The sequence below is a fragment of the Cygnus olor genome, chromosome 9 (genome assembly GCF_009769625.2).
Source record: "Cygnus olor isolate bCygOlo1 chromosome 9, bCygOlo1.pri.v2, whole genome shotgun sequence".
NCBI classification, from domain to species: Eukaryota; Metazoa; Chordata; class Aves; order Anseriformes; family Anatidae; genus Cygnus; species Cygnus olor.
Genome location: NC_049177.1, coordinates 11,265,759 through 11,318,325, shown reverse-complemented (window position 1 = coordinate 11,318,325; position 52,567 = coordinate 11,265,759). Strand labels below are relative to the sequence as shown.

At 52.1% G+C, this 52,567-nt stretch overlaps 1 protein-coding gene and 1 long non-coding RNA gene across 3 annotated transcripts; both read right to left on the bottom strand.

Annotated features, from left to right (window-relative positions):
• Nucleotides 1–7,495: 7,495 nt before the first annotated feature.
• Nucleotides 7,496–37,040, bottom strand: SLCO2A1 (solute carrier organic anion transporter family member 2A1). Its single transcript, XM_040567245.1, has 14 exons — nucleotides 36,703–37,040; nucleotides 25,964–26,101; nucleotides 23,502–23,664; nucleotides 19,021–19,236; nucleotides 16,459–16,557; nucleotides 14,711–14,844; nucleotides 13,869–13,950; nucleotides 13,001–13,165; nucleotides 12,462–12,651; nucleotides 10,120–10,279; nucleotides 9,273–9,442; nucleotides 8,640–8,704; nucleotides 8,363–8,483; nucleotides 7,496–8,240 (listed from the first exon to the last, which is right to left on the bottom strand). Exons 1-14 carry the CDS (start codon nucleotides 36,790–36,792, stop codon nucleotides 8,120–8,122), a joined length of 1,914 nt encoding a protein of 637 aa, XP_040423179.1. The 5' UTR covers nucleotides 36,793–37,040; the 3' UTR covers nucleotides 7,496–8,119.
• A 1,105-nt stretch (nucleotides 37,041–38,145) lies between these two features.
• LOC121074989 lies at nucleotides 38,146–48,249 on the bottom strand. Of its 2 annotated transcripts, XR_005822669.1 has the most exons (4): nucleotides 48,022–48,249; nucleotides 43,764–43,875; nucleotides 40,517–40,640; nucleotides 38,146–39,398 (listed from the first exon to the last, which is right to left on the bottom strand). It is a non-coding gene; the product is annotated as an uncharacterized LOC121074989 (long non-coding RNA). The 2 variants fall into 2 exon arrangements; XR_005822670.1 differs by lacking the exon at nucleotides 48,022–48,249 and having other exon boundaries at nucleotides 43,764–43,958.
• Between the last annotated feature and the right edge of the window lie 4,318 nt (nucleotides 48,250–52,567).

Sequence of the window (52,567 nt, the reverse complement as noted above, 5' to 3'; positions counted from 1 at the left end):
TCCTGGCTCCATCAGTCTTCTTCTTCAGCAAGTCCCAGCTCCTTCGCCCTGTCTCAGCTCCATCCCCTCATCTTGGCAGGAGCTGAGTGCCATCCCTCGCCTGCCCTTGGGGATGGCCTTGGGCAGGGTGGGGGCTACGAACAGACCACAGCAGTTGGAAATAAGACCTTTATTAATATAAAAACATGATTCACCAGCCCGATGGCCTTCTGTGCTGAGGGGACTGCGTGCTCTCGGCCAACGGGCAGGTGCTGTGGGGCTGGGAGGTGCGGCTGAGCCCCAAGCAAGTCCTGCTCAGCACCCTCTGAGCCCTCGGTGTGTTGCCAACGCTGTTTTGCCCCGAAACACATGACGGTGTAGCCGGTCTTCGCTACCCGCCTGATATCTGCGGGGAGGAATCTGCAGAGTCCCGCCCTGTCAGCGCCTCGCTGGGACAGCCCCTGGGCTGGATACTGGAAGACAGAAAAGCCTCGGTGCTGCTCAGGATAGGGACCAAGGTGGGGAGGCTGTGCTGGGAGTGCAGCAGGAGGAGGTGGCAGCCAGCGAGCACTGCGGTGGGGATAACACAGTCCTGTGGGCTCCAGGTGCCAGTCAAGGGGTCAGGGAAAGGCGCTGGCAGCTGTGGGGAGCTCACCAGGCAGAACACGTGGGTGCAGACCCCATCCACCTGCTCCATCGGCCCGCAGCCATCCATGTGGGAGTCCGAGCGGCAGCACAGCACGCACTCTGGGGGAGGCAGGGTGGCAGCCATGGGTGCGAGTGTCCCCCCACTGAGCACCTCCTGAGGACCTGGCAGGTCTCCCTGAGGGATGACCGCAAGGGCCTGGTCGGGGGCTCCTGGCAGGGCATCCCTGGGTGTCCCCAGCCATAGCGGCTCTGTACAGCCCCAGGGGGTCCTCAGGGCCCTCCACCTCCAGGGAGCTGCTGGGGCATCTGCTCTCACCGTCCTCCTGTGGCTCGGGGGCCTTCTCCTCCTCTATGGCAGCCATGCTGCGCAGCAGCACCTTCTTGCCTTGCTGAGCTGCCAGGAACTGCTGCCTCCATGCCTGGCACTCACTAGAGACCCAAAGTCCTTCACAGACTCGCCTCTGTCACCGGTGTCATTGTGTCCCCTCAGTGACTTGTTGCTATGATGCCATCAAATGGTGGATGTGGCAGTGCCCAGGAGCTCCCCCAGCCTCACAGACACGCCCTGGGCTTCCAAGCCCATGGTGCAGCCTCTTCATCCCTGTGAATGGCCGTGGCGGGTTGGCGTAGGCTGGCTGCCAGGTGCCCACCCAGCTGCTCTCTCGTTCCCTCCTCAGCGTGACGGGGAGAAAAAATATGAGGGAGAAACCCTCGTGGGTTGTGATGAGGGCACAGGGAGATAGCTTACGGGCTGCTGTCAAAGACAAAACCATCTTGGTTTGGGGAAGACTTGTTTGATGGACTTCCAATTGATCAGAGTGTAAAGCAGTGTGAATTAAAAGCAACCTAAAAACACCTTTTCCCCACCTCTATTCTTTGGCCTCCTCCCCTGAATTGGGGAATGGGAGTTGTTTCTCTCCCATGATCTCAGCCCTCTCTCTCAGCTCTGTCACCCAGCACTTTCTCAGCCTTTCTTAAACTTGCTCTCCTAGAAGCGCAGCCACTGTCACTTGGTGGCTCGGCTCTGGCCAGCAGTGAGTCCCTTTGGAGCTGGCAAGGACTGGCTCATCTTTCGCATGGGGCAGCTGCTGGACTGTTCTCACAGAGGCCACCCCTGAAGCCTCACCCCATCTACCAAAGCATTGGTAACCACATAAAGTCAGTAAAGCTGCTGGGATGTGCCGCTGGAACATGAGGCTGGGAGGTGAGGCTGAGCTGTGAGAATGAGATGTGGTGGTGGTTTTACTCGGGTGGGCAGCCGAGTTCCCCCTCAGCTGCTGTCTCACTCCCCCTCCTCAAAGGGAAAGGGGGAGAAAACACAATGCAAAGGGCTCAAGGGTTGAGATAAGGATGGGGAGATCGCTCAACAATTATTGTGGTGGGCAAAACAGACTCAGAATAGGGAGACAGTAAGATTTATTGCCTATATTACTAACAAGCTAGAGAAGTGAGAAGCAAAGGAAAGAAACAAAATAAAAAAACCAACTTCCCCCCACCCATCCTCTTCCACATCCTCCTCCCGAGCGGCACAGGGGAATGGGGGAATGGTGGCTGCGGTCAGTCTATAGCACTTCGTCTCCACCGCTCCTTCTCGGTCACTCTTTTTCCCTGCTCCAGTGGGGTCCCTCTCACGGGATGCCATCCTTCCCAAACTGATCCGGCGTGGGCTTTCCATAGGCAGCAGCTCTTCAAGAACTGCTCCAGTATGGGTCCATACCATGGGGTCCATCCCTCAGGAGCACACTGTTCCAGCCTGGGTCCCCCACAGGCAGCAGCTCCTGCCAGACCCCCTGCTCTTGCATGGGCTTCTCTCCACGGGCTGCAGCTCTGGCACGGAATCTGCTCCGGCAGGGGTCCTCCACAGCCTGCAGCCTCTGTCAGTGCAGGTCCACCTACTCCACCACGGGCTGCAGTGTGGAACCCTGCTCTACCGTGGTACTCCATGGGCTGCAGGGGGACAGCCTGCTTCACCAAGGTCCTCACCACATGCTGCAGAGGACTTCTGCTGTGTGCCTGGAGCACCTCTCCCCCTCCTTCTTCATCTGATCTTGGTGCCTGCAAGGCTGTTTCCCACTTGTTTCACTCTCCCAGCTGCTGTGTGGCCACTATTTTGTTTTATTTATTTTATTATTTTATTTTATTTTATTTTATTTTATTTTATTTTATTTTATTTTATTTTATTTTATTTTGTTTTATTTTGTTTTATTTTGTTTCATTTCATTTTGTTTCATTTCATTTTGTTTTGTTTTATTTTATTTTATTTTGTTTTGTTTTGTTTTGTTTTATTTTGTTTTATTTTATTTTGCTTTGTTTTGTTTTATATTTTTCCCTTTCTTAAATGTGCTCTCACAGAAGCCACCCCTATGGCCCCCTGCTACCAAAACCTTGCCATGTAAACCCACTACAGATGTGAGGCTGCGACATGAACTAGCAACAATGTCAAGTCCGGGTCCAGTCCTGCCCAGCCTCTTCATGAATGATCTGCATGACAGAGCAGAGCGTGCCCTCAGCAAGTCTGCTGCTGATCCCAAGCTGGGAGGAGATATGGATGCACCAGAGGGTGGTGCTGCCCTCCAGAGCGCCCTGGGCAGGCCGGAGAAATGGCCTGACAGGAACCTCCCGGAGTTCAAGACAGGGAAGCTTGAAGCTGAGGCCCTGGGGAGGAAACCTGGAGACCCCAAGGCTTGCTGGAGTTCCCACAGCTGGAGAACTGGGTCCAGTTCTGGGCTCCCCAGTACAAGAGAGCCATGGGACTATTGGAGGGAGCGCAGTGAATGGCAGCCAAGCTGGTGGAAGGACTGGAGCGTCTGTCCTCTGGGGAGTGCTAGAGAGAGCCATGACTGCTCATTGTGGAAAAGGCCTGTGGGGATCTCGTTGAAGTATGTAAATATGTGAAGAGAGGGTGCAAAGGAGATGGAGCCAGGCTCTTCTCAGTGGTGCCCAGTGTCCACCTGGCTGCAGGTGGCCCTGCTTGAGCGGGGGGGTGGTTGGAGCAGGTGACCTGCAGAGGTCCCTTCCAACCCCAAGCCCACTGTGTGTCTGGTGGTTTTGCAGGGACCTGAACCAAAGCGTGGCCATTCAGCCAGGCCCGAGCACCGGGGCAGCTGTGAAGGAGGCTGCCAGATGGGCTTGGCCAGCCTGTGGTCTGTGTCTGAGGCTGGACGCTGTCTGAGGCTGCTGTCGCCATGCCACCGGCAGATGGCAGGGTCCCCAGGTGTACAGACCACGTGCACTGCCGTGCCAGGCCCCGCTGCTGGGCAGCACGGCCGGGCCTCTCCTGGGGACGGACTGGTGGCGGCAGCCACAATTATTACGTGATTAACTGTTTGGCGTTCCCATTACAAGGCAACTGCCTGCAGTCATTCGTGCAGCAAATGGGGGGTTTAACACAGCCTGCTCTCAATTCATGTGCCCACCCCACAAATTGTTTGGGAATGCCCATCATGGAAGGGAGAGGACGGATGGACGGGAACGGCTGCAGGTGGCAGGTGCCCACAGGAGATGCGGGGAGCGGTGGCAGGAGCTGTTCCCATGGCACAGGGAAGCAGTGGCGGCCAGAGCTGCTTTGCAGTCAGACAGGCACATACAGATCCATTGCACAAAATCTCTCTTCTGACGCCATGCTTTTCTGGTGCAGGCTGTTTTGTCTCTAGACAGGGACTCAGCCAAGCCTGTAGGTACAGGGCAGGATGTTGCAGTGGGCTGGTCCCAGTACCAGTCCCCAGCCCCAGTCCCCAGGGAGCTGGTGGGGAGCAGCACCCTGTGGCCACCCATGTGCTCTAGAAAATGCTGCAAGCGTCTCCAGCTTGGAGAAAAGTCTCTTGTCTGTAGGGGGAAACCACACTCTGCTGCAGATGGGCATCAGTGGTGGGAGGACAGAGGTGACAAGGGAGGGCTGGCACAAATCATCCCGGGGCGAGTGGTGGGATGAACTCCTCCTGAATTAAGCTGTCTGAGGAAGGCAGAAGAGCAGTGACGACATTCAGGGCAGGGGAGCCATCACTCTGGTGTGGTCTGTCCCCTCCAGAGAAAGGAGATCGTCTGAAATGGCTGTGGTCACTAGGGGGAGTGGCAAGGATATGGTCCTGTGACCTGGGAATAATCAGGGCTCTTTGGGAGCTGGGGAGGAGAGGGTGATAGGGCTGGGTGAACTGGGAGCACAGGGAGGGAGGGATAAGGCAGGGGGAGATGGAGCGATGTGGCTGTTGGATCTCCGGGATATGAGAGCTGCATATGTTCTGCAGCAGTTGGAGGAGACACAGTGCAAACTTGCCAGTCACAGTAGGCCCCCCTCTAACCCTGAGAGAGTAGCAGTATTAAACGCCAGCCAGCCAGCCAGGCTGGCAGCAAAGTCCTGTGTTTTTTTTGTTTGTTTGTTTGTTTGTTTTTTGTATGTTAGTTAGTTAGGTTTTTTGTTTGTTTTTAAGTTGGTTGGAAACAGAAGTGCTGAGGTACTGACAGGCCAACTCTTGGTCTTTCTCCTGCCATCAGAGTGGTTCCCAAGAGTGTTTATCACTATTGTGATAGGCACTGGGTATATAAATATAAATAAATATATATGTATATAATATGGCCTGGGAGCTGTGAGAGTGGGAGTGAAGCGGCTGTGGGAACTCTGGCACACGAAGAGATACGGCTGTGAGATGTCACAGCGTGGGACTTGAGGTTGTAACACGAGGCTGGGACACAGGCCTGGGATGTGAGGCAGTGAGGTGAGGCTGGGACTTGAGTCTGCGATGTTATGCCTTGAAGTGAGGCCACGATTCGAAGCTGCAATGTTATACTTTGACATGATGCTGTTACGCGAGGCTGGAATTTGAGGCTGTGAGGTGAGGTTGGAACTTGATGTTGTGGCATGGGAATGGGACACGAGCTTGTGATGTAAAGCAGGGAGATGAGGCTGAGACATGAGGCTGGGACACAAGGGCTCTTCCTCTTGCCAAGAGGACCAACTGGCCTGAAGGGAGGCGGAGGGTGAAGCTGGAAGACTTGCCTACCAGCTGTCACTGGGCCTGGCTGCCCAACGTGCCCTGGCAGTGGTGGCCTCTGTTTAGGACCTTGCCTTTCCTTCCGTCATGCAGCAAGGGGAGTGTTACCATCAACAGCTTGAGAGGCCCTCTCTCTGTGCCCATGCTAACAAACAGGCAATTTCTCTGCGGGAGGTGCTCAAAACCTTTGTCCTGTTATTGCGAACCCATGTTTTCTGCTTGTCTCTCAATGGTGGAAGTGTTTAAGTGGATCAGCAGTCATTTAAGATGTCTGATTACCAGAGCCCTGGTTGTAAGCCTGAGTATGAATGATGCCATGTCCTGTCTACCAGGCTGCAGGAGGAATTACATAGTTTCTAGCCTGGGAATGTGAATTACCATGCTAGGACCAAGAGATACCTGCTGGAAACAATGGATTATTATCTCCATAGTTCACTGAAATCTGGCAAGTCTGCCAGTGGACCTACCCCACTCACTCCTGGTATTGTACATGGCCATGGTGGAGTCGCAGATGCAGCTGGAGATGATTCTGCAGAAGCCCTCCTGCCCTGCTGTGTCCTGAATCTGCAGGAAGAACCACAGAAATGCCGAGCAGGAACCATGATGTCCTCCCCCAACAACCCCCAGCAGGCCTCCAGCGGTGACCCAGCCCCAGCAACGTCCCCATTGCTGCAAGCGCCTGCGGCTCCGTGACTCAAAAGGGGTCCCACAGCTCTACATTGAGCATCCTGCTGGGTCTTTGCTCCTGTGGGTATGGAGGAAACAGGGGGTGCGAGGGATCCGGGGCAGGGATGCAGGAGATTTTACATTGACCCATCTGAATGGGCAAGTGTGGCTCCAAACCACCCGGCATCTCTGTGAGTTGGAGGTGACCTCCCTGAAAGCAGTGTGCACTGTGTGCTCTACCAGCAGGGTGGTACACAAAGCACTGCCCTCTGACCTGCCAAGATCTTTCTTCTTCAAGCTTTATGGAACATACCACCTTCCCCCTGGCTTAACTAAAGGCTAGAAAGCCTATCTCCAATCAGGGTACTGAAACGCCCTGTTCAGAAAATGGAGGCAAGAACTACTATTGTTTTTCCCGCCCTAGTGATAGCGGGGTGGGAGCCTCCAGAAATAAGGAGCAATTCTTCTCCCAGCGGTGCTAACAAAGTGACCCGCAGCAGCAGAACGAGCGCTCAGCCCTATACGTTGGATCAAGCAACAGCTTTGCTGGCTCACAGGATCCAGAGACATCCAGCAAGTTTGGGGGCATCTTCCCCAGCTGCAGCTGTCCCCAAGGCAGGAGAGTTCCAAAGTCAAAGCCGTCCCTCATGCCTCCATCACGTTGGGAGCAGCAGGAACCACCCTGTCATGCCTGGAGAGCAGTTTGGGAAGCTTTCCTTCCCAACCCGTGTCTTCCCTTCATCTCAAACCAGTAGATCTTTATGCATGGGAAAAACAAACAAACAAACAGGATTCTGTTTTGCACATGTGACAAGTTCATGTGGTTTGGCGGCAGTAAAGCTCAGGAGTGCCCTGCCTTGATCTCACGCAGCAGGGAGTGAGCATCCCCCAAGGCTCCCTACTGTGCTGAAGCCCCCAGCATGGCTCCATCTCTCCTCGTCCCTGCCCTTTGGCAGCCTCATGACCAAAGGCAGCTTCCCCGCTTCCAGCCCAGCTCCATCCCCCATGGTGGCTCCATCTCCCATGCCCAGCTCCGTTCCCCCATCCCAGCTCCATTTCCTGTCCCAGCTCCATCCCCTGTCCTGGCTCCACTGCAGTTGCCCTTCACCAAGTCCCAGCTCCATCCCATCATCTTGGCAGGAGCTGAGTGCCATCCCTTGCCTGCCCCTGGGGATGGCTCTGGGCAGGGTGGGGGCGATCAACAAACCACTGCAGTTGGAAAAGTGACCTTTATTAAAAAACAAAATAAAACAAAACAAAACACAACACAATAACCAAACCCACCCCAAAATGTTCTGTAGTAGACCGCAAGTGACATCTTTTCACAATGCATGTGCGCGTCCACGCTGACCTGTGCAAGAGGGGTGGGCAGGGGCAGACAGGGAAGCCCCCAGGACTTGGCAACCATTCACCCTGCTCCTGTCCTTGCCAGGGGGAATCACCTGGCTGGAAAAGTCACAGTGGAGCAGGGCCAGGACCACTGCTGGCATCTCTGGGTATACAGGATAGGGCTGCGCTCCAGTCCCATCTACCTCCTGCTCCCTGGGGAGCCTGAAGCGATGGGTGAGACTTGGATCAAGAGCCTGGGAGGAGCTGTTTCACGATGTGTCCCAGGTCAGCAGCCAAAATGGGACTGGCGAGGACCAGCCCTTGCCGGGAGCACAGAGATGCCATTGCCACGGGCTGGTCACCGGCTGCCGTGTGTGTCGTGAGAGGAGTTCAGAGCTGCTATCGTGAAGTTGTTCCCTTACAAAACAACAAAAAACCCCACCAAAACTCCCCAAAAGACAAGGTAGTAGTGGTGAGGACGGGAGGTGCAGAGTCAGTCCTTGGGTGGGCTACACCAGTCCCGCTGCCTTCTCCTGTACATTGTACTCCTTGCTTCTCTTCACTTTCCAGCCGATGAGGGCGAGGAGCACGGTGCCCACCACTTTGTACCCCACCTGCAGCCCCAGGTATCTGTTAAGAGAAGAAGATGGAGATGTCCTATCCAGAGGTGGCCCCCCAGCTGTGCGTGGAGCAGTGCCAGCTTGAGGGACTGTTCTGTGGCGACCCCAGGTACCGGGGTTGGGGACAGGTACCTGTTGCGTAGGAAGTCATTGTTGTAGTAGGTGCAGAAGCGGCGCTGAGAGCATTGTTTCTGCCAGTAGATGCAGGAGGAGTCGATGAGGGCACCAAACATGGCCGGAGCCGGCAGCCAGGCTTTGGAGAGGAGGGAACCAAGTTAGGCTGCCTGCGCTGCCTTGCTCGTGTGCTTTACTCTCTGTCCCCGAGGAGATTCAATACCTCCTGGGGCTCCAGCAAGCCTCTGAGCACCTTGCTGCCCTCCCTCAGCCTCATTAGGAGATGGACACTCACCTAGCAGCCTCATTAGCAAGAACTGAACTCCGATGGCAAATGACTTCTCCTCCTGGTTCACCACCCTGCAGGGGAGAAGCCACAGGAGGTCAGAGCTGGTGGCAGTAGTGGCTCAGCTCTCCTGGTTTCGCTGCCAGGTTTAGCCATGAAGCCAGTTCCTCCTCAGTTCCTCCATCTGGGGAGGGGGAGCGGAGGCACCCTGGGGTGGTGGGATGAGCTCAGGTTTGCACCAGGGAGGTCTGCTGGGAAAGTGGGGGAGGGGGGGGGTTGGGTTGAAAATTCAAGAAGATGATGAAGCATAGTGTTTTGTTTTTAAGGAATGCTCTGCTTGGTTCTCCCAGTACATCAAACTCAAGGAACAGCCTTGCTGAAGTAGGAAACACTCTGATTTTTAGGAAATTGCCCTGATTTCCGGGGTGGTGGAGGAGAGTGGGGGGGGGGGTCTCTCTGCAGGAGCACTCAAAGCATTAAAACAAGCGGGTTCCCGCTTCCTGAAGACCCTCATGGGCAAGTTTCTGATGAGCAGAGAAACCTGCAAAACTTGGTCAGTTGGTGAAAAAGCACCCTTCTCCTTCTCAGACATTTACGCAGCTCAAACGTATTACTCTGCAGGCCCCCCTGTCCATTGCTCACCGTAAAACCATCATGTAGAGGGGGTTGTGGGACAGGCAGGCTACCAGGGCGGCGAAGGAGATGAGGAAGATGGCAGGAAGGAGCATGTGGGAGCAACTGAGGGGACAGGAGCCGGTCTTGGCGGAGGACAGCCCATTCCCAGCAGAGATCTGGGAACAGTTCCTGTAGGTCTGTTGGAAACATTTTAAGAAAAACAACAAAAACACATAAAACTCCCAAAGTCAAGCAATGCACCAGACCGCATCACTTTGCATAAGAGCGATGAGAGCATCAGCTTTGATTTTAAGGCATGGCCACAGCATCCTGTTGAGCGTCCCGGCCTCCTGCAAGGGGACGTGCCGCTGTTTCCCATTTGTCCCGGCAGACGGCCAGGGCTTTCCAGCCATTCCCTGAGCAGGGCCGCCCTGCTCAATGGGAAGGTTGGCACAACTGCTGCTCTGAGCACCGAGGAATGCTCAGTGTGAACATCAGATGCCTGCAGGCACTGGACTTTTTGCTCTACTTGGAGGTGTTTTATGGGCAACTTGTTCAGAATGTTAAATTGTTGGGAAAATAGCATGCTAGCAGTGCTCGTGCTCTCCAGCCAGCCCTTTAACAGCCAAAGGGAAGTTGGCCTCCTCCATCACAACTTTTCAGGAGTCCAGCCCTCCAGGTAGACACAGACCTCCCTCCAAACAGCTCTACCACATTACTACATCCAAGTTCCTACAGCATTGCAGTAGCCTCTGCTGTGACCAGCAAGCAAAGTGCCCTCCACCTTGCCAAAACTGAAACCTGGAAGCGCTCTGGATTTTGGCATGGACACAATGGCTTGGCTTGGTGGCCACGCTCCCGTCCCACTACTCACCACCTGTTTAGGAGCAGAGGAATTAGTGCTGCTGTTGGTGCAGCCAGCAAAGCAGGGTGAGATGTACTCCACGTTGTTTTCTCCGCACACTGGGTGAAAGATGTGCTCGGAGCAGTGGCACCCACTCGGCGCCTTAACCTGCGGCTGGGAACTCGATGTTCTGCCAAAGAGGAGAAAATAAATAAAAATAAATAAAATGAAGAAATAGGACAGGAGGAAAAACAAAACAAAACAAAACAAAAAAACATCTCCTCAGACCTCTTACTAGCTAACCAGTTTCCCTGTTCCTATGTGCGCTGGGATGCTGCCAGCAGCAGGCTGGCCTTGTGCCAGATCCTGATCCCCTGCAGGTACCTCTGCAGTGTACAGTGAACTTAGCAGTCCATAATTGTGTTATGTCTGCAAACAAGTGCTCACACTTTTTTTAAATTTATTTTATTTTTTTTCCCTCAGCTGAAAACTAATCAGCAAATGCCTGGAGAAATGCTTTCTGGGCTTCATCCAAAACCACGCAAACAGATGTGCAAGGAGCCTCAGCTGGAAACGCCATCCAGACAGCAACTGGAAGCGGGCTCACTTCCAAACAAACCTGATGACAGTGTGAAAGGCAAGAGGACAAACTAAATGACCTGTTCTGTCTTGCCTCCCTGCCCCAGGGGTTTCACCTGCTGGAGCAGCACGGTCTGCCTGACCCTTCCTTGGGGATGGTGGGCATAGTCGCCTAACTCCCAGCAAGCTGGAGCTCAAGGGGAGAGGGGATTTCATGCTTAAGTATTGCTGCTGTTGCAAGGGGGGGGAGGTTTCTGCCATGATACGAGGCCACAGCTACAAGTGGTCAGAGCAGCCTGCATGCTGAACTGGACTCTTGCAGGTGTTGCAGAAGGAGAGGTGGGGGGGGGGGGGGGGGGGGGGGGATGGCGGAGATGTCAAAGCTGGGACTATGAGAAGCGGAGAACCCAGCTGTTGTCGGTAAGTGAGCCTCTAGCAAAGTTCCTGATGAGAAGGAAGGGTCTGCCTGGATGCGACGCCCAAGGAGACAACCCGTCGGGTGTGTTAGGCAACAGTTTTGTGTTCCTAGCTCCTTTCCAGCCAGCACAAGGCAGCTGCTGCAAGCGGGAGCACGGACAACTCCAACACAGGCTTTCCCAAGCAGCTCCGTGCCACTCGTGGACTGACTCTCCCTGTGTAGACACCAGCATCTCTGCAATCTCAGGAGCTGCTAGAGGTTGAAGGATCCACCTCAAGCTCCCCAAACCCTACAGCCTCATCTCTCCCATCCCATGTGCTACACAGGACTGCAGAAAAAGCAAGGGCTGAGCTAGGTCTGTGAGCTAAGGACACTGGCTGTAAATGTGAGACAAATCCCTGCCTTCCTCCAGCCTCCTTTTTTTCATGCAAGCCCCTCCACCGGCTCCCCATTCCACCTGCAAACCCCATAAGCACTGGTGTGTCCCAGGGGGGCTGACGCTGGCAGCAAGAGGTGAGTGCTGTGAGGCCAAGGTGCCTTCCAAAATTTAGCACATGTAACACCTGATCCTGAGCTGAGGGTTCAAAGCCTTGCTCTCTCACAAAAAGCTGGGATGCCAGTGCCTCGGTGGATTTTCGTATGCTCCTGAATTAACAGTATATGCCGGTGTACTGTTAATTAGCAGTATACACACTGTTACATTAACAGCACACACCTCAGCACAAAATAGAAACTTGCAGTTCATGTGTGAGTTTGTTTGCAGAGCACTGCTTTTTTTTGCTTCACTGTTGTTATTTGAGTGTTTTTTAAGTGCGCAAGGGGAGAAGTGCGGGAACTGCCCTGTCTCTCACCTCTCCACCATACCGTGAGACAGGAGGCTTATCGCTGGCAAAGGGAAACATGTCCGAAAGCCCCTTGCTGATATGCTGGCAGTGCATTGAGAAATGGCCTGTGTACAATGCACTTGACAGCAAGCCTGGGCTGGAGTCTAAATGTTGTTTCAGTAAGTAAAAAGATGTGGTGAGAGCCAGAAGTTTTCACCCAGGCAAGCAGAAAGGTGATGATGTCTAGCTGGAACGGAGTGTGCTCCTTGTGGACATGGTCACTAACACTAACACTTCTAATTTCCCCCTAGAAATACAGGGTTAGAATGAAAAAATATACCCTGTTTGTTTGGTACAGAACAATCAGGAATAAATGCCCTCCCAAACTTTCTGTGCTGTATAGTGCTTGGATCTCCTCCAGGCAGCAGGATCCAGGAGGAGGTGATCTCTACCACCTTTTGGCCTCCATCTACATGTACCCCACCCCACAGATAATCAGGTCAAGAGCTGGAGAAGGGAGGAATACAGAGCTGGAAACAACCCTGCGATACCTGGAGGGGTAGATGCCATCGATGTGCACCGTGGAGCAGCCCATGAAGAAAATGGGCAGGCAGATGAGGATGGAGAAAACGAGCACCACCACAGAGAACCGGGGGATGGCTCGGAGGGAGAAGGCAAAGCGTTTCATGACGATTCCTCCTAAGAGCATCCCGAGTGCTGCTGCTGGCAGGTTCACAGCTCCTACAGAGGAACAAAGGCATCAGCCAGGGGTCCTGCCTGCCAAGCTCCTCTCTGCTGGCAAGGGGTGGAAGTGGTGGCTTTGAGGCGCTCATGGTGATTGGGAGAATCCACAGACTCCACTGTTATCCAGGACAGACCCAAACCCAAGGCAGTTGGCACCTATGAGACACTGCATCCTCAGGAGTCTGAAGATGCAACTTTGGTGTGAAATCGCTTGCTTTTTGCCAGCTTCTTTCACCATCAGAGTGATCCAGACCTGCTTCAACTGTGTAGCAGGGCTGCACATTTGCAACAAGAGCTGTTCTGACCCTCAGGAGCAAGTGAACGAACATAGCCAGACCCTGCTCACCTATGAGAAAGTTGGCATACGAGGAGGTGGCACCATACTGCTTCTCGAGGAACTTGTTGAGGAAGGTGGCGAGACCTGCGATGACCGAGGAGAAGCTGCACTGAGCAAGCACTAGGAGGATGAAGAGGGGGTTGAGGAGCAGCTTGAGGAAGACCTTTGGGAATCCTGCAGGGAAACAGCAGGAGAAATGTATTTTAACAATGCGGTCCAGATATCAGCAATTCATACTGCCAAATATCCCACCTTCAGACTATTCCCAGTGGGCTAAACAGGGGATGTGTAAGAAGATGAGAAAATTGAAGGGGAGACACTCTGATTTGGCCGGGCAGCTGGCAAGACCATGGCCAAACTGCCCTGAGATGGGAGGATGAGGGCCAGCTCTGCCCACCGCCCTTCCTGCTATGCTTTCCAAACCCACAAGCCCCTGAGCACTTAGCAGCCCCATTTATTTTTCTGAAGCAGGTGCTGTATCCCTGGGTGGTGCAAGCAGACGAAAGAGCAGGGATTGTGTCCCCCTGCCCAGCCAGGACAGCCCTGGCTGCCATCCATCAAAGCCCAGGGAAACAGAGAAGAGGGAGCTGACAGTCGCAGGACGTGACTGCAGTGGCTAGGGAGGGAGGGAAGGGGTGAATTCAGCTGTAAAGAAGGCATTATGGGGCTAAGAAAAGTCATTAAATGGTCCCTCAGCGCTGGTGACTTTTAGCAAGAGGGAGGCAGCGTCCAACCCCCAGTAGTCCTTAGGGAAGGACTCTGCAACCCTGGAGGTGCCTGAGCTGGCATCTCCACCCACAGCAGTGGAGATAAGCATGAAAATGCGATGTGGTGGACCCTGCCCATTCGCCCTCGCCTCTAAGTGCCAACACTTTACTCTTTATAAATTCCAGCAGGGAGGTTTCTTCGAGCCCCCTCTTCTCCATCTTCCTCAGCATGCCAGCCTCCGAGTTGGGGTCCTGGGAGGGGAGAGAAGAGCATCCTGCCTTGAGAGAGGAGTACAGGTGCCTGGTGAGCACTGTCCTGGTGCACAGCGAGGCTAGGGAGCAGCAGAGTCCATCACAGACGCCTTTGACCCACTGCTAAGACCAATAGTTTTCCTGCCCATTGCAGCAAAGGAGTGAGTTACCTCCAAAAATCACTGCAGCCCTTGAGTAGAGCTGCAAGACAAATGCTTGGGGACTTTTTAAGAGCGTGAAAAACTTTGAAGCCTGATGAAAGGGAAGATACCACTTCTTAAATTCTGCAAAAAGTCTGGAAATGGAAGTTGGAGACAGGCCAGTTCTAGTCTGATGGGTCCTCAGACTGTAATCCTGAAATATTTGGGGTTTCATTTTGACCTTTAAAGAACTGATGATTACACAAGTTCAAAAAAAAAACAAAAAAAACTTTTTTGAGGCTTAACTTGTGGGGCTTGGCTTTGAAAACACTGAAGTGGAATGTTTCAATAGCTTTCTGCCTCTTTTATTTGTTTTAATGGGAAACTTTTCTCTGCCACATTTTTTTTTCCAAAGAAAAAGCCCGTGTTTCAAACAGTGAGAGTGACCTTGCAGAAGGTGTTGCAGTGCGGTGTTGAGATATGGCCATTGGCAGCAGACAGGGGGAGAAGCAGGTCAGACAACCCAGGAGGGTGAAGTCACCGAGAACAGATCCCTTCCAAGGTGGACTGCATGCAGGAACCCTGAGAAGACATCACCCTGCCCCAGGGTGGGGTCTTACCTCTCCTTTCAGCATGTACCGAGGGAAAAAGAAGTAGGGAATGGACGTAAGCACCAAGCAGCCGGAGGAGATCAGCAGCCCCAGCCACCAGGCCCCGATCCACCGCTGGTCCTTTGGTGTCAAGGCCACTGTTGCTGCAAGACACAAAGACTCATCATCAGGGCTTTGCCTCTGCGTGTCTAATGGTGAAAGGGGCAAATACGCATGCCCATGGAAATATGGACCGGTAGAGCACAAAGACATGTGGGTGCACCCCAAGGGTCTCCTCGCTGGTGTGGCAAATGGAGGGACATGAGAGCTTGCACCAGCTCTCGTATCAAGATAAGCCCTGGGTGCGGGTCCCTCCACTCCATGGTCGACTGTGGTCGACTTCCTTCTCTTCCCGCAGCCAGAAGCCAACCCCACCGGCCCCCACCTAAACAATGTGGAGCCTCCCCAGTGCCCACAGGATGCACGTAGTCAGCATTGAAGCACACTGATGGCACAGGTTCAGGCATTCCAGCCAGCTGGTGATTATGGGGCCCTGGCTCCATCCTCCTCTGCCCGGGTGCACAGTTGGGATTGGACCACATTATCTGCTGGGGCTGCCCAGGCGAGATGGGGACCGGGAAAGGGCATAGCTGCTTTCCTGGAATCATCTCTCCCATTGTTCCAGGCTTGGTAACTCTCTACAAGCAGAGCCCTGCGCTGGCAGAAGAGCATTTTTAATGATCGTGGTTTCCGAGTGGACAAAACTCCGGGTGCTCACACCCTTTGTCCGGAAAAAGGAGGAGACAAACACCGTTCCATCCCCAATGTGGACATCATCCGGCTGGGCCAGCACCGCTGGTGGGAGGTCGAAGGATTGCTTGGCTTGGCATGGCGAGCACATCTCCCCATCGTCGGCACATCGCGGGTGGGAGAGGAACAACTGTCAGGAATAGTGCTGGGTGTGGCACGAGGGGTCCCACGCCCCACTGAAACAATCACCCCACTTCCCCAAACGGCACCGATCTGCTCCGGGCCTGGACGTCATCATGGAGCGACTGGGCACGGGATGCTAAATCCGTCTGCCGCCGCAGGGAGCGAGCCAAGGCTTTTTGCCGTTTCCTGCCTTGGGTTCATTTATTATTCTTATCAGGCACCAGACAAAAATGTCAGGCGGGCTCTGATCTCTCAGAGGAACACAGGAAAAGCCACATTAATGGTGGAGCTGGGGAGAATTCTTTAGTGATTAAGTTACCAGGAATAACAAGCATACGTCGCAGATAAAGAAAATAAGCCCTCCGGTGGCGCTGACCTGGTTCCATCTCTGTGGATGCTGGTGACAGGTGGTGGGGAGGAGGCTGAGCAGATTCGAGCCTCCCCATGCACACACAGGGCAATGGCTGCCCCATGGTTGTCTTCTCCCTCCCTGGATGCCTCAGATGTTCCTGCTCCTCTCCAGCACTGTGCCAGGGCAGTGCGGCACTTCCTCAGCATGGAAGCGGTGGGCAGCAATGACCACCGCGGTGAGCTGGACATTGAGATGTCCACACTGCAGGACACTGCTCCTGTGGTGACCTCAGGTCCAGCTGTAGCCTTTCTCACGGGGAGATGGAGCAGAGAAGTGCACTTGGGGGGTATATTCAAGGTCAGGGCTTTCCAGGAAAGCAGGTTTTGTGGGTCACCAGTGCAAGGCATGCGCTCCTGCCACCGGTTCTCTCACAGCAGACTTCTGATTCACAGAGGGCTTTTAGGAAAACCATCCCTACTTGGTAAATACTCACCAATGTCAACTCTTCCAATATCCACAAAGAGCCGCAGCACCACAGACCCCAACAGGTATCCAAAAGCAGGGCCGAACACCGCAATGGCAAAGAGGATGGCTGAAAAAAGGAGCAGAAAGTGAGGAGGTAACAGTAGCTGCACTGCAAATAAGGCTCTGTCCTCCTGTGAAATATCCATAAAAAGTTCATAAAATGTCCACTGAGCTCCACAGGTGATGGAGACCTTCATCTTCCACAGAAGGCCCAGGAAGCAAAGCCATCATTTCAGTCTTTTAGAAATGAGCAAAAATGTTTGGTCAAAACATCCGGGGAGGTGCAATATGTTGATTCAGGGAGAGCAGAAAGAGCAGAAAATAACCCTTGGTTCTGCTGAACTATTCCTGTTCAAAAACCAGATAAGTTAGACCCATCCCATGAGATCAAAATGTTTCCTTTTAAAGTCTTCAGAATGAAAATATTCAGGTTTTCTTCCTGGAAGAAATTCCTTGATTCAAAAGGAAACAATTTGCCTGAGACTCAATGACCATTTCTGTGCATTTTGCTGGTCTGGGGCTTATGAGCATGTTGGGTATGAAAGCACCTAGTCTCATTGCTGTGCCTCAGGCTGTGCTCCTAATTTTAACTTTTTTTTTTTTTTTTTTTTCCCAAATAGGCAAGGCAGCTCATTTATTTCTATGGCATAAACCTAGTTGTTTAAGGGTAGGGTCTTTAGAGAAGAATTTAACCTCATACATAATTAGCGTTCCCCCCCTTTCATGGGAAGACACTGAGACCTAAAACATAACAAAACAAGCAATGGTATTTATATTGTTTTGAGGCAACCTAGATGCACAGTAGCCATACGCCCCATCATGGACATTCCCATGGCCCTAAAATGACCACCTATGCAGTCAAGACCAAACCAGCCCAGTTCTCCAAGACAGGGATGCATTGTGCTGCAGTACGCTAGGAACCAAGTCTCTCGTCTTCATCCACAGGAAGGGATGGCAGCCAGGACTTCAGAAGAGTCCCAGCTTTGTGTGACTGCTAACCTGAGCCCCGTGAGAGCTCAGTGTACCAGATCCTTTGTGGAAATGTCACCTAGCAGGTGCTGAGCAGAAAAAATGGGGTCTTGTGGTCCTCAGCAGGGACACACCGCCTACAAATGGGAACTCTGACTGTCCTTTCTTACTACCAAGGCTTTTTCTGAACCACTTATTGAGAAAAGGGGACAAAGAAAGAAAAAACTCTTTTTGCCAGTAGACATTTCTATATCTGAGCTGCAAGAAGCAACTAATACCCACGTGGGAAACTTGCTCCAGAGCTTGTACATGGTGCAGCAGCCCTTTCCAGCAGGAGCCTGGAGCAAAGCATGCCTGGGTGGGTCTGGAGACCCTGCCAAGCCCTTCAGCACTTGTCCAAAGCCAGTCCTTGAGAATCCAATCCCAAGGGCTTTCCCTTCTCCTGAAGTGCTTACCTTATTTTGGAACATCCGCTTTTGATTCCTAAATCACTCTGACACCTTTGGCTGCTTTAACGACATTGTTCATCACCGGGAGGAATCAGGTTTTTAAATAAACTTGTGAACCAAGCTCAAAGCTCACGTAGGCACACCAGCCCCAGCTGGGCTCAGCATTCACAGAGGAAAAAATGCAGTTTAACATGGAAGCCAGCACCTATCTCTTTGTGATCAGAAGTCCTCCTGAGCTGGGGAGCCTGCACTGGACAGGGACTCGTGGCCAATTCCATAGCAAAAATGTCAACATTGCTGCAAAACCTGTGTTAATTTGCCCCTGCAGGCTGTCATACCTCTAGTTAAAGCATGATCTTCTCCTTGCCCTGATTCTTTGGCTTCCTCACACTCACACCATAAATACAACCATAAAGGGAGCAACTGACTAACAAGGGGAGAGGCAGCCCAGCACCTTCACGGAGGCTGAGCTCATCCGAGTCCCACTGGGTACTCAGCCTCTGCCCTGGAGGCCACGGTTGCTCCAGATGAGCACCTCTCCAGCTCAGCTCTAGGGCCTTAAGGAAACCTGAAGGACTGTGTCCCGTTCTGGGCTCCCCAGTACAAGAGGGACATGGAACTACCGGAGCGAGTTCAGAGGAGGGCTACAAAGATGATTAGAGGACTGGAGCTCCTGTTGTGCGAGGACAGGCTGGGAGAAATGGGCCTGTTTAGCCTGGAAAAGAGAAGACTGAGGGGAGGCCTCCCCAATGTATATAAATATCCGAGGGAAGGTGTAGAGAGGATGGAACCATTCTCTTTTCAGTTGTGCCCAGTGACAGGGCAAGAGGCAACAGGCACAAACTGAAGCACGGGAGGTTCTAGCTCAATATAAGGGGGCACTTCTTTACTGTGAGGTAACAGATCCTGGAACAGGTTGCACAGAGAGGATGTGGTCTCCTTCCCTGGAGACATTCAAAAACCTCCTGGATGCCATCCCGTGCAAGGTGCTCTAGGTGATCCTGCTCTGTGGGGTGGTTGGACTAGGTGATCTTCAGAGATCTCTTCCAACCCTACCGATTCTGTGATTCTGTGAAACAAAGTGATATAAGAGCAATGGTCCTTCCACTTACCAACGTACAGCGGGGAATTGTTTGCTTCTGCAAAATCATCTACGTAGGATATCCCAAAGGGCTGGATGGGAACCGTCCCAATTCCAGCCAACAGCTGGGCAACGACCATCATTGCCCACACACTGCTGGCCTCCTTCTGGGGATCCTGGGTGGCATTTGGGCACACAAACTTGTTCTCTGCATAGCAGAGCTCAGCCTGGACCTTGGTCTTGTTACCTGGAATGGAAAAGGATGAGCATTACAAAGCTGGGCATGCTCCCTGCCTTCTCCAGCCCCTGCACTGCCACAGCTGCAGGGGCACAGGGTGAAGGAACCCGCTCAGGCTGACCCTAAATCCCTAATTCTTCTTCTGCATGGTTGGTTTTGCCTTGCTCGGGTACCGTGTGGCCTGACGGGAGGAGTGCCAACATTGCTGCCGTGGTGTGGAAGCACACCTCCTCCTCTGCCCATCATCCCTGGCCAGGACCCTCCAGACACTGCACTACATTTGTAGGTACCAGGAATCTCTCAAACCTGCCAACTAGGAGTATGTTGTTGTCTGTTGGGGTTTGGATGGATCACCCCTTTTAGTTAGCACTTATCACTCCCTTTCACATCCTTTGGGGCACTCAGCTCAGGGAAGCAAAGAGACCAGCTGTGATTTTTATCAGACTTGAGGGCAGGCTGATAAGAAAAGAAGGAAGCAAAGTCATTTCTCTTGTCTGCTGCAACTGCAGAGGAGAAAGGTCAGCCCTGTAGCCCAGCTCCAGTGAGTCACATTCAAGCTGTCAGCGGAGGATAAAAAGCTCTTCATCAAAGCCACAGCAATGCTGGGCTCAGCCAAGTAACAAAAGCCCTTGGACTGACAGTGTCAGAGTCGGTGGGAAAGTATAAATATTCGCCGATGGAAAAACCTGCTTTGCATGCAAACTGATGGTGTTGCAGAGCAAACAGAGTAATCCCTGCTCTTCTCATGTTAGCTCTTCCTATTCGGGCTTTATTACTATTATTATTTGTAATTGTTTCAACATTTCTATCACATCTTTCTTGTTAATATAATAAGTGTGGATTTTCTATGCTTCTGAGCAAGCAGAAACAAAAGAGAAACAAATATTTGCCAGGTGATTAGGGGTTTTCACTGGCATAGTGCGGCGGCACATTCCTAATAGTAGGTCACCACAAAAATCCTGGTGTGTGTTCATCCGAAGCCGCGCTGTCGGAAGGGTCTGTGCTGCCAGACAGAAGGAGCCTCTTCAGCTAATAAAGATTTTACTGCAGCAGCAGCGAGAGCTGCAGAAGTTTAATGAGGACAAACCTAACCCGGGACTGGTTTTTCAGTGTCGATGGTCTTTGCTCCCCCATGGGACCAGGAGCAATGTGCCGTGTGGTGGCCAGGCTGTCCCAAGCAGGACACCTTGCCCACCCAACCTTCGTTGTTCACAGTGCTCAGGAGCAGCCTATGTCCGTTCAAAGCCAGACCCTGACATCTTCATGGGGTCTTCACCCTCCTCAAGGCTGCAGTGCAAACTGCAGCCAGCACTGGAACATCTTCATGGGCTGCAAGACTGGGATGGGGAAGGTTGGATCTGCCCACCAGCAAGACCAGGGTGTCTGAGGGCACTGACAGACTGGCCATGGACGGCATCGTGGCAGGACAAAAGTGTTGCTTCAACTTGCTTGGATAACAATAAAGAGCAGCCCCTGCCCTGATTTCCGATGGGTTCGTAGCCTGACTCATGAACTTACAGCCCCCTTTGTTAGGCTGCCAGAGACCTTGGTATGTGGCTCCTGATCCGTTCTCCAAACTGACCGATGCTAGGTGACTTCCGAGCCCGAGTCGCAAGGGGCCAGCTGTGAGCCAGCAGGGGGCTGGTTTGCACATTCCCACGGCGCTCCGTCAGCCCTGTGCTGGGCCATCAGCTTTAATCACGCTTCGTGGTGTCTTGGTGCACAGACCAGCTCTGCTGGCACCAGCTTTCCCAGTCTGGGAGAGCAGAGCATGAGGGCCCCCATCGCTCCCAGAGGAGCAGGGATGGCTGGGCACCTGCGGGCAGGTTCCCTGTGCTTTGAATCCCATTGTGCTGAGCAGACAGACCATGAATGCCTCCTGCTGTGGCATATTTGTGGCCAAAGCCAAGGGAGCAACTCGCCTGCGGCCACAAAGCAGCTCCCTGGCAGAGCCAAGGCTCCCTGGGTGCTGGGCCTACACGCAGCGCGGGGCTCCAAGCCCTTCCAGGGGAAGGCATCTGGTAGGTGAGCTCTGCCGTCCCCTCAGCGGCACAGGCATGGGGCAGCTTGGCACACAGCTGAGGTGACATCGGGTTTTCAGAAGAAGCAGTGCCCTAAGGCTTGGTGGCATCCTGGGGATCTAGGGGCTGAAGTCACTTTGGGAAGACCGGGGAGAGCCTGGCACTCCTCTGAAACAGGAGCTGTCATCATGCATACCAGCTTTTTCCCCAAGCCTGCCCAGTTAAACCAGTAGCCCTCCTTAGGCTCACAAAGCTTACTGGTGGGAGCAGGGACAGGAGATGCTGTCAACCACATGCTGCTTAGCAGCAGGACAACAACCTCTCTTCTGCTTCCATACCTCTGTGACTCAAAGACCAAGATGCCTTCCTTTCCAAAATGATCCTACAGATGAGCCATCAGCCACATCTGCCCTCGGCCTGGGCTCTCCGCAAGGCTGCAGCAGGGGCTTTCTCTTCTCCCTGGCCCTGCCACCCTCAGCGGCCTGACCCGCAGCCACCGGGAGCAGCCTCCCTGATCGCAGGCGAGAACCGGGCCGCACACACATCAGCATTGTTCTTTCAAGCCTTCATGTCAGCCAGATAAATTCCTCTGCCCTCAAAGCGTGTGAAGACTGACCACATGCCGTAGCTATTATCTCGAGTAGATAAGACCGATGTGACTGAGACTTCTGGTACGAACCCAGCTCAGCTTTCAGGAAACCTCAAGGCACTGCAGAGCCTCTGGGCACCCCCAGGAAATGCACCATTGCCCCCAGAAAGCAGAAGGGAAGCAATTTGTCTGCAGTCGCAGGGGACATAAGCAGCAGACCCAGCATCGCCTGCATCCCAGGGCTCCTGCCCCTGTCTGCTGCCCCACCAGCAGCTAGCTCCCTCTGCTCATCACCACTTTCACTCTCTCCCTGGCTCTTTGGGCAGTCATTAGTGATGATGCCATCACCACCAGCAAGCAATGCAGCTTCAGAGCTGTGGCTGAGCCTCTTCTGATGCCACAGAGAGCAAACCTGTTTCCAGCACGCTCAGGAGCAGGCTGGGAGGACATCAGCACCCATGCAAAAAACAGGGATGTGACACACTTAGAGATCTGGAGAGAGGAGGATGAGCATAGCCAGGAGAGAAGTATGGTAAAAACACCATATTAAACAAGGTAAATAATTAGTTTTCCAGTATAACTATTTTATAGTGTCCACACTGAAAGATACACTTCTCTTACTCAATGCAGAGGCTCCTTACAAGGGTTCCTGGGGGTGGCATGTCCATGATGCCTGTCCGGGGGGCTCTCACATCCTTGGGAGGGAGCAGTGCCTTGGCAGCCTGCGGACAGCCCACGGACTCAGGCAGGGAGATGCTCCCTCTGGAGGCCTTCAGTAGCATCTTTGGGGAATTTGGATACTTCACAATGACCAAAACACTCATAACCTGGAACTGTGGCTCAAACAACATGTCCAGAAGAGGCAGAAGGGATCCCACATGTAATTATCACATTCAGAAGGGGTTGCAAATCTATACTGAAGTTGGGCTTAAAATAGTAAAACTCTGCCTTAAGCCTTTCCCTCCAAGCACTGTGTTTAAGTTCTGTGTGGGGTGGATACCACACTTTTGGAGGAGGCACGGGAAACCCAGCCCAGAGCCACTGGAGACGGATTTGTGATGGGGCAGGCTCCCAGAAGAGCAAGACTCAGCAACCATAGAGCCTTGCGGAGGCTGAGGTGAAGGTAAAAGATGAAGTGGATGATAGAAATGGGCACCTTCACTTGCATTAAAGGTTGCCTCTTCACTGATTGCCTTTTTTTGACTCTTGCAGGTAAGAAGGGCAGGTTTGAAATGTAGTCACCACCCAGAATGATGCAACAGATTGCTACATCCAGTGTTTGTGCTTCATATTTTGGTCTTGCGAGGTTGTTGGCCCTCAAACAACTAAGCACTTCAGATGTCCTACACATCTATCAGACTTGTTGGTAAGAAACAAGGAGCAGAGGAGCAGGGCCTCTGAGTGGGTCACATGAAACCTGGCAGAGCACAGCACTGGAGTGCCCTGGAGAAGAACGCTCACATTGTACATCTCTACTCCAAGACCCAGGAGCAATGTTGGCCCTTGGTTGATGCCACTACTCTGTGTACTGGTGTAAGGAGAGGCCTCCCCAACTCACCCTCTCTGCTGCACTACACAGGTGGCCAGAGCTGAAGCAGAGTAAGCTCCTCAGCTCTGTTTTCTCCTGATATCCCGCCTCCCCATGGAAGGGTTCGGGCACTTACCAGTGCTAATGGTGGTGTATTCGTAGGGATCCGAGAGGAAATGGGGAAGGGTCACCAGGAATGCTCCCAGAGCCAGCAGCAGCCCCCCGGCTCCGATCACCCGTGGACGGTGAACTCGGCTGCCAAAGTAGCTGACAAAGATGATGAGGACCACATTGCCAATCTGGAAAGAGCACAGTGAGATGGGGAGGAGATTAGAAGATGCCACAGAGGAGGTCAAGCCCTGCCCTGTACCTGGCCCCCCATGACCATGTCCAGGTGGGTGGAGAGCTCACATAATCACTCACCAGTTGTGGTAATTGTGACCCCCACGAGAGTAGGAATGGGACAACCCTCAGCTTCACCCTGCGTATTCATAGCAATTCACTGCTGCCTTCTTATCAAAAGCCAGCAGGACAACTCCTTGTCTCTGGTAGCCTGTGTGCATCCCTTGCAATCACAGACTGATTCACAACCTGCCCATGATCTGGCTGGGGCTTTGTTCAGCACCCACATGTGCTTCCCACCCCATAAGATGTGGCATAAACTAATGATTCCCCCAAATCCAGCAAGAAACAAAGTGCATTGCCTTCATTTCCATGATTCTAAGCGGACGCAAGCCAAGCCACAAAGTACAGCTCATTGCAAATGTTTGTGACAGTGGGCATTCGCAACTGCAGACATAATCTACAGGCCCATCCTCCTTGATCAGCTAAAAGATAAGAAAACACAAAGCCTATTCCATATATGAACTGCAGCTTTCAGATAAGAGGATGAACACCAAATAAATTGCCATTACATGGCTTTTTGTCAACTTGGGACAAGCAAAACATTTTAACCCTGGTGTGTATGTCTAAATATCCTTTTTACACATGTTTACATGGGCTCCCTTGTTTGTCTCTTTGTGGTTTTTGTTCTTGGAATTGCTGCAAACTAAATGAGAAGGGATTATAGTCCAAGGCATGCAGGGTTTTTGTTTTGACATTACATCTCCAGGCATAAAGTCAAATAAGTTTAAGTAACTTGGATAAGGAGCACAAGGGTTACTGATGCATCATTGCGGTGAGGGGTGGGATACTCTGCAGGGCATAATTACACCAGCTCCAGATTACTGATGTTACAGCTCCCCATACTGGGTCTCTCCCTTTGCACGGTTTGAACCCAGACCCAATGAGTGGGAAGTCGTTCGCTGGTCTCGAAGGGGTTTGAATCTGTCTTTTTAACCTCAGACATATGGACTGCTTGGGATAAGGCCTGGGCACCTACTTCTCCAAGGAGCCAGAAGGATTCCCAGTGCCCAGCCTCCTGGTGGAAGATCACACGTGGGATGACCAGACGCATGCAAGGTGGGCAGCCACCAAGCACTTTGTCTGTGTCATCAAGAAAAAGTCTCTCCCAGCAGGTTTTTTCCCAGCTAGCCTTGAAGAGCTACCAGACAGGATACAATTCATGACACTAGGAACCAGAAAACCTTTTCCAGAGGAGTAAGTGATTAGTGCCTGGGAGAAACTCCTCCATTCAGGCACTTGTGTCCACACATACCGGTGCCCTTCTAGTGCCTTGCCAAAACAGCTCAGGTGTCACTTTGTCCTGAGCTGGGCTCTCCCCCTGCCCTCATATGATACCCAGTATGTCTCCATGCCTTGACAGAGCAGACAGGTGGCAATTTTGCTAAGCAGAAGGCATATATTCTTATGGCATATACCTCGAAGGGTTGTGTATCCCCCCGTGCATCCAGAACTGCTTAAAGATTTTGTCATTGAGCAACTACTCATCAAGTGTCAGTTTTAAATCAGTGCTCTTGCCACCTTGAAGCTTCATAAGAAGCTCAGCTGCACCTTGGCCACAGTTCAGATTGAGGCCAGCTCAGCAACAGCATGATGCCAGTGAAAGACAGTCCTTTGCCACAGGGCCTTCAGGAGCTGGGAGCCCTGGAGAAATGGGGTGGCTCTTGGAGAGCCTGCTGGCCAGCGTCTCCTTTTAGAGAAATTTTGGAAAGACTCAGGCCAGGGCCATTCCTCAAGCTGATTGAAAAACCTGTGAAAACAGACACTTTTACTGGAAGTTGGTCACAGAGCGGTAGTTGTGTGGGTACTACTCATGATAAAATGCTCCTCTTCCTAGAGGCTGTAAGCATTGTGATCAAAAGAGAATCACACTGCGTGTCTGCTCTCTCCCAGCCATGTCTCTGCTGGAGGTGGATGGCATCCTAAGGGTGGAAAGGTCTCCTCCAAAACATCCTGCTTTCTGCTGCCCTCCATGTCCATGTTCTCACCACACAACCCTACCTTAACGCTCCTGGCATGTGGTACAGCAGAAGCAAAGCAAGAAGAGGTGTCCAGGTACACAACAACAGCTGTTTCATCCAGAACGTGTAGGCACAGCCAAGGAAACACTGAATGTGAACAACCCCAAGGCCCTATCCTGGGAAGTTCCCCTGTTCTGGACATGCTGTGGGGCCCCTGCATGGCTAACCCAGTTACCTCATGCAAGCTGGAGATGAAACCTGAAGAGAGACTGGAGAGCCCAAAGCGCTTCTCGATGGTGGTGAGGCTGCTCTTGAAGTTGGCGCTGTAGAGGAGCTGGGAGAGCTGCAGAAGGCCATGGCACAACACAAACACCTGCGGGCAAAAAAAGTGTATCCCAGTCAGTACCCGTTGGCTGCCCAGCTGATGCGGAGAGCACGTCCCATCTGAGGGATTTCAGAGTCGCACACACACAGACCCAAGCTAGCTGGCACAGCTGCACCTCCAGCACACAATGAATCCAGATCCCTAATTCATTAGCTTTGCCAAACGAGTAACCTGGTGTTCAGAAGAGAGGGCGAGGAGCCCTCTTTTTCTTTCCTCTGCTCCATTGCTGCCAGTATTCATGATTACTGGCACCACAGCAGCCCTTGGCAGAGGAAGGACGCGATGCTCGAGCTGTGTGACGGTGAGCCCAGGAGGAAGACCTGCCTGCGCAGGGCTGCTGGGTGCCCCTGGTGGAGCCGGCCCCGCAGCTGCCGCACCGCAGCCAAAATGGAGCCGCGCTGCTTTCACCTGCCTGAGCCCCAGCCTCTCCCACCCGCCCCCTGGATCCACTCAGCCGCAGAGCAAATCGGCAGAGCCTGCTCCAAGGGTGTTGGCAGGAAAATTTCAAAGACTTTGAAAACCCCCCAGGGAGAAGGTGAAATATGCACCACATCTTCTCACTGCTGGAAGCCCTCTGCAGTGTTCTAAAAACAGCACCTTTCCCTCGAGGTGGTCTCTCAGTCAGGCCAGAAACCAAACCAGATGGACACGGAGCATCCCAAGAGCAGAAGAGGAAATACACAGGTTTATGGGGCAGGAGCATGGTGCAATGAGCCAGGGTGGCCGCAGAGAGGAAAGCGTTCTCAGCCGGGGATGCAAGAAGCAGCTCACAAGTGTCTTTTGATCTATATTTAGTTGGAACAGTTTTCCTTTATTTTTCTTGGAATGGAATGTGTCTGCATGGTGCCAAAAGTATTTTAAAATCATTTTTTAAAAAAAGGAAAAAGTTAAATTCACAGGAAATCAAATATTTGCTGAACACCGGAAGTGTGTCCCACAAAGATAATGTCGGGAAGCCCAAGATGATGGATGGGGGGATCAAAGGTACTACAGTGCTGACAAATTCCTTATGTCCTTGGCTAGGGGAACGGCATTACTCCTTATTACTATTTATTTGAAATAAATATATACCGCTCCTGGCGGTAGCAGCCAGGAGCCCAGACCCATCGCATGAAGTCCAGCGCAGAAAAAAAAAAAAAATGAAATCGTCCACTTTTCCTTGTCCTTACGGCAAGGATGTGGCTTCTTGGGAAGCTTCTCCTGCAAGGTGGGATAGCACCAGACAGAAGACAGAGCTGGGCATCCAAAAGCATAAGAATCAGGAGAGAACCTGAGGACAGAGATGAAGGGGAAGGAGAAAACATTGTAAATAACCTGGAGACCACACAGAAGTAGATATGATGAATGCAAAAAGAAGGACGAGGGGGTCATAGGAATGAGGCCAAGCTCTCCATCCACATCTTAGCACGGTGTCAGTAGACACAAAGATGCACCACATGCACGGCTGGCACTGCGGCAGCTGAGCAGGGGAGGACAAGGTCCCCATCTGGGACTCTGCCATGACAAAAAGTCGCAGAGTGACGTAGGGCACGATGTGGGAAACGCTACCAGGCAGGTGACAAAATGGAAGTTAAACAGCTGAGAGCAAGCAAGCTCTTGAAGCTAAGCAAACACTAAACCCGCCAGCTATACAACCCTGCACCCAAAAACACCTCTGAGCACATGGTCCTGCTGGTGACAGCTGAATCTGTCACCTTCCCTTTCCCAAATCCTGGGCTCACGCGTAATTGATGAACACAGCTAGGCTGGGCTGGAGCAGAGAGGTGACTCCTCCAAGGAAGAAAAGCCGAGAGGGGATCGTGTTGCCAGAGAACATTAATTTTTGTTCCTGGAGCTCTGGCCAGACCTTACTGAAGTCATTCGGATAAGGAAGCATTAGGGAAACAGAGGAGGACTGGGACCGCCTAAGACGCAGAGCAGCTGGAGGGAGCGCTCTCCCAGTGCAAGGCGTTAGCTGCAGAAGCAGAGCTGTTTACCAGCGGGGCGGGAAGAGGGTGGATCGCCACGGCTGAATTTAGCGCAGCAAATGTCAGCCTGATCCCAGGGCAGATGGGAGGATGAGAAGTGTTGGGGAGAGAGATGCGCTAGGGCTGGCAGATGGACTCCAAGAACTGCTGGGCTTGGCAGGAGATGGGGAGAAGACAAAGGTGGAGGACCACGGGGAAGCCACGCTGACGGACCTTCATGAGGGGATGTGGGGCAGGAGATGGGGCAGGCTGTAGTCAGAGAGGGCAGGCAGGAAGAGGCAGAGGGATGGGGAGAGCCAAGAGGACAGGAAGGGAAGGGCAGATGAGATTTTTGTCGTTGTTGTTTGGGAAGAAGCTGGGGTTGGACTGCCACCCAAAACAGCCAGAGCAAAGGAAAACAGCCATAGCTCCAGGACTCATGCAGCAGGAGCTCGCCTCTTCCAGAGGCACTTTGGCTGTCTGGTGGTGAGAGCCTGAGACCTTCCCTGCACTCATCAGGCTCAGCGCCAACCAAAATGTAGACCGCCCAAACCTTGAGGACTCTGAGCACAAATAGCAGTGATAGGGGAGCTTTCTCGGCTGGTGGCAGTGCTCTCCAAAAGGATCCCATGCACCTCCTGGCCTTGGTACTAGCCAAGATGCTCTGGCAGGGAACAGCAAACCTCTGGTGCTGGTGCAGGTGTGGAGAACTGCTCGGTGTCCATCCCCATTCGATCTCCCCACACGTTGCTGCTCACCCTGACCACCCACAGCCATCTGTGGAAAGCAGCATGGTCACAGCTGCTTCCCCCAGCAGCGACCTGAGCGACCTGACCCCCAGCTGCTGAGCACACTGAGACTTGCCACCCCGGCCCCATGTGCCCACCGAACACCCCAGCAGGGGAGGGAGCCACTGTCATCCGTCTTTTGTAACACTTCATGGGGAAGGATGTTTAAAGAAGAGCCAAGCAAAGTCCTTTGAAGGGAGGTGAAGGCGTGGTGGGAGGTGAAGGAGCTGGGGACACTCCTATGAAGACAGCGGTGACCCCGGAGCAGATGCTCCCATCAGAGCCTGGTGGGGCTCTGGAGCCGTGGGCAGGTCCCGTTGCAGGCAGCCAGGGCGCAGTGCGGTGTGCATCCACCCACACCGGGACACGTGCACAGAGCCCCCTCTTCATCATCCTGACGTTTCCTTCAGAGCGCCGAGCGGTCCTGACTCCAGGCTGTTTATACAAGACACTTGACTCCTCTCCAAGACACACTTTATTTAAAAGGGAAGAAAATGCCTCAGGGTGGAGGTCGGCCTTGCAGACACCCTGCTCCCTGCACCGGGACCAGCACCACCCAGGGCAAGGCTTTTCCATAAGGCAGACAAACCCACGCCATCACAAAGAGCAGAGGGGATAATCCCACCACAGTCTGGACCATGGTTCAAAACGGGGACATGCCAGCTGTGTGGTCGATCCCAAATCAGGGCTCTGAGAGGAGAGACGGGCTCGATCAGTCTCATGCTGAACCTGCTCCGATATCCAAAAAGCAGACAAGAATGAGTTGGTCAGGGACAGGGGGTGAGGTGAACCTGTCCTTCAGGTGAGCTTCTGGGGACAGGAAGAGATTGGGGCTGCTGGGGCTGGATGCGTGCCCCGGGAGCAGCAAGTTTTGGGGCACTGCTGGTAGGCAGCCTGCACTTGCACTGCCCTGCACCATGCACCGGGTCTGCTAAGCCATGTTCTCTTATCTCGTGGCACTCTCTTTCCATTATTGTTTATGTAAGATAACGCACTGTCAACACTGTCACTGGCCTTAATGAACAGCTAACTTAGGTACATTGAGACTGGACTTTAAAAAAGCCTGTTATGAAAGATGGCTGTTTTGCAAGAGTTTTTTGGGGGAACATCACCAAGGCAGCCAGTAAAATGCTTGGCAAGAGGCTAAGCGAGAGAGAGAACATAATGTGCTTGATAAGCCCAGCATGTATGTGCTGGATGCAGATCAGAGTAAAGGCAAGGTAAGGAAATTCTGGCCTCTGGATATTTCAGAGGAGTTAAGTGCTTCTACAGCTCCTCCAGGAGGGAGCCCAGCACTGCTCAGCAGGGACCAGGGTTTAGAAAGACGGTGGACTTGATGAACTTCAACATCTTTTGACTTCATGGTTGGACTTGATAACCTTCAGGGTCTTCCAACCTAAATGATTCCGTGATTCTAAGATGCTGCTACATGCGGCACGGGCACTGCCCCTTCCTCTCCACTGCCTGGAGGATTGATTCAGGGGTTAATTCCTAGCTCTGCTTCCACAGCTTCATGCTTCGGTAGTGGCACCCATGCCCAAAGTCATCCCTCATCTCGTTCTTCAGTGTCTTCACCTGCCTGGAGATAGGGAAGGTGGAAGTCCTATGGCACAGGTCACCCTGCAATGAGCATTGGGAACACATGCCATGGTGGGGTCTGCACCCACAAAATGCTTGGGGAAAACCCAGCTGGGGGGAGGAAAAAGAGCCAGCCACATCCAATGGGACCCACGAATGGGTCCCACGCTCTCCTCTTCAGCCATACCAATGTCTACGAGACGGGGACGTAACCACAACCCAGAGAGGAGCGGGACAAGCAAACATGGGAACAAGCTGGAGAAATGCTGGAGAAGCAAAGGGTAAAATGGGAGTGAAAGGAAGAGCTTTTCCTCCCAGAAGATGGAATAATTTGGGGAGAAACAAGACCATAATGGGAACAATGAATTTCAAAACAAAGCCAACTGAGCTGCTTTTTACTGCTTTTAAAATACCTAGGACTGAAGACCCACACTCATGCCCTCCCCACAGAGCCCTGAGGGCCCCAGAAGCAGCCCCAGGGGTTTCAGCCTGTGCCACCTCCTCTTCCTGACTCTGCTTTCATGCACTCACACCATTGCTAATGTAAGTACTGAACAGCCACTAACAACATAGATGGAAAGAGCCAGAGCTTAATTTATTAGACGGCCACAACAGCTGCCTGGGGAGCTGTAAAAAGCAGCGGAGATCCTCACAGAGGCCATCAAACTGCTCTCAGCTGATTGATGACACCGAGGTATGACGTGGCCAAGAGCAGTTGTTGCAGGGAGATGCACAATGAATCTGGCTAGAGTAAATATTTAGAAAGGACAAGGAGTAAGGACGCTCTGTTAGCTCTTTCTGCCCACACAGTACTATTGGGCTTGTATTTGGGGCTCCTGAGGGCTGAACCAAAACCTTTTGACTTCATTGGAAAGTGTCCTACACTACTGAAGACCAACAGGCTGACTTTGGGGAATATTGGGCCATGAATTTGCCCTCATTGTATTGAAATTCAACCCCTTCTCCCAGCTGAAGTGTTGGAGGAGCTCTAAAAGTCATGACCCAAAGCAGGAGAACCCAACCTGCCCACCTCTTGGGAAGTGCCTTCAGGCTTCCTCCACTTTACTCTCCTGAACTTACAGGAGGAAAAAAATAAGGGAGGGGTGTCTGCATGCATGTGAGGCTTTAGGAAGTAATAAGAACATCCCCCAAATGATCAATACTCAGCTGTTTCCTTTAGAGCTTGTCTATGATCAACACTCACAGCACTAAATGGTTCTCCTGCAGCCGTGTGGCTGCAATCAGACATTCAGAAAGAAACACATCAGCCGGAAATGAAAACACATGGACGCGCATGGGGAAATACATCTCTCCTCGACGTCTCTTTCCTATATGCAGCTGTCTATATCTCTATCAGAAAGCACCAATGACAGATGGAAAGATAATAAATAAAGAAACAAATAAATTACAAAAGCAACATTTCTACCAAGGGAAACAACTACCCTGCCGCAGAACACATCTTAGCACAACACCTCACAGCCAGGAGCATGGTCCAATGGCAGAAGCTGGCTCCTAAAATTCTATTTCTCTTGCAAAAAATAAACAAATAAAACTGGGATTGTCTAAAGCAGGCTGCTGCCCACTTTATTAGTTGCAATAATGACTGCCTACTGCCAAGTAACTCGAGCTTTACAACCACAAACTGTCAAGTGCAAAGCCAATGTTTGCTCTCATTTCAGCAAACACACGCGTGGGATCTGCAGGTCCCGATGCCCTTGCAGGGTCCCCACAAGCCCGGCTTTGCTCTGCTGCTGTATGGGGAGCGCTGCAGGCGAGGAGCACAGCCCTGCCGCCCGGCGCAGGTGCCCGCTGCAGGAAGGAAGGGGCTTTTTGGCCAAGGGTGTTGCTGAGAGCAGACCTTCAGATGTGAGGTGCGCAAGCTGTCTCTGCTCCTTCCTGAGCTCCCGCTGAGAAAACCCTTCTGCTTGCACAACATGGGGCAGGTCTGTAAGCAGCTCTCTCTTCCCACAGCCACACCGCAGTAGCAGGTCGGCCATGTGGTTGGGCCTTTGCTTTCACTTCTTCTGTTTGTACTGTGTCAAGTCCGATCGTGATCTCCCTGAAGATAGCTTCAGATTCGCTCTGTCTTCCCTGGCCCACAAACGTATGCAAACACCCCTCTCACACACCCTCAGCCCCGGCCATGCCTCCCGCTCCCTATCAGCGACACTCCTCTCCTATTTTGCTTGTGATAATCTTATCTTTGCTGACCACTCCTTGATTGTGTTTGGGCACAGAACCACCTCGCCCCTCATAAAATTAACTTGTTTCATGTCCCTAGACCTTGATCCCATTAACCTTTCCAACCTGATTTACCCTCTGGCTCTTCCTCATCTTTTTCCTCATCCTGCTGCTGATGTTCTTCCAGGCAGTCCTTCCGTTTTACGATCTGATCCCAACAAAAACAGATATAAATATAGTCTTGGATCCATCAAAGCCCAGCCTTTTCTTTCTGATGCCAGCACCATCAACCACAAATGTTGAAGACCCCAGTCACACCAGGTACTTCTCCCTGTGCCACCACACTTGTCCTTCATTCTGCTTGTTTCTTTGCCACAAAGGTTTGTCCAAGTCCCTCCTTGCACAGTAAGAACCCAGTACTGAAATACCCTCTGATCTTCCTGGTTCATCAGATGGCCCAAACCCACAATGGCCATCTCCTCTCAATGCTTCCCTCTCTGAATCTAAAGCCATACTGTGGGCCAAACGCCAATGGCTTGATGCATCTTCTATTCTTCCTCACGTTTCAACAGCTACATACAGCAATTCCTAATCTCTTCCAACAGGATGAGAGCACGACCATTATTTCTGTGGGCTTCTGAAATACACTCCTCTCAGCAAACTCCTTCAGTTCCTTTAAAGAAAAGGGCAAAACTTGCCCTGAGCTGTTGGGACCTCGGGCCCCAGGGCAAGGCTTCCAGTTCTGCAGAAGACACCCTGCTTCTCCAGAGAGGGCAGAGCACCTCGCTGCGGGCCATTGCACCCATCCGGCCACATCACCTTCACCCTGGGCTCCTTGGAAGCCTCAGCACCTCTGGGACCCCACAGTCTCCTCTTGGTCTTGCCATCCCCTCTCCTCCAGCCCCCGACACTGCCCATCACCCTCCCTTTATCCGTCACGCTGATGCTGAGACTGCTCGACCAGAGGCATGTTCAATGAGCTGTGTTTTTGTGGAGTGCCTTAAAGCAAAGTCCCACAGCCGTTTTCCCAAACAACCTGGCCCTCTGACCCTGCTGCTCCTTCTTCATCGCCACGTGCACCCAGCCCCTCGGTGCAAACGCTGTTGAGGCAGCTCACTGTCTTGGGCTCCTTTATGGCACCCAATTTAAATCTGCCCCCAAGGGCTTTTAAATCCCCCTCGCAGACTTCTTCCAGCTGACACGAGGGGCAATAACCCCCTGTTATCTTCCTGGCTCCCTTCCCACATTGGGCAGTCCGTGGGGTCGATGCTTCCTGCCTGCACTCTCCTACCGAAACCACTGCAGCCCAGACAAGTGGCAGGGCATTTATAAAGCTCTCCTTGTCACATCCGTGGGGATCCAGGACAAGCAATTAGCTGTCAATTAAAATAGCGCAAAACCACGAAAGAGACAATAAGGGGAAAGAAGCCAGAATGTTTGACAGGGGAACGAGGTGCTGCAAATAGGGAAACCCTCGGCAATAAACCTGCCAGTGGCTGTCCAGAAGGGCAAGGTGGGCATGGATGTGACAATGGGACAGCAGCTGGGACTCTGACCTGGGGTCATCCATGGCCATGCTCGGGTATCAGAAGGAGTAACTGCCCATGTCTCCTCCACCTTTCCAGCCTGTTTCGGTCCTCTAGGCCATGAGCCCCAGGGTGTTACATTGCCACCAGCTGCCACCAAAGGTTGGCCTCATCCTGCATTTGCCACTGCAACCCCTCGGGCCCCAGCACCTTCAGCATGACCCTGGAAGCTCTGTGGGGCTTCAAAGTAAGTGGCTGCCCTTGCTCATCACCCCTCTCTGCCACCACCGGGGGGTCACTGAGATGTTCGGGCTTCCTGGGGGGACAGGGGCTCAGCAGCAGCCTCCCAGCCCCTCTTTGGGACTTTTGCTTACTCTCTTCAAGGTGACAAGTGGGCTTCAAGCCCCCCCAGTGGGTGCTCAAAGCAATGAGGAGATGAGCAGCATTAATCCAGCCAGGGGATATGGAGCAGATGGAACCCTGGCCATGGGACCATCCCGCTCCTGACCTCCAAAAGCCTGCAGTAACGGGGACAGCAATGACAAAGAGCCCAGAGCAATGGGAACATGGAACAGCAAGATGTTTCACAGACAATAAGTACATAAAAAATCATTTTTTATTTCCAGCCTCAGCACCGCAGAAGGCACTTTGAAAACAATGTGGGCACGTAAGCCCCTAGAACAAACGCGAGCTGCAGGACTAGGACTCGGAGCCCACTACGACCGGAGGATTGGGGTGTGTTGGAAACACCACCCTGGCCAGAAGCTGCCCTCACCTACAGGAGGGTGCCGGGGCTGGTTGATGCCATCCAGTGGCTGGCTCTGATGGGAGGGTGCCAGCTGCTCACGCGCAGCCAGGACGCCAACTTTTACAATGTGTTATCCACAGCACCAAGGGCTTCTCATGCAAACGAGCCCTTTGCTGTATGCCTTGCCCTCCGAGGACCCACCCATAGCAAAACAGCTTCCCAAACCTGGAAATTCAGTCACAACACTTTTATTTTCTGCCACTTTTCAGAGGGCTGAGAGTGCTGACAGCTGCAGTCAGGCTGCTGCCTGCCTTGCTACCTTGAAGCAGGGTTTGTTTTTTTAACGTGTATATATATTTTTAAAGCAAACCTTGCAACAAGGGAAGAATGAACAGGTCAGGAAAGGGTGGGAGGTGGCATTGCCTGTCCCTTTATATACATTTGCTTCTAAAAGCAAGAACCTGTCACATGGGTAGCTGTCCCAGCTCTATCCCAGACAGTACACATCACCCATCCGATGTCAGCGAGGGTACTTTGATAGAACCCAAACCATTCCTTAATATCCTGCATGGTGCTGGCGTGGGGCTGCATTAAAATGGGGTTTATTCCTCTCCATTTAGAAAAAAAGATTATTTTTTTTTTTCAAAGAGCTTCTTTTCACTCGCCAGCCTGCCCGTGGTGCAGCTATGTTTGGACTGGGGGGAGGCTCGGATGGCACCTCCTGCTTGCGGGGTCACCCTGCCTGTGACACCCCAGTGCCACCTGCCACTGAGGGGTCCTGCATGCAGCCCCTGACCAAGCATCCTTGGAGAAACGACTTTACATTTGGTGGCGGCGGGTTGTTTTTGTTTTTGTTTTTGTTTTTTTAATCCCTGTGGTTTTAGAGCCTTAAAAAAAGCACTGATTAGCAATGCTTTTTACAGCTTCACCCACGTGAGCCATGGTCACTACCAGCACAGCCTGAAGGAGGCTGGGACCACCTTTTTTCACCAGTCCCCTCTGAACCCCCCCATACATGCAGCTCTCCATTATCCTGTTTATAACCTGGGGTGATCTCGAGCTCTTCCTCCTGCAGCTCACAGCCAGAAAGGGCCATCAAGCCACCCGCTGAGACAGCAGCGGGGACCTTCGGGGATGTGGGACTGGATGGACTGGCTGCCAATGCACTCCTGGTGCAATCGTCCACGAACCCAAAGCCTTGTCACTTGGCAACAAATAAAAACCAAACCCAACCCAGGCCGTGAGGCCTTGCACCCTGGCTTCCCAAAGCTGCGCTTAGCTGGGAAGTGCGGACAAAGCCTTCCTCACAGCACTGCTGGCAGGCTGCAAACCTACACCCGTGTTCGATAACGCCAGTGGGAAGCACACCCAGGCAAGGGGTCCCCCTCTGCCACAGCTTTCTCCTGCTGTGAGCCCCAGAATTGCGCCTGGCTGCCTCAAACACTGCAAGGCAAAGCAGGAAAGTCCCCCTCCCTGCTGGGGATGTGCCAGCCGGCCCTGCTGTTCACAAAACCACCCTTCTCCCCACCAAGGCTTTTCAAGCGAATCGACGTTATTATAGGGCAGTGTTTTCCTTTCGCACCAGGATGTGGTTAATCATTCCCCAAGCGGCGGCACACCGTGTCCTGGATGCGACAGGCGAGCCCCGCAGCCCACGGCACGCTGAGCCCCTGGTCCTCCGCGGCGTTATTCGGGACCAAAGACGTGAGATTCATTATCTGCACCTTTGCAAGCAGCCTTTGTTTTACCAGCAGCTTGCACCAGGGCTGCTCTCGGGGCCAGCCTCCTCCTCCCGCATCGCCGCTGGAGCACCGCTCCTTACCTTGATGTTGCAGAAGATACTGCGGGAGCAGGTGCTGGAGCTTTTGGGGACGTCAACCGGGGACTTGCTGGCTTCGGGGTGGACTCCCATGGTGTGCTGGCCTCCCTGGGCTCCCCGAGGAGCTGGGCTCTGTGTGCAGGCTCCCGAGACAGTGAGCGCTCGCCAGCGCCGTCCCGCTCTGTCCCGTCCTGCTCCGAAAACCCAGCAAGCCCGCAAGTGAGCCAGGCAGTGTGAGCGCAAAGTTTTTATAAGTCTGCTCTCGGGAGTGATGATGAAACCCTTTCTCCTCCCTCTTTTCCTTTGGGTGTAGAGGGAACTTTAAAGCTGCAGGAAGCCAACGCGAGCGTGCGGCAAGCCGCTGGGCGCCCACCGGATCTGGGCTTTTTGGGGATGAGGACTGTGGTGAGAAATCCCTCCCTCTGGCAAGGAGTCACAGAGGAAAAAACAAACACCACCAAAAAAAAAAAGCCCCAAAACTCCTCCTGCTTCTCTCTCATGGAAAAAAACTGCATTTGTGTGGTTCCTGGGCGCTGTTTTAAGTAATACCTCTCTGGGGTTTTGTTTATGCAAAGCACTGATTTATTATCATGAGAGAGAAAAAGTGTCAGAGGGAGAAGGGCGGGGGGAAGCCAGTTTCAAGCACTCTGTCAAAATTATCTTCTTTCCCCATATGAAGTGGGGAAATGGGAGAGAGAGCCAGATAGGTGTGGAGGACCCCCTGGGAAATGGGGTGGCCTGAGCCTGGAGAACCCAAATCTCACCTCCCTGAATGGTTTCTCTGCTGCGGGAGTACTGGTGGGTCCCGGGGAGGGGGTCCCCACCGAGCACAGGGTCCCACTGGCACCCCAAGGTCCTGCTCAGGTGGGTGGCTAGAGCAGAGCAGTGCCAGGGTGGGGGGCAGCACTTCCTACAGGATGTGGATTCCCCAAAACCCACGGGATCCTTGGCAAAGGAGGGCAGAGATGCCGAGGAGCTGGGTGAAGGGGCCCTGCTGGCACCGGGCGCCACCAACGGGTGGCTGCTCACCACGAGAGGGTGCCTTGCGCCCGTGGGAGAGGGACCCACATGCTCCCCTCTGCTGTTGGGGCGCAGCACCAGTCCCACCAGCCATGGGGCTTGAGAGCGGTGCAAAAACCCACATGGCCAAGGGAAAATGAGCTACTTTTGGGTGTCTGCTTCCTGATGGCCGGAGAGCACCAGGTACAGGGACAGGCGGACAGTCCCTGCCTGCAGCTGGCGAAGCAAGCATCCTTTTTTCCAATCTTTTTTCCCCACTTTTGCTATTCCCATCCCCAGATTTGCTGGGTTTGGGGTCAGGATGCAATGCCAAGCCCTGCTACCCATCTCTCAGCTCTAAAAGAGGTGATGGCACTGAAATGTCGACCTCACTGATAGGAAAGCTCAGCTCAAGAATGCAGACAGCTCCTCTGCTCACCCCCCTTGAGCCCTATGTGCTGCTGATCCCATTTTTCAGGGAATTCCTAACCTGCTGGCGAGCAGCTCCATCATTTCCGTTTATTCTGCAGAACCGTGACGCTCGCTTTGTTATAACAACCAGCTCCAGCAGCAGCTGCTGTTGCCTTTCCCTGCAAAATCGCCTCTGCGCAGCGAAGTGGTGTGTGGGGCTGGTGTCCCCATGCCAAGACCCCCACCAGAGGCAGAAAAACACCCACTCCACACACTGCCTTGGTCCATTCCCACAGAAATAAGCTTCCAGTGAGCTTTTTCCCAAGCAATGAGCATTGCCCAAGACTTTGCAGCTTATCTAGATATAGGGTATAAGACAAGCAAAGCTGGCAAATCTAAATTGAAAAGGCCAATTCGGGGGTTTCAGCTATTAGTGGCATGCACGGCTTAAGGACTTTGTCTTGCAGTGAAAGCCCCGAGCTAGCTCTGCTCTAACAAGGTGCTGGAATGGGGTTCCCAGTCCAAAGGGATTATTTCTGTGCTTAAAAACACAGCTTAAGTGTGAATTCACATGATTGACTTTTGCACTTCATTTACACGAGGTGTTTACCCATTTAAACATATATTTATAGCTTACATGGAAGCGTGCAGCATCTTCCCCAGTGTCCCCAGAACTGCATGGGACCATCACAGAGCATCATCACATCTCCAGACTTCATCCTGCTGGAAGAGAAATCCCAGCCCTCGGACACTAATTTAGCTCCTGTAGGCACAGCTCTTTTACTTCAACACGGCTTTAAAATGACGGACCTCTGACAACAGATGGTGCCACAGAGGTGAGAAAATGAGACGGACACAAGAAAATAAGGCTCTTGCCTCTTTTTGAGGCTTCTCCACTGCATTTTAGTTCTTCCAGTGCAAAAGCCTTGGCAAGAAGTGGTATGGCCTGCAGATGAATGCACAGAAGGAAAGTGATTTATGGCACTGAGAAGGGGAGGGGAGCTTGGTTTCAAATTCGTGGTGCTTTGTTAGGCGTTACTGCCGACGCTCAGTGCCTGGCAGGAGAAATCGCACATTGATGGGGTTTGGTTCGTTTTACACAGCTCCTGGGGCCGCCTTTCTTCCTTGGCCTTTGAAATGAGTTCCCAGTGCCAGAGGAGCACATGGGCCCAGCCAAGACATCGGCTGCCGCCGGCCGGCGCGGGGCTGCTTTTCATCGCTGCAGTGATGGATGGCAGCAGCAAACGGCGAGGTAGGTCCATTGCCCAGCTGGGAAGGCCATCACAGATCTGGGGAGACAGCAGCAGGAGGGTGTTAATGACAACCCCAACTCAGAGGACTTGGGTCCACTTGGCGGTGTGAGGTCTTCTTGTGCAGCAGCCACATGGCTCCTCATACCTCTCTCTGCAGGACGTCCCCGACCCGCAGGGCCTGGCAGCTCTACAGCTCTACATCCTCTCCCTCATCGATAAGCTGCCGACTGAAACACACCCCTCAAGCACATTTCTCATGGGCAGGCCAAATTTACTGCGTCTTAGGAGCTAAGGCAGGTCCCTCTTCACTACTGAGGGATGCTCACCTTGCTTGCAGAGCATCGGAGTTCTCAAGCTGTGTTACTTCTGCTGAAAAGGAGACTTGGTCAAACTCTTTTAACATGACCGCAGCTTTTCTCTTTGCCTGCATCAAACACCTTATTTCTTTTCACCGGGCCTGGGCTGTTGCTTTCATGGGGTGAGGCCCACACTGCCTTTCTGTCTTTCTGCTTTTCTATCCAGCAGGAACCGAAATCTGAAGTTCACATCTCAGTGTTCCTCCATGGTATCCCCAACGTGTTCTTTTCAATGATCCTTCGCCCACTGGGCTTTAAAAGGCAACAGTGCCTTCACACACAGGAATGTACACAATTCAGCAGGAAAGATTGCCCTGACCTCTAGAAAAACCTTTTGCTAAAAGAGGAGATTCTGCACTTTATTCTCTGTGAGGGAGCAGTCTCCATCCCAGCTTGGAAGATGGTCTCTTGCAGGTGCAGTGGGATGGTCCCTGCCAGAGGAAGCTCGACCAGCAGATCTTTCTTAAAGGCAGGCATTTCGTTCCCAGCAACCTCCCCTACGAGGACTCAGTGACTCAGAAGTTGTTCCCCCAGATCCGAAGATGTGGATCCAGAAGACTCAAGCAGCTTCCCAAACCCCTTGGTGGGCTTCACGTGATCCAACAACAAGAGCAAAGCCTGTAGGCATGCCTCTATGCAGCCCCCAGCCTGGGACACCCTCCATTGCTGCATAAAACCACAAGTTGGAGAAGGGGCCAGACATCAGCACCTGGCTGGGGGGCATGTCCCAGCCACAGTCTGAGCCCCGCACTCTCCCAGCAGACAAGACGTGGCCACAAAACCCTCCTTGCTCCTCACCTGAAGCTACAGCCCACGCTCTGGCTCATCACAGTGACAGCATCTTGCTGCAGACCTCAGCAGCGGGAGGAGATGCGGAGATGGACTGGCGCTACGGGAGAAGTTGGGAAGCCCTCGGGAGGCTCTGTGAGAGAGAGGAAGGAACAAAAGCAGGATTAGGGCCCTGCTTAAGGCTCACAGCCTTGAGCAGTCCTCAAGGTTATCACCCAAGACGTGCTGGGTCTCCTGCTTTGTGGGTGGTGCTGTTGCAAAAGCAGGCTTAGGAATGGAGCAAAAGGCAGTCACTGTATTTACTCAGGAACCTTGCACAGCTCAAAACCAAACTTCCTGGAGCTGCATGACCCCCAGTTTTCTTGCTACACCTGAGTACCAGGGCAGTGCAAGCCGCTGCAAAAGCAAACGTAAAGTCCCCAGGCTCCCAGAAGGTTTCAGACTTGCAAGTACAAGCATTGTTCTGGGAACGCGGATTAAGAACCACTGCTCCCAGACCCAGTGCCCGGGGCTGCAGGCCAGCATGCCCTGTACAGCCCCTGCAGACCTGGGGCTGATGGTATGGGGTGGGGAGGACAGTCCTCCTCCGATGAGGATGGGTGGGAGAGCAGAAATCCCCCCCCTGCCCTGCAGCCAGTGCACACCAGTGGTTTCACTGGAAATTACAGACCGTGACAGGCTGGGTTTAATTTACCAGCAATTTATGCTTGATCTGGAGCAGAAATACTGGTCGGAGGGAGGTGGATGGCCATACCTGAAGAACAGGCTTGGCTGACGTGAGCACCCCGATGGCGCCCACCCTGCGGACACCGCCCGGGGACTGGGAGTGAGGCCAAGGCTGGATGAAGGAGGAGGTGGCAGGAGATGAGGTGCCAGCACCAAGGCATCCCTACCAGGGCTGGCTGCCTCAGCCTGCTGCCCCGAATCAGAGGACATTCATCCGTGCTGGTGACTGGCTGATGTGCATGAAGCAGCTCCGCTCTGCTCTCCATCCCCTACGCAAACCCGGCCAGTTGCGCAGAACACCTGCAGGGCAGTGGCAGAAGATGCGTTATGCTGCAGGTCTTCAGCAGCCCCTTTTTTCCTCTGCCTCCTCTGTTTCGAGGAGCCTGGTTTACAATTGGGCCCCTTGGGTTTCCCCACCAGCTGAGTCCCTGCTGGAATATACCAAAGGCTCTTTGGTCAGACTGGAGAAGACCCACTGCATGGATTATTTTGGTGGGTCCAGCTGGGCCAGCAACCTCTTTCACCTCTTCTTTCCCTGTAGCAGCTTTTCGGGGTGCCATTCTGCAGGCTTCGGGGCTTTTTGCTCAGCATTTTCCAGAGAAGCAGTGCTGATGGTTGGCAAAAGGAGATGAGAGACGGGAATTAAGATATTTCACCCTCCAGCTTCTGTCATTTGCATGGCCATGGCCGAACAAACTCACGATGAATGCTGCCTCGCCATATACAAGAGTAAAAGCAAGGATGGAAGCTGTTGTGCATCGCTCAGAGCAATGTGGGTGCTGGGGTGCACCCAGCAGGGCTGTACCATGGAGGTCCCCACGTCTTTCGCACCCTCTGGGCACCACTGCAAAGCCCTCCTGGCACTCTCGGAGTACAGTTCTCAAAATAACCAGGTGTTTGTAGTCGGGCCAGGGCCCTGGCCTTCGCTGCAGGATGCGTTCGGCAAGCCCAGAACAAAGAGACAGTCCCTGCCTCAAAGGATTTACAATCTAAAGCATCAGTATCCTGTAGTAAAAGCAATTAAACAAGGCAGACAAGGATCTGTGCCATTCAAAGCAGGATTGCATTTCCTTGAAATTGCTTCAAGTGAGCACGATGAGACAGTCTGATTTAGCTCTGCCCGCTGCCAATAAGCTTCACAGTCACTAAAAATTTCAGGAACTGTGCCCCTAAGCCAGGCTTCTGCAGCTGAAAGGTAGAGCTCAATATTTTTGTAAAAATCCTAAACCCTGCTTCTTCCATGGACCCACAGACCCAGGAGAGGCAGACAGATGCAGGTTAGCTTTGGAGACTCTCCTGGGCCTTGAAGTTGGTTGGGCGGGGCAATCCTGCTATTTCACACTGAAAAGACACTGTTCAGCAGCAAAACTGCCAGCTAACACCCGCTGGTGCTCGCAGGGATGTGGTTAAACCCCTGGGAGCAGGTCTACAGGGATGCCATCCTGAGGCGCACGGGGAAGCAGCGTGACTGAGCCAGACCTGGAGGAGCCCCCATCCAGAACGACATCCCACATGCAGCTGCACATCCCAGCAGGGGGAGGGGGCAGGTGACACATGGGTTTCTGCAGGGCCTCCGGGACACAGCCACACGCTCTGTCTGGCCCTGAGGCTAGCTTTCCTCTCTGCCTCTCCTTGCTTCACCCCAGCATCATCCATCTCAACAAGGGCTCTCAGGTGCAGTCCAGAAGCAGCAGTCCCTCCAGCAGAAGGGCTAAGGAAGCTGATGGAGGATCAAGCTTCAGCCTTCTCCTCCTGTTGTGAAGATACCCCTGGCCATCACATAAAAATGCCTGGTGCTCATCCCAGCACATCAGGCTGCTGCCTGGACATGCTGCTGCAGGATGGACGCGGCAGTGATTTTGCAACTGTGCACTGCCCGCAGGGCAGCCCTCCTGCTCTATTCAATGCTGAGATGCAAAGCTCGCTAAAAATATTGTCTCAAAGAAGCAAGAAATTCATCTTCCCCTTGCTCCTGAGCTGGGGTATCAGTACCGCTATTTCCAGTCAAGCCACCAGGGAAAAGAAGACCTGCTGCTATGGCTGCCATTGCCATCATCGTGGTTTTCCTCCTAAAACAGAGAAAAACTTTTTGCCCTATCTTTCTTCCCCCTTTTTCCCTTTTCTTTGCCTTTTCTGCAGGAGAGATGCAGACTGAGGGTGGCAACAAGACTCCTGGCTCAGGAATGAACCTGGGAGCCCTCAGCCGTGTTCTGTGAAAATTTGAGTTTGTAGAGAAAAAGCAGCACCACCTCCCTACTGAAAAACTGTATCCAAAAACACTCAGAGAAGGAATTTTTCCTTGATCTCAGTGAGATCCATGTGCCCATACCTGTCATGTCCCACTAGAAGTCTTCACCTTCTCGAAGGGCTGATGGTTGTTGGATATGTTGACATTTTACCTTGGAATTTCTTTTTTAGCTGCTCTGCCCCTTATAAAAGACCTCAGAGCGCTCATGTAGCCACCATTTGAATGAAAATTTAAAAATAAATAATTAAGTACACAAAAGCTGTAAGAGCATTATCCCATTACCTGAAAGGAGATAGTCCAATGCTGTGTAATGATCTTAGCTTTGATTAGATCCCTCCTGAAGTCATGGTAAGGACAGTTAAACCAGAGCATTGGGATGTTTGTCCGCTTCCCACTGGAAAATGTCACATTCAATAAAAAGAGGATAAGAGAGCGTGAATTCGACACATTTTTCCTAATATATGGCCACAAGACTGTCCTCATACCACTGCACATCCTGAAGCCCTGGGCACTGTTAAACACGGAGTGACAGTCACGCATCAGAGAAGTTGAAAATGGTTCAGTCTCCACTTAATATTTTTATTATACTATATACCAACTTATTTAACAATGATGGCAATAAAAGCGCCAAACAAGTTGCATAATCATCTAACTTGCACTTTCAGCTGTTTGGAAGTTTCATAAAATCTCCTTGTTTGGTTCAAAACCTTACAAATTTTCCTCTGCCAGAGAGAGGTAGTGCGTGTGTGCGTGCGTGTGGTTTGGCCATTACAGTGTTAGGATCGATTCACTAAATAAAACAGCTTGAATTTCAATAAGAGGCAAACCAAAACAAACCAATAAAACCTGTTCTCCTCGCGCTGGATGTAAGCAAAGGCAGTGCCGTAGCAGTCATGAGTAAGGCTGGGATTTGGCAGTCACCAGCCCTGCTGACATGTGTTTTGCAGAGCTCTGCTGGAAATTGGTTTTGACAAACCCACTCGTGCATGTCCAAATCAGTTCAGATCTTTTCACTCCCCTCCTCCTCTGGAGACATCCTTTCCTCCTTCTCCCTTGTCCCGAAAAGAGCCAGGATCCTTCTCACAGGGCTTTGCCATTGACCTGCAGTCCCATTCCCTGTTGCAGAGGCTTTTTGGCTTCCTCCTGCTCCTGCCTAAAATAAGGCCACTGCATCCACACACCAAAGCAGCTTTCCCAGGACAGACCGTGGCCACATGTACCTCACGTCCCCACATGAAGCACCTTGGTGGGGTGGTTCTTCCCATGGGGCTTCAACATTTGTATTTCACAACTGAAAGACTAAAACAAAGACAAAGGCTCAGCCACACTTGGTGCTGGACACAGGGAGGGGTGACTACACTGCTGGCAGCTCATGCCCCATCTCAGGCTGAGATAGGATATGGGTGTCCCCACGACAGGATGAAATCCACAATGTCCGTGGTACAAAAAGTGCTGGAAACTTGTTGTTTGGGGGGGGAGGGGGGGGGGGGTGTGTGTGGAATGAGAACAACAAGAACGCTTTTCATTACAAGATCCTCTCCTAACTCTGAATGTGCAGTAGACAAGGCTTGGTTTGGGTTGGCCATTTCAGCATTAGCCATTTCAACTCAAAATCTATTTGTTTTCCTTGGAACGTGCAAGTCAAACTGGAACAATGGCTGGAACCGACATTTTGCAAGGAAAGATTTTGTTTCATCTTGAAAGTCTGAAACACCTTGAAATACTTTCCGATGGAAATGACATTTTGTTTCTGCTGATGCACATCGGAATCACCCCATCACAATTTCCATCCTCCCCTGGCTGCTGCCACTTGGGCAGCAGGGACCCAAAGAGCCACCAAACACCGGCACGGTGTGGAGCAGGAGGGACGTGTCCAGCTGCCACGTCTGGGGCGACAAGGAGCAATCCAAACTGGCACCACAGGCACAGCTCACAAAAGCACCGTTTTTAACGGGTAAAACAGAGGCGTGCAGGGCATTCCAGCAGGATCCATTTCATTCTGTACAAGCAAATTGTGAAAGGAGCCATGAGACCTCAGGGAAGGAGAACAAACAAAGGTACCAGAAGAGAGAAATACTTTCCTATCAGTTTTTTCACAAAGAACTGGGGAGGGAAAAACAAAAATAAAACCAACAAAAAAAAGCAGTAAAAGATAATAATTTAGAAATCCCAGCCCTGCTGTGCTCAGATTTCTCATACCTGCAGAGCCTGAGAAACTTCAAACCACTCCCATACCAAATTCAGATAAAAAGCTCTGTTCTTGGAAAGTTTCATTTGAGTAAAAAAAGTTGAGGTTGACCAAAACATTTCCCTTTCCCAATTTCAAAACATTTCCTTTAGATCATGGCTTTTTAGTGCTATGGGATTAGCTCACATTCCTAAACAATCATTTCAGCGAAAAGTTAGCTGCCACTGTTAATAATTAAAAATAAGCTTTCGCAAGCAGGATCCTTTACTTCCTGTTCTCCTTCATTTTACGGGGACAAACTAAAGGGTCCCCAGATGTGCCTCTAGATACTTGGGTGTCTATCTGCTACAGGATCCAAAGCCAGCCTGTTCACACAGCCAGCACTTTCCTCCCTTTAGGGACCACTTCACTGGAATTAGACGTGACTTTGCTGCAGGTGAGCATCAGAGGCAGACCATGGTCCTCTGAGCATGGCATGACACTGTGCAGAGAGGATCAGAGCCGGGGGTGTGAGCCTTGGTGTGCTGCCATCCCCGGCACAGCAGCAAAGATCCATGACACAGCTGGGTTTCTTTTCCGGCTTTGGTTTTCCTTTTCTAACCGCAAAACTGAGGTTTTGGCCAGCATTTAAAGTTCTCGGTACTCCCAAGAAGCAGCTACTCTGAGTCTTTCCCGAAGGCCATGAATGCTGCCACACTCTTAAATTGCTCCAGGAAGTCTGTAGGAGAACACACTTTTGCTCTCAGACCATCCCACGCGTTGTGGACCACTGTCCTCACCACTGCTGGAGGCATCGACTGCCAGAGCAAGCATTTGGACCAAGCCCAAACACACTTCTCTGCCTCCTGGGTTTCAACAGTACCAGGCAAGCCTAGGTTTAACTCAGATCAAGGAACTTGATTATTTATAGCTCCCCCAAGAAGAGCAGTGATCGATTGACACACAAACAAGGAAGCAGAGCATCAAGAAATAAATACATCCTGTGAAGAGCTGTCAGCTCCGATGATGTTCACAGCATGCCTTTACACTTCACTGGTGCATGCTTCAGAGCCATCCCATCAGACAACAGACAGACTTCTCAGCCAAGTATGCCTCTGCCCCTCGGCTGATTAACTGCACCCAAAAAATGAGACATTAACAAGGAAAGCAGTTGTGACAGCCACGACGGACCACTCCGACCAAAAAGAAACCCTTTGCCTAAGACAAACACTGTGTTCTTGATGAGGCTGGAATTTCTTACCTTAAAAATTCACTGTTTTGAATCGGAAATGTTGTTTACCTAGTCTGCATCTGACAACTGTATTTTACGTTAGCTAAAGGACCTGACGTTAAGTTTCAACCCCAGAGCAAAAGGCATGGCTGAGCTCCACCAGCAGGAGCCACGCTGGCTGGCTGCACAGAGGCCCCACTTCACCTCTGGCATCCCAAAACCAAGCCAAGGGCATGAGGAAGCATAAGGGGGAGGTATGCTGAAACATGCAAAGGGCGTGACGGACAGGACAACAGCGGTCCACTGAAGCTCACCCAAGAGCAATCATTTCAGGAGTGGCTGACAGCTCAGGGAGCAAGCTACCTGTTGTCCCTCTGAGCAAAAGGAAAGCTTCAGGAGATGCTGCTGGTCTCTAAAGAAGAGAATCCCCAAAACTCCCTGCTGGAAGTTGGAGCAGCCTACCATGTGGGTGGGATGGCAGAGGCCAAGGCCTGCACAAGGGGGTGTTGCTTGGCAATTTGGAAGGCAGGGTCCTGCAGTTCCTTTCTTTCCTCAGGTCTCCTTGAAGACCTCATTTAAGGAAGAGTAGCCTCATCTAGCAGGGTTGGTCAATGCCAAGGAAATCTCCGGTAAGAATGATGAAAACCTGCACGGCCACCAACGTACTTTTTGGGATCAGCTGCGAAGCTCTCCGCAAACTGCCTTTGGTATTATATCAGCGAGGGATGTCAAAGCCATCCCTTTCTGAGAGCTGTCCTCCTTTTAGCAAGGAACCACCAAAGTCCTCTCCCAATTCGGCACAGACCCCCTCTTCTGGGACACCCGAGGGACGAGCAGAAAACCCACACCCCCGTGCCCACACTGCCCTAAGAACCATGAAAGGAAAAGCTCTGACTCATGCCGAACGGCATGTTACTCTTGCAAGGGCATTAATTTCAGCTAGGGTTCATTTCCTCAATGCCTGTTCCTGTTGTTTGACCCCTGGCTTCACTTTTCTTTCTTTAGGGAGAACAGTTTTCGTTCAGGTCACACCAATAAGAAATGTTAAGCCAGTTCTGGGAACCGCTTCCTGAAACGCGTCTGCCTGTGTTATCTGTGTGTCAACACTCTTTTGAAAGGGTGTCTTGACTGGAAACGCTCACCACAGCTAAATGGGAAGAGAAAGAGGTCATCCCGCTCCTGTGCCTTCCCACTCCTTTGGGAAACCATGGTAAGAAACAAAAGCGTGTCCCTCGCAGAAAGGATGCCCGCAGGGGGATGGGGCCTTTCTGGCACGAGGTCTCCATCACGCAGCGGCGCATCTCGCCGTGGCACCAAACATCAGACAACACCTTTCCTCAAGTGGCTTCTTGGCTACTGGCTCCTGCTTTAAAATAGAACACAATGAGACAAAAATAGCAGTTTAAATTTAGGTGGGATAGACTGAAAGGCACCATCAGCACTTTGCCTTTGGGCGACAGCACACTGCGTGGAGCCAGGAGGAAGCAAACAAAACAGGAGAGGCAGCAGCCAGGCCAGCTGTGGGATGCAGTCGCTGAGATGGCGGCCAAGGAAAGAAGATATGATGATGTCTGTTCCTTGGAGACTCTCTGGACAATGACTGACTCATAGCTTACAGGCGGTATCTCTGGGCTTCAGCAGTCTCCCATGCTAGCCCAGGCAGTTGTAACATAGCTGCAATAGGCGGAGTCCAGCAACAATTCCTCTCTCTCATGACTCAGACTGCAAGACTTATCTCCTCCCATCCCCAGAGGTCTTGCATTTGGGGTCTTCCAGGGACCCAAGCAGCCCTCTGTGATGTCTCCAGCTGCCAACAGAAGGCCAAAGGCATGAGGAGACCCCTCTCCTTTCCCAAACCTACCAGGAGATCTGTTCTCAGAGGGCTCAGACCGAGTCTGGAGACGAAGGAAGCAGCAGTAGCAGGAGAAGAAGATAAATTAAGACTGAGCCAGTTCCCATCTGCTTCCACAAATGGCAGCAGACACCTCATTTGGTCCATCCAGGTGGTGGGGAGTGGGTTCCTAACTCACCCAGAGAATAATTACAGAAAAAATTAATTCCTGCAGAGGTTGCTGGAATGGGCTGCTGGTGGGGAGAAGCAAGCTCAGATCAGTGTTTGTGCTGGAAGAGAGGGGAAGGTGTCTGCTCCTCCAGGCCTCTGGAGCGGCAGCTGGCCCTCGCACATGCACGGTCTGAGCTCTGGCTGGGTCTCAGGCACCTGCTTCTCTGGTCCTGCCCACAAGGGAGGGCTGTGCAGGTGAGCCAAGGGCCAGAACACACAATGACATAAAAACAGCAGCTCCTCTCCTGCTTTTGTTATTTCCACCGCCTGTCAAACAATCTCTGTGCCTTTTCAGAGCAGCGATGGAGCCAAGCAGTCAGCACTGACCCTGACTCACTCCTGGCCTGCTGCAAGCCCCACGCCTTTCACGCAAACACGCGCCTGCCCTGCTCTGCACACATGGCCAAACACCAGCACCAACCCCTGCTCCTACCATGCAGGGCTGGTGGGGACCCAGAACAAGGACCAGGCTGCCAAGAGCTGCGGGATGTGAAGGGACAGTTGTCCAAGGCCTGAGCGTTGCTGGGAGGTCCTCTTTGGTCAGGCTTGGCATTGCAGCTGCCCCTCTAAGAGGTGAGAGAAGACCAAAGTCACCCATGGGACTCGCCTTGCTAGCTAGGAAAGCTCTCAGAGAAGAAACAAAGGGCACAATCCAAAACCGGGGATAAACAGAAATTATAGAGGTTTTAAAAAAATCTCTTTTCTATTACATCTGTGAGAAAGAGGAGGAAGGTTATAGCCTGGCATGAACACAACCCATTGCATAAGCCTCTGAGATGGGTAGAGGCAGCAGGTCCCCGACACTGGAGGTGGTGCCACCAGGATGGCCAAAGCAGCTAGGGACAGCCAGTGAGCTTTCCTGCTGTTCCAAGGCAGTGGTGCACCCCGCTCTGCCACGTAATGGTCCAGAGCGAAGGTTGTTTGGAAAAATAAGTACTACATCCCTGATACAAGAAACTGGGCATCTTCCTCACAGGTCACCCACACAAGAGCTGTTGATATGGCCAGCAGGATTTCATTGATCAGCCCCACAAAAATCATCAGAGCCATGTGCCCCAATGCTTCTCCCCCCAGTACCAGGCCAATCATCTCATCCCCGAGCAGCACCGTCGGGTCCTCACTGCGAAGACTCAGATGTTTCTGACCATCTTTCACAACCCCTATCCTGGGAAGCCTTACCTGTGCTGCTGGCATCTTCCAGGCCCAGCAAAGTGCCAAGACAAGGCCTCATTTCAACCCTTCCTTGTGTAATTCCCCTTTTCCCTGGGCCAGGTGATGCCAGGACATTGCCCACAATCTCCAGCAGCCTGTAGAGTCCCAGAAGAAAGGTAAACAGGACACTTGTCAGGCTCAAAAGAAGGGCGTGTGTGCTCTCCCATCATAAATATTTTGGAAAGACTGACTGGAATGCCGGTAGGTTTCATTCTGTTGTCTGAGCAGGGGATTTCCCCTCATCACTGATGGGGCTTGGAGTGGGACCAGGCAAAGAGGTGCCAGGGTGGTTAACACAGCTGGAGGCGTGCATCTGGGGGTTTTGTTCTCCACAATAAACACAATAAACATTTGTGAGAAGGGTGCTCCTAGGTAAGGGTTCAGCACTCGGGATGAAAGTCAGCAGCTGCAACAGGCCGTGCTCCAACCAAGCAAATGATCAGGCCAGAGCGGGCCTGGAGAGGCTTCTTCTGCCCCCAGTTAAATGGGAATTGTGCTGGGCCACAACACAATGGAGAACTGCAGAAAGGAAATAGAAAAGGCAGAATTTGAGGAAACCAAGGTGAGCCCAAATAGTTTGGAAACGAGTGTCCTAGATTCAAAGGGGGAGGGAAGGAAATGGAAACCAGCAGCCCAGAAGTAGGACAAGTGAGGACTGAGGACCTGCCACCATGGGGCTCCAGCGCTTTCTGCTCCTCCTCCCCAGTGGTGGCCCTGGCCAGAAACGTGACCCTGGACCCTGTCTGGCCTGATCCTGGCTGTATCCCACCCAGCTGGTCCAGCACAACATGAGCGAAATGCAGGCCAGACACTGCGCAGGGGACACACAAAGACCTTCACTCCTGAGGCAGAGATAGAACAACAGGGACACCACCACACGTTTTTGGCTGTTTCACATGCCAGGCGATTACACCCCACTGTTCTTATGTTATTTATGGCTTGAGCTTTGGGGAATTTCAGCTTTTGGGAAGAAAACCCCACTAATGGTGGGCTGTTATCTGTGCTGACACTCACTGCAGACCGTGGGCGGGTGGACCACTTCCCCATCCTCCCTCTGTTTACTGAACAGGCTGGAGAGGCACGCAGGAATATGTTAAGAAATGCCCATGAGCCATCAGTGAGATCTGGGCTCGCCTTTGCAACTAGTGGTAGCCACGCTGGCTACGGGCCACTGCTTGGCCCTGGCACAGGGGAAGCCACCCCTGCTGCCTCCCAAAGTGCTGTGACACCACTGCCTCTAGGAAGCAATCTGGAAGCAATACCAGCTTTTTTTTTTTTTTTTTTGAGGGAAAAATGAAAACACATCGTAGAGATGGATTACTTTAAACTCACTCTAGCCTCCCTTGCCAAGTCTGGAAAGTAGTTGCATAGCCCATGCAGTCTGGTAGTCCCTTTCTTTTGCGTAGCAGATGGAAATGAGCATGATGCGAGTAGGATATTCTCCCCGCTTCATTGTTTTCGAGCCTTTTCAGAAGCTAAGTGAGTTTCCATGCAGCTAATAAAGGGGCAGGTTGGCATCACCTTAATGAAAACTAATTGAATATAATTATTTAGCCTGACGAAAATATTTGTGCTCCGCAGGGAACACCCTGCAGTTGGCTATTACCAGGCAGGAAGAAAGAACTTTTTACAGAAACAGGTTTTCACATTGGTTACTCTACTGCTACAGTGTCTCATCAAGACTTTTCCAGCAAAGATGAGATTGGCAAACAGTCAGCTTAACCAATCCCATTCTTGAATTTGTTTTTCTCCTCCATAATAGGGAGCAACTTCCCCCACAGTTTCATGGGCTTTGGAAATACGTCTGAGAAAACTGGAAAGCAAGGGCTGCAGCCTCCATCCGTGGTCTCCATCCATCACCCAGGGCTTTGGCAGTGCTGCAACTCCCAACACGTGTGTGGTGGGGGACAGGCAGCCAAGTGGAAAGAGTGGAAAGCCAGAGAGGTTATCAGATCCTGATAGGAAATGCTTCCATGGGGATGAATCCTCTTTAAACAAATAAAAGAAAATTCCTGAAATGGAAATGCAACATTTTCCCTGCTCTTATTTTGTCCTTGCCTTTTTTTTTTTCCTGAACACTGCTGGATTTAGGGAGCTTTTTTTGTTTAAAAAAAAGAAAAAAAAAGAATTAATTATTCCCCAAAAGACAGTCTCTTTAAAAAGCACTCCTAAACCATGCAGACATACAAACAAGCAATGATGGAGTCATTTCACTGAATTAGTAAATTTTATCAGATAATCTCAGTTTACAGGGAAGGCCGTTTCTCAGAAGCAAACTGTTGGGGAGCTGTCAGCCTAGTCTAGAGAAATGAAGCCATTCTGGTATTAGGAGGATTAAGCAGCCCAATTTCCAGTGAATCTATGTTTGGGTACATTGCTTCCCTCCTCCACTGTACCGCAGCACTGCCCTTACC

What these genes read in the sequence shown, in the direction of transcription:
- SLCO2A1 (XM_040567245.1), bottom strand. Translation starts at nt 36,792, where the DNA reads ATGGGAGTCCACCCCGAAGCCAGCAAGTCCCCGGTTGACGTCCCCAAA. An exon ending in CAATTCCCCGCTGTACGTTG is followed by an intron (nt 16,558 to 19,020) that starts GTAAGTGGAAGG and finishes TCCTTTTTTCAG; the next exon opens with CCATCCTCTTTGCCATTGCG. An exon ending in CTTGCTAATGAGGCTGCTAG is followed by an intron (nt 8,484 to 8,639) that starts GTGAGTGTCCAT and finishes TCCTCTCCAAAG; the next exon opens with CCTGGCTGCCGGCTCCGGCC.